The following is a 71,417-nucleotide window of genomic DNA, read 5'->3' as shown; positions in this document are numbered from 1 at the left end:
GTAGAGAAAAAAAAACTGTGAGAGCATGAATTCCCCACCTCCCCCATTCCACCCAAATTAAAACAAAATAAAGCTAATGGAATAGGTTTGGTCTTCAGAATAGTCTTTAAGACGGGGTTGGTTGAAAGAAAAGTGGCAGACCGTGCCTTAAGCCTGAGCCCCACGGCAGCATCGTGCAACATGGGAAGATAACGCTGTGAAAGGAAAATGCCAAAAATGAGATCATTGCAATGGGAACAAGGGAACCAGCAAGCTGAGAAGTAACACACCATCATGGGTGCCACGTCTGTCCAAGTTGTGGCAAAATCTGCCAAGCCCAGATTGACTTCATTAGTCACTTAGACGCACAGAGATCACAGAAAAAAATTACCCTCCTCCTCACTGAGAAATAGTTGATCATTGGCATAAATAGAAACCGATTAGAACATCAATTCTTCAAAGCATAAACATTTCATTCACCAACCAGTTGCTATTTTGCCCGTGGCAATTAAGAAAGAATGTGCGCAATGTTACCCTCCCCCAAAGGTGTGGTTATAGTCAACTTCAACAGGGAGTTAGGTTTGACGTGGATTTCTAACAAAAGCGGGGTGAACACGCAAGACGACATTGTCCCAGATACAGTCAGGGAACCTGGGGAGAAGCAAGCATCACTCTATTAGCCTTCTTCAACCTTTCACTCCTTCTGTTCCTTCTACTGTTCAGTTCCTTCTACTGGAACCAACCTGATTTTCATTCAGCAAGTCTTTGTCAGGTACTTTCTAGATGCTGGGCGTTGTGTTGGGCATTGGGAATTCTGCACGGAATAGGACAACCAGAAACCTGCCCTCTTATCCTTCCCAACTTACCTTCAGCCTGCTCTGTCCCCTTACCCAGCTGAACTATTTTCCAGAGTTTTCATCACAGCCTGACACCATATCCCATCTGTAGGCACCTCTCACTCACTGCCTCGCTCACGAGCTCCATGGACAGAGACTCTGTCTTTCTGTGTGGCATTCCCAACATCTAGGCTACATCAAGGGCTCAGAGAATATTTGTTGGATGAATAAAGCTTACATTGTAATAATTTATTGCAATTATGGTGAGCAGAATAAAAGAAAACTCTAGCCAATATGAGCCTGTATCATTCAAGAGTCTAACCTAGGAAATGAGGGAGGCCCTTCCTGAGCAAATACTTTGAAGTGGGCCCCTAAGATGGGCAGTCCGCACGCGCATGGGCAGCCGCCTGTACAAGGGCGCTGGCGGGCAGGGAAGTAGCAGGAGCAAGGCCAGGGACGCAGCGACGCGGGGAGGATGGGCAGTTCCAGGAGATGAGGCGGGAGCCCAGGACAGGAGCCAGATTATGCAAAGTCTTGTCAGGCACATTCAGGATTTTGGACTTTGTCCTAAGAGCAGTGTGAAGAGTTTTAGGCAGTGACATGATCACAATTCCCAATTCATGAATCTCTTTAATGAGCACAAAAGCAAGCATTTAAATCTGAGCTCTCTGAAACTGACTGGATGTAAGAAACAACTGGAATTTTCAGCATGCTTAGAAGAGGGAAGTATGAAGACCGAGTCATGTCTACTGGGTGTATACCAGAGGTGCCACATTATAACAGGCCACAGCTAACAGATGGGGGTCTTGATTTGGTTTGTTTTGGTTTTTAAGAGACGGTAATCTAGCTACAGAAAGTCAGTGAGCACCCAAGACAACGAAAGGAAACTGAAAAATCGTACAAGAACAAGTCTGCCTGTCCCTTGCCTGTGTTGAGGCCACCACAACCACATCTGGCCCTTCCTGGTCTGGCAGGACAAAGGTTGGCTTCTCTTCCTCCGCCAGGCCTCCCCCGGGGCTCTGAACCCCACAGAAGAGCCCACATCCAGGTCGCCAAGCACAGAAGCAGTGCGTGTCGTCAGTGACATGTATGTGCTTCCTGTCATCCCGTCCCTCACTCCACCATCATGGTGTCTCACCCGGGACCCAGCACAAGGACATGACACACCCGATCGGTGCCCAATAAATATTTGTTGGATGAATATTAGCGTGCACTGTGACATCATTTCCTTAGAGCTCTTAGAGCTGCAAACATTTACGGAGTGCCTACGTTGTGCACAGTGGTGAAGCTTTTCATGCATTCTCATTTAATCTCCACAACAATCTCATAAGGCAAGTATTATTACGCCCAGCTGGCAGACAAGGAAACTAAGGCTCAGAGAGGTATGGCCACTTGCTTAAGATTTCTCTCACAGTGCAACATGGAACGCACTTCTCTTCCTCTCCTCAGCCCATGGTCTGATTAATTAACTGGGCTTATGCTCACCTTCTCCCTGAAGGCTTCCTTGATACTCCCAGCTTCCCTGAAGCTAAGCCTCCGGGCTCCTAAAGTGTTTCGTGTCAACATGTGCTCATAACTCGCGGACCTAATGTCTTCCCGGCCACCCTGCGACTGCCTCAGATGGGTCTTACTTATCGTTGTCATCACTGCTGAGCACAGTGTTTGGCACAGGATATGGCGGTGAATTAATATTTGTTCAAGAATAAATGGATGAATAAACCCAAAGGCGATCTCATATAAATTCTAAATTCGCCCTTTAAGAAGCTCATTAAGAAAATACATTATACACACATCCTAACAGATAAACTGAAGAATGAGCATTCATGTTGACAAAGATCAATACCCCCTATCCTTTCTCCTGCTTCCACCCACCACAATGTCCCTTCACGTACTGGTTTCTCTGGTAAACTGAAAATTTATTTTCAAAATTAGAGATGCCAATATTGTGCCATGACATAAAGAGAGAAAAGGGAATTGTGAAGACATGTGTATGACTACGCATGAGTCATGGGTCCACACACAAGCTGAGAGGACGCGTGGTTGAGGAGGAAACAGCAAAGGGAATTATTCACTGCCCCCTGATTTTTCCCTCAGAAGTATAGAAAGAGCTGTATTTCATTTAAAAAGGAAGAGGAGAAGGGCACCTGGGTGGCTCAGTGGGTTAAAGCCTCTGCCTTTGGCTCGGGTCACGTTCCTAGAGTCCTGGGATCGCCCCGCATCGGGCTCCCTGCTCAGCGGGGAGCCTGCTTCCCCCTCTCTCTCTCTGCCTGCCTCTCTGCCTACTTGTGATCTCTGTCTGTCAAATAAATAAATAAAATCTTTAAAAAAAAAAAAGGAGGAGGGGAGATACTGTTTTTTAAACTTGGAATATACCCTGTAGAAATACTTCACATACAAAAGCTGAACTATTCCCAACCAATCAAAACCCAGAAGTTGGAATCTCCGCGACGAGATTACTCCACTAGAAACAACATGTTTATTAGCTCATAAAAGACATGTCACCGAACAATTCATAATAGGGGGTCTGACAGAAATAACTCACCCATTGTGAAGTCAATGTTCAAATCAATATCCCTTGGGGAGAAAAATATTGCTCATTGATGGAGATTGATTTTTCTTTTTCTTAAGAAATTCTCGAGGGGTAAACAACATTTTTTTTCCACAGTGAATGTAACTCAACATGCCGATGTCAAGGTCTATGTTTCCCTATCTTCATTAATGTGATACTCAAAAATTATTAGTGTAATTATAAATGCCTTTCCACCTGTTGAAAAAGAGACTCCAGGTTCATTCTTTAAAATCTCATTTTAATATCCAAGCAACATGACCCCACAGCAACTTGATTTATGTCCTCAGCTTCACTTAACAGCATTCTTACAGGCAAGATAATACTTGTCCATATTTTAAAACAATCAAAAGTTAACATAAACCCCAAGAAAACTGGGTCCCAGATTTGTTTACCTACAAATTTAGTGACTAGTTTTGAAAAAAAAAAATTCTGTTTTTCTTCTTACCTTTCCCATTCCCACTTGTACCCCCAAATGATCACAGCGACATTCAATCTAGCCATTTACTAACAGCCTTCATGAGAGCAAGAAATTTTAATGGGCAAACAGAAAAGAAGGCTGGGTCTAGTTGGTTTTATATTTAACATGTTGCTTCAAGATGATGAATCTTGGGACGCCTGGGTGGCTCAGTGGGTTAAGCCTCTGCCTTCAGCTCAGGTCGTGATCTCAGGGTCCTGGGATCAAGCCCTGCATCGGGCTCTCTGCTCAACCGGAAGCCTGCTTCCCTCTCTCTCTGCCTGTCTCTCTGCCTACTTATGATCTCTGTCTGTCAAATAAATAAATAAAATCTTTAAAAAAAAAGATGAATCTCATACACTTATTTATAAGGCTGTAGTTTGCTTACATTTTTTTTTTTTAACTCATAGATTGCCCTCTTGGGCCAAATGTGTGACCAAAAGAAAGCTTGCCTTCTACCCCTTTGAAACTCAGAAGTTTCATAAGAAAGGACAGATGGATAGTTTGGGGAAAAAAGAAATGTCGTTCAATTAATGTTTGTTGAAAAGGGTGTCACAGATCATTGGCAGAATTTCCACTCATTGGCAACTCCCTCAAGCAGCCAACGATTAATTGAGCACCGAGACTACTGAGTTCTATTAGGAGAGGAGAATGATGTATTGGTGATGACAGAGGCTGAGCCGGGGAACCAACAGAAATGTAAATGGATGAACCATCGTTGACAATGTAGGAATGACATCACTGATACCTTAGTAGCCAAACATTCAGTTTTTGTTATTTTGGGGATGGAGATGGATTCATTATCAAGCCACATTCTTATACCCCATTTCTCCCCCTCTGTCTAAAAGAACAGATTTCTTAAATGGCTTGAATAGACTAAATTAGGAGAAAAGTTCAAGGACTGGCACCCAGTCATGACCTATAGCTTAACTTTAGGAAAAATTCAAACCACATTTAATACGCTGATTTTTTTTCTCATCTAATAGTGTAACTGAAAGTGTATCATAACACACTAGATGATGTATAGAACAAAGCAAAGCACAAACAAAAAAATGAAATTAAAAACCATTTATGGGGGTGCCTGGGTGGTTCAGTGGGTTAAGACCTCTGCTTTCGGCTCAGGTCATGATCCCAGGGTCCTAGGATCGAGCCCCGCATAGGGCTCTCTGCTCAACAGGGAGACTGCCTCTCCCCCCCCCCCAATCTGCCTCTTTGCCTACTTGTGATCTCTGTCTGTCAAATAAATAAATAAAATCTTAAAAAAAAAATTACGACTTAAGCCTCTCCTCCTAAAAATTTGTTTCTGTCAGAAGTGAAAAGAACATGATCTACCAGAAAGACAAAAATCAATATTTATTAGTCTTTTCATCTTCTACTTATTTAAAACTCGAAAATTATTTTCATGCTTGGGTAGGGCTCTCTGGTTGCTGATCACTTCAGAGGCGTTTCTGCTTGTATCACAAACTGAAGAGATGTGGACATTGAGAAACTAAGAATAGAAATACCTACAGACCCTGGGAATAAACTACAAAAAAATGAGCAAATTACTATGATGAGCAAAGCAGGGAAGAAAAGATATGGTCCTCTAGGAAAACTGGGGTAGCCATGAGCAGATCACATCTGGGATTTGCTTCAAACCGACCTGGAACCAGAATGGGTCTCCAGACTGTTTTATGCACAACACAGAAGGAGCACTGGGGTTCTGTACTTGAGATCCTGGTGGAGAGATGGGAGGAGTAAAAAGTGAAATCTGCAGAAATTAACCAAAAGATTTCTCCGGCAGGTCCAGGCATAACTTTACCCCTCTTAGGGTGATCCATAAATGGGGTCTGTCAAAAGGTTCCACCTAACCCTCCCACTGAAGCAGGGTTCTGAAGGTGTCAGCAGGATTTAGTTGACTGGACCATTAATGGAGCTTCGGTTAATTATTGACTGATTAAGGATTGCCCTTATCTTTCCATCAGGACCTGGCTCAAGACTTAACGGTAAGCAATTTACAGCCAGTGCACCCTTACCCACTTACCCACGTGTTTTTGTAGGTTTGTTGTTGTTTCTTTCTTAATTCTCCTTTGGGTCACTTTAGCTTGTTTTTCCCCATAAATCACATTCAGATCAGAATGGCCAGTCCTTACAGTGCTTGGGAGTCTTGGAAAGGACTGGAAACGAGAGGGCCTGGGTCTAAGTCCAGGGACAAAAGCCCCGAGAACGGCTGCCTTTTATTTTATTATTATTATTTATTTTTCTCTTTTTTGCAAGACTTTGCTTATTGGGGCAGGTTTCCCCATGAAGCCTCTGGAAGAAAAGCAAGGCCTTTTTGTCTCTAAAACGCTGGGATGCTCGGGTCCTGGATGAGGATCAGCCTCCCCAGCCTGCAAGGCGGCCTGTCCTCTCTGCTGAAGGCCTCTTGGCAAAGCCCGGGGATCAGCCCAGGCAGCCCGGGCCCAGCTGCCCCAGATAAGAGGTGGCCCGTGTTAATGCACAGACTTCCTCTGCACCTCAGCAGGGCCTTCCTTTTCCAAACAGTCTCCCTTTAATGTTGGCGAATGTTGTTTTTCCATTGACTCAACATCTCGCCTCTGGTGGTAAGCCAGTGGGGAAAGTTGGAGCGGGGGAGGGAGGAGGAAGGTGGGAGAGAGCCATGGCAAAGCAAGAGAGAGAGGGCCGGTCAGCCACATTTCCAAACATGCTAAACACCTGCTTTGGAAAGGCACTGACGGAGCCTAAAATTCTTGCTTCCTTTCCATTGAGATCAGCCTTTTGTTCTCCATCTGGGATGGGCCCTGGACACCCTCCTCCCCATGACATTGCCCCCTGGAGCAGCAGTGACTTCGATGTGGAAACCACGGTGAAGGATTCACAACTTTGCTCTATGAATCCTACAGTCTTATCTGTTCGATTCAATCTCTCGAATTAAGAGAGTTATTGGGGTGTGTTGAAAAGGGAAAAGAAATCCTAAGAAAGGGACAAAAGAGCAGATGGAGAAAGCGAGCAGGTGAGGGAAGAAAGTTAGAAAAGAGCAGAGAAAGGGAAAGTGAGGGAAAGAAAAAAAAATCAGAAGCCTGGAAATGAAAGGCAAACGGGAGAAGATAAAAGGTTAACAAGAAAAGAACTAAAGGAGAAAGTGGAGAGGGGGAGGACGGTTGAAAAATAAAATCTTCGAAATGAGCGTGTTTCCCCAGAAGCCTGCGTTTTCCACCCACAGGACTGACCTACCCTGGATTGGGGATGGAGGGCAGTCCCCTCAGGGGTTTCTCTGGGTCCCTGGAGGTCAAAGGGCACCTTCAAAACCAAATCTTGATTAGAGCAAGCTAAATGTTTTGACTTGAAGGAGACACGAAGGATTAAAAAGCAAAATAGAGCAGCGTGGGTAAGAAAGAAACAGGAAAAGAAAGAAAATTTAAAAAAAAACACTTCACGGGAGACACAAAGGGAATGATAGAAAACACTTCTGAATCAGCTAGTCATCTACTAACAAGCTGCAAAGATTTCCAATGACAAGTTGTCACATTAGTTTAGTGAAACTGAAGCAGTACTTATCCCTTTTCCTGTGCTTAATCTCTCCCTGTGTGCCACAAAAACATGCTACCACGTTTAATAGGATTAGTTTCGTTCACTTTCTCCCCCCCCACCCCTTTTATTTTTTACAATTCTATTTTCAGCAATACAGGGATCCTTGAATTCATCGACTTCCTGCAGAGCAAGGCAAAACCTGGCATGCATGGTTTTTACCCTTTTAAAGACTCTATTTGAATCTGAAGAATGTCATTTGACTATTTTGTACCTTTTCTCCCCCAATGAATTACTTGCTCCTCATGGAAATCTCCATAGCTTAGAGGGTGGGGGAGGGGGCGTTGGTGGTAAAAGGGTCGAGATGTGGAACTGGGGCTAGAAAAAGCTGACAAAGCCCAGTCTTGCCGAGGTTATGTGCCCTGGGAGAAACTGTTCCAGCTCTGACCGCAGGCAAACCTGGGTGCTAATTCCGACTGCAAATTGCCGGTTTTGTGGCCTTGAGCAAGTGGTGAAACCTTCCCCAGCCTCAGTCTATTCATCCATACAGTGGGGATAATTGTTAGCAGGGCCCGTTGAGACAACTACACTTACTATACTTTGTTTCTTCCCTCCTAAGTTTCACTTTTTCTTACTGTATTATGTTCCTGAAATCAGTGTGTCTTACAATCCACAGTACATTTCAGGTCATCACGTTTTGTTTTTTCTCTCAAAGGTGTCTCACCATCAACGGGATTTTAGAAGTTAAAAAATGGCAGCATGGTGTAGAGCCTCTGGCCCAGTTATAACACTGGAAGTGCTCTAGAAATTCCGAATTATCCATCATTGCTTATTACGACGTCTATTTGCCTCTTTCTGAATTCTCACTCAAACACCATGGAGTACAGAGAAGAGGAGGCGTGGACACTTTTGCCCCTCATCCAGAATCTTCTAGACTCATGCTCCTAAGTTTCAGAAACTGAACTAATTCAAACATAGAACTATCCAACTCCATGTTGACTAACACCCCAAACCCCAAACTCTGCTCCCTCAAAGGGGTCACCAGCTGCCGTTCTTAGCACAGCGCTGTGAACACCAGCTGTCTGTTGAATTGAGTTATTCCATTTTCTTGGAGTCCACTCTGGGTTATGCCCTCTGCGTGCTCCCCCAGGCACTACCACCAGATCAGCACGGAGGAGATGCAGGGGTGAGAGTGCTTTATCTGTGAGGGCAAAGGAGAAGGCCCAGGGGAACCTGGAGCAGGGGGAGCAACACTAGGCCTCCGGCAGGAATGGAGGCCTGAGAAGGGAGGCCCTGCTGGGGGCAAAGAGCTGTGCCTACAGAGGGAAAAGGGAGCAGAGTAGCAGAGTGCCCCGCACTGTGCACCTGCCAGCTCCCACACCCCCAGGGGGAGGCCCCTGGGTGCTGCACCCGGCCTGACTCAGCCTTGAAGCAGGGTCCCAGGGCTTCCCTGTCAAGCCAGCCAGGGGGTTCCTAAGTCTCAACGGACTAGCGAGGGCCCGAGGAAGCCTAGTCACTGTACCTTTCATCCTCCCTTGAGCAAAGGTCACACTTGGCCTCCAGACCTTTTCCGATGCCTCCCCTTCGGCCCTCCAGACACACTTCCATGCACCACTCAGGCCTCAGTGAGCCGCCTTGCAGGGGAACTGGTGCTCCTTGCCTCTTTCCAGTCACAGGCACACCTCCCCCCCCCCCCCCCACCGGCTGCTCTCTCCCCTTAACTCCGCTCTCTTGAACCCCAGGACCTCTCCAACTTGGGCTCTGCAGTGCATACACCTACTTTCTCTCCTCAACCCCGACCACTCCCTCCCACCCTCACTTTCCCCCCATCCACCCCTCCAAACCCTGACCATCACCCCACACTATACCCCCTCAGCCTCTGCCCCTTGCCCCCTCCTCCCCCCACCTCTCCACCAGGATCTCAAGTACAGGCCAAAGGGCTCCTTCTACCCAGGGAGGAAGAAGTCAGTGTCACCTGTCTCCCTGCAGCTTGGCCCCCGATGGGTGTTTCTCTGTGGTTGTCTCGAGGTTCTTTGTTTTGTCCCCTAGAGTCACAGCCATTTCCCTGAGGTCCAGAGAGCACGGATCTTCCACATTTGCCCAGAGACATCCACAGACCCTAGGGAGACAGGCAGCTAGGGTGATGTTTGAACTCCCTGTCACTCAGAGAGTGCCTCCTCCCAACCCCTGGGGTCATTCACTAGGGACTGGGCCCATAGATGCCCCAAGATGGCCATCTGTCCCTTGTCCTGGCCCAGGAAAGACCCTGATTACTTATCTCAAGCTTTTGGAGGCTACCAGCAAAGACCTTTTGAGGGATGTATAATTAGCTACTCACAGCCATCTCCAGTTCTAAAACTGTCACCCTTCTTGATGTTTCTCTGCTCATTCAGCCCATTCCCCTTCTCTGGCTTTCTTCCTCTCACACTACTGCAGAAACACAGCCGGGGCTGACATCTTCCCGCCTATCTTTCTTTGCCTTCTTGCAGCAATCTTTGGCTGGGCCCCCTCGTAAGGATGTTGGGGTGTGCTTGTGTTCATTTGTTTGAAAATAATTTCAGGAAGGGTTGTAGTTTACCTTACACAGATTTGGGGAATTGTTCATCAGACATGTAAAAACATACCATAGATGATACACATTTGTCTTTTTTTACCTAGGATTGTGGACCTTTTTTTCCCTTCTTGTTGTTCCCTTCTTGAATAGAACTTTTTGTCTTGTGGTTTCATTGGTCTGATGGGCAGCTTCCGTAGGAAACTTCTGCCATCTATAAAGCAGGGAAGGTGAGAGGAGCAGACTTCAGATCACTGAATGATTCCTGTCTGCCAGGATGGGCAGCTCTAAGTCCAAGAGCAGAGAGCCTAGCTTCCAAACATGCACTAATTCTACTGTTTATGCCCATATGAGAGGTGCATGCACAGAAATGGCTCAAAGTTGCAGCTAAGCATATGTTAAAATGTGCCTACGTATACCTATCAAATGACCCTCCAATTAGCTTCATCAAAATATTTGGGGGGGGGGGTTCTGTATAAAAGGAGAATAGATCAGTGAGATCAGTGCGCATGTGCAGAGCACACACTTGTAGAGAAAATGGGTTCCCTTAGCACCAGTCATATGCTGAACAATTTTACTCTCTATAACTCTGTAAGCTGGATATTATCCCCACTTAACAGATGAAAAGAACTGAGGCTCAGATAGATTAAGTAACACACCTAAGGTTGCAGAATCAGTAACTGAGCAGTAATTGGAAACACAGCATGACCCCCCAGATGTCCAGGTCCTCCCACTGATTGCCTAGCTGGGATGGGCCCAGAAATCTTTGTTTTTTGAAAAGCTCCCTTGGTGATTCTTGATTACTTTCCACTTTTGGGAACCGCTGCTCCACATCAAACCAACCCGCTATCCCTGTCACAGGTCTTGCCTCTGAGCAGCCATCTCCACGTTGGATAAAACATTTAAAACATATTTAAATAGCAATTTTGAAAAACTCTGCAGCATATGGATTTTCCTTTTGATCTTAAAATGATGACAAACAGACACTTAGATACTTCATAAAAGAAATATCACCAGAAAAATTAGAGAAATCTGGCTTTCAACTTTGTCTTGCTCTAATTTAAACAAAATGCAACTTTCCAGAGTTACTCTCTCTCTCCCCCCAAATAAATCCAAACTGGGATCTTCCTTCTCTGTGCCTGGCCTACACCTATTTATCTCTACCCACTCCTGCATAGAGGCCAGTAAGATGGACAGGAAGGATAACTTAAATCCTATCACCCCAAATCCCCAAAACCCACCCCAAATCGAGCACCTCCTGGGAATTCACACCCTGGAGTCAAAGACCAAAGAAAAAGCTGGAGTAAGGCCAAATGTCCTTAGATTAATTGACCAAAGAAAGGGAGTGGACAGGAGGGGAGGTTTCCATCCCTTCGAAAGCCCCCATCCCTCCTTGGGTCCCCAGAGAGGCCCCCCCAGGCCCAGGTGGAGCGCGTCCCCGGATGCGGGCGCGCCGCCACCGGATCGGCCCCCACAGCAACAGGCGGGCGCGGGCGGGGCAGGGGTTGGGCCGCGGGGCCGCTCCGGCCCGGCTGCGTCCGACGGTCCGTGCCCCGCGCGGCACGGGGAGCAGGTGGCTGCCCTCTGCGCCCGGCGTGCGCCCAGCGCGGGCCAGCCGAGCAGGGCTCCGGCCCCGCGGCGGCCCGGGAGGAGGCGAGGGCCGCGGGGCCCCGGCGGGGCGAGCTGGACCCCCGAGGGCTGGAGCCGGCCGGAGGGGCGTGCCCTCTGCTCGGAGCGCCCGGCCGCCGCAGCAGCATCTCGCGCTCGCGGACTCGGGGCAGAGAGGCCGCGACACCTCGCGCGGGGCCGCGGCGAGGAAGGAAGGGCCGGGAGGGAAGAGGAGACCGGGAGGAAGCCGCCGGCCGGGCAGCCCCGCTCCCGCCGGGGCCCTGGAGAGGCGACTCCCAGGCTTCCCTCCCAACCCGAAACTTTTCCAACCCACGCAGGCGTATTCCTCACGGGCTTCGGCGGCCGGAGGCGCCGTCAGGGAGAGGCTCGGCACACACACACGTCCCCCGACACGCGGGCGGAGGTACACAAGGCACACCGGGAGGGACCGGGCCGCGGGGGAGGCGGCGGGGGCCGCGAAGGCAGCGGGCGGCCGCACAGCCTGAAGGGACTCCCCGCGCGCGACCGGCGGCGCCTGAAACCCTGCGGAAGCTCGGGAGTGTCGCGGTGCCCGGCGGCTCCGCGTAACTTTGCCCACTGCGCCCCCGCGTGCAGAGGCGTCCCCTCGCACTCACACCCTCACCCCACCCCGCTCCCCCTCGGCTGCGGCCCCGAGCCTGCCTTTGTATTTCAGGGACTGGGAAAGACCTGCTAATCTGAGCCAAAGAAGGAGGGATGTAAATTGCGAACATTCCACTCCCTGGTCCCCCCAGATCCCGAGGGACAGCGTCCGGGTCTCCCCGAAAGCGTTCCCTCCGCTTCCCTCTGCCCTTGGGTCTCCAGCTTCTTTACTGCTGTGGACTGAAGAAGGTAAAGCACAACCCGATAGGTGAGAATAGTTTTTCTGAAAGCACGACCTCCCCAAACCCTGGCCCCCAAAGAGCCGGGAGGGGTTGGGGAAAGGCACGTTAATTCGGGGGAGGGGGGCAACAGCACCCCTCGGGAGGCGCGCGCGCGGCCTGGAGGACGCCTTGCCGGGCTCGGCGCGGCCGGGCGGAGTGGCTGGATTATGTAAGTAACAGCCCTCCATGTGCTCACCACCATCTGTTAATATCTTGATATTGGAAAGTTCGGTGCCTGAGGCAAAGCCAGGGTTGGCGGCGCAGAGCTCCAAGCCTACTCTTTACTACTCCCGGGCTGGGAATGTACCTCCCTTCGATTGTTTTCGCCCACTTCCCCAAAATCAAGTTAGTAGTGTGCGCCTTCCCTCACTGACAACCAGCCCCACAGGTGTGTGTGTGTACGAAGGGTGCTTTTCTTGGAGGTCACGTGATTGTAATGAATCCTTTCGATGAATTTATATATTTTTTTTACAATTCTAGTTTCCTTTAGGCATTGTGGTGGACCCCTATTTGGAATGGAAGCTTTATTACTTAAAAAAAAATTTACTTTTTCCGCCAGCATTCCGGCCCCCTAATTCTTATAAGGGTTATATTTCAACTTCTTTGGAGCCCTTGGCCTCTGTTTACTTTGAAAGCTGTTGGTTAAACAAACATCACTGGGGAGGCTTCTAAGCAGTGGGGTTCCCAAGACAGAAACGCCGCACCTGCTACTTGCTACTGATCTTGTGGCATTTCTAACCCCCCCCCCCCCCCCATTCAGAAGAGATCCAGGTTGGGCTTGGCTCACACTGGGCACAGGAGATAGAGGGGGGTGGGGGATGAGAGAATGGCGGTCAGTCCACAGCCGGAAGCAGGCCGGCCTGCACCCTGGACTTGGTTTTTCTTTCTTTTTCTTCTCCTCTTCAGGGTGGTGGTGGTGGTGGTGGAGAGTGGATGGTTGTGTGTGTGTGTGTGTGTGTGTGTGTGTGTGTGTGTGTGTCCAGGTAGGGATCTTCTTTCTTCTTTCTCCTGAAATGCACGCTCACGTTGGCCTCTGTGCCAGATCCAGTTGAAATTCCCAGAATTGATTTGTTTAGGATCTGATGACCGTCCTTTGTAAGGTTTTAAATTTATGTGCCATCTTCCCTCCTTCCTTCGTCTAAGGGCTTTAAGAAAGAGCTGTGGAGAGGGGCCGAAATACACCGAAGAAACGTCAAAGCAAAGTGTGTTTAACCCAGAACCAGATGCATTAAGTGGTAACTGCAAGAGTTTGACTAAGAATTCAGGGCAGATCCTCTTCCCATAAATAAGTAAATGCAGTCTGCATGGATGAGATTTGTTGGGAGACCGGTCAGAACTTGTGTTAACTTTTAAGTTATTGGGGTTGTGTGGCCAATGGGCGGAGGAAGGGGTTGACCCTAGGCTTGGCCCCTGGTTGCAGAGATGGAGCCAATATCTAGGCGACTTCTCGGCTCCGACCAGACCGATCGCTTCTCCCCTATCAGAAAACAAACCGGGAGTCGCCGGAGATAGGGCGCTCGGGCCTCACGCCTCGCTCTTGGGCGGCCCAAGACCTGGGAGAGCGCCGCAGCTTGGGCAAGAGAGGCTGCCAGGAGCCCGGTCTGTACGTCGCCCCGACGGTAGGGGACAGGACAGGGCTCCGCGTACGTAGCTCACCGAGCTGGGCTGCGGACCGAGCTCGCTTGCCCAGCGTCGCGCGCGCTTCTATTTCAACCAGTCGCTCCTGCGCCCTAATGCGGGCTGCGAACTGCCGCGGCAGAGCGCTGCGAGCTGCGAGCCTCCGCTGCGTTGGCGGGCGGAGGGGGGGGGTAGCTTCCTTGTCTGCCAAGCGGGTTACCCCTACTTCCATTCAGGCCTGCCTTCCCCCGGGAGTGACAGAAGGGTTCCTGGGGTTCGCAGGGAACTTTTCCTGCCGCCAGTTCCGGGGCATAGAGTGTGCAAAACGTGCATTCGAGCGCTAGGTGCAATTGACATAACTTGTGGGCTAAAGTTCAAGCCATTTCCTTCCAGATTCTTAATCTTTTCTGTCCCTGGGCTCCGTTTCTCGCCCCCACCCCCGCTCCTCCTTCCCTGCCCTCCTTCCTTTTAAATGTCAAACTGAGCAGACTGCTTTAAGGTGTGGAGGGCATATATCTTTGACTTCTACCAGTTTATTTGTGGGCTGGCGCTAACATATGTACAAACTGGGATACTTAAAGAAAATAATAGGACGGAAAATAAGAAAGGAAGTAGCCTTGATCCATTCACAGAACGCACATTTCCTCGCTCAATACACCCGCTTACCTCGAAAGGACCCAACCAATAGAAGCATTATTCCATCCTGTATCTAATGGGCACGTTGATAGATTATTTCTGTTCCCAGCCTAAATTGTCACATCCCGGTTACAACACTTGATACAATAGCCGATCATTGGAAGTGTGAGTGTTGTGTTTGTGTGCGTCTGTGTGGTTTCCCTAATGGTGTGGAGGGAGTGTCTGGGGGTGGCGGAAGGGGAGGAATGAAGGCTGGGGATGCTCAAGCAAGTCTCTTTTCTGATCCCTGACACCTACCCTGGCCAGCTTGATTTTTTCCCCTTCTTTTCAATGTTTGAATCCCGTGCCAAAAGTTTCCTACGGGGTATAGTCTCAGGCATGTTATCATCTCTATTCTTATTCAAAGAGAAGACTTCTTCAGTCTGATGAATTTGAGGCTGAATCTGTAAATGTCCTAGGAAAGAGGGGTGTGTGTGTGTGTGTGTGTGTGTGTGTGTGTGTGTGTTGCAGAAGATGGTGGTAGTTGTTCGCCAGTGTACTTTTAACATAGCTCATAAACAAAGTCCCAAAGTCATTCAACCTTTGATCTGCCTGAATTCGAGGAACATACGAAAAGTACTTGCCCCCATCCTACCTAAAAACTGAATGTGTAATCGACTAGGTATGAATGTTTCTGCTTCGCAGCCCTTGTAAGTCCTGGCTTTTATAGGATCTTTAGGACATAAACACGGTTGCTTTATTAAAAGCCCTTTACTGTGCCCGGTGAAAGACAGGTTCTGGCTGCGGCTGGAAATGCCCTTTAGCATTTGTAAGTTGCAAACCCCCAAGGAGCTCTTTAAGAGCCACATTATCTAAAGAAATCTTGCCAGTTATTTTTCATCCAAGAAATGTCAAACCAAAGTGAATTTTCTATAGCTTTATGTTGAAGCCCGAAATTTAAGCGTTTGAAATTTCTTAACTAATAAACTTCAAAGTTTGTTACCCAGGCGTCAAAACTGTGTACTCCTATATGAAACCTCTCTCTTTGGTCATTCTGGGGTGAGTGAGTTAGTGCTGGGTAATTGCGAGGTAATGTTTGCAAGATCCACCCCCCCTCAAAAAAAAAATAAAAAAGGCTGCTGTTTCTACAACCCAAATAACCAAGGGCAAATACTCCTATTCCTAATAATTTTGACGGGAGATGAACTGGAAGTCAGCCAAAACTGATCGGCTACCAGATGCAGCGGAGCCCAAGTGAAACCTCTGGCACCCATGATTTTAATCCCAAACCTACCTGTATTTTATTGTCCACCTCGCCTTTAAAAGGAAGCAAGGGTGACATGTATTCTTGATACTATCTATGATCATGGAAAAGGTGGAACGATTTGAGCTACCCCGCTCCCTCCTCCTAGACCACCCCACCCCTGAAGCCCCACTTTTCCTCCAGTATACTTTTCCGTGCCTTCCTCCACCCAAGTCCGCTCCACGCTCGGCCCCTCGGGGAACTGGATCAGCCGTATCTGGGGAAGGAAGGGGGGTGGGGGTGGGGGGAAGGACCTGCGTCCTGGACGAGCTAGTGTGAGCCGAGCGCCGCTCGCGCCGTCGCCCGCTTTGCACAGTGCCCGCAGATGGCTCGCTCCGGCCCCGGCGCGGCGATCCCGTCGCCCCGAAGCGGTGGCAGGGCGGGGGCGGGGGTGGGGGCCGGGGATGGAGGCGGGGGGAGGGGGAGCGCGGGGCCCCTCTCCCCTCCTCTCTTCCCAGCCCCTCACCCCCACCCCTTTTATATATTTTTTTTTTCCTCCCAAGTTCTCTTGCCTCGCTATCCCCCCTTGAATCCGAAGGCGCCTCGCGATTGGGTGCTGGGGCCGGGTACGTCAGTCAGACTGTGACGTGCAGTCTTCCTGTTTCCTTCAGCTGTGTCTTAAAGTAAATCTTGTTGTGGAGCGGAGCCCTCAGCTGAGGGAGCGCTCTGAAATCATACACCATCTGCAGCCGGGGAAGCGCCGCGGCGCAAAAGAGCTCTCGCCCGGCCGCCCGCTCCCGCTCCGCTCGGCCCTCTCCGCCGCTCCTCTCGCCTCCGCTCCTTTCTCTCCGCTCCTCCCTGCTCTCCCCTGCCTCCTCTTCTTCCCTCTCTTCTCTCCTCTCCTCTCCTGCCCCCTCCCACCCTTCCCTCCGTCCCCTCTCCGTCGCCCGCTCGCCCCGCGCGCCCGCTCGCGCACACTCACCGGCCCGGGTCCAATTATCACATTCATCCCCCGCGAGACACCGCCGCGTGTGTGCGCGCGCGTGTGCTCCTCTCCCTGCCGGCGAAGCCGCGCTCGGTCCCCCTGCCCTCTGCACCGCGTAAGTATCCGCTCCCGCTCGCCAGTCCCCTCCCCTTTTCCAGAATCACTTGTCCTGGCTTGTTCTTGAATGAGAAGAAAAGAAAAGAGACTCCCATTACTCATACCCGTGTAAACATTTTTTTTTTTCCAGGAGAAAATGGTGTTATTTAAATGAATCGTCATAAAATAGGCTCTAAACAGTTTCTAAGCAGGAGCCTCGGTGGAACTCAGCGCTCCGCTCCTCCCAGTTCCTAAGAGTAAGTGATCCGCTTGGCTTTTATTTCTTTCTCTTTCCTGCTGGTGGCTGGGGTGGTGGTGGCGGTGGGGGGGGGGCGGCTGATACGGCTGGACTTGTCGCTGATCTTGTCACCTTTTGTGTACTGTTTCTGGGCTGTGAGGAGGCGTTCGCTTCCTTTCCTTCTTTCTCCTGCCCTGCCTCCTCGGGAGAGAGGACCGCGAGGGGGACCGGGTCGCTTTTTGTTCGCCCGGATCCCCGCTTTCCGCCCAGCCTCATCCTCCCCGTCTCCCCCGGCTAAAACTCCGGTGCTGGTCCCCTCGTCCTTTCTCTTTGTCTTGTTTATTATAGCTGCCTTTCTTCCAGGCTCTTCCAATTTGCTTGTCATTTGCATACCTTTCACTTCTCCTTTTTAACCCCAGCAGAGGGCTGGGGAGTAGGGAGGAGGGGAGAGGGAGAAGGAGGGCGCTCTGCGACTTTGCTCGCAAAACGCTGTCGAAGCCGAAATGTTGAAATCGGGTTGGAGCGGTGGAGAGATGGTCCCGGGAAACCCGCGCGGCGCCCCTCTCCCGAGCTCCGAGAAGCCAGCGCTAGGTCAAGTTGAGTTGGGTAAGGCGGCGCGGGAGCCCCGGGAGGTGGGGTGGTGCAGGGATGGGGGGGGCGAGCGCCGCGGGGGGCCCGAGCGGTCCCGGTGCGGGTGGGGGTAGGGGATGTTCTCCCGCTGCGGATGCGCGAGGCGAGGACTCTCCGTGCTCGCTGGCAGTCTGCGCTGTCGGGCTGCTCGGATCTGGTCTTGTCTAGGTGGTACCTGCGGTTCTGCCCCAGTTCGGAGGACTGGGCGGGGAGGAGAACAGAGGTGAGGGGGATTGCTACTGGGAAGAATGGCGAGGAGGGCGGGAAGAGCCGCTATCTTGGGCGAGGGGGTGGGGGGGGGGGGTTGGCAGGGAGACATCACCAAAGTCCAGTTTAGCAAGTTGTCGGTTCTTCTGGCGGGCTGGCCACTTACTCCTGCTGAAACTGAATGCTGGTGAGAAATGTGCATTGGAGTTCGGGTGCGGGGCGTGGAATGGCTGAAGGGAGTCGCTTTCCAGCGAGACTCACCCTTCTCCCGCCACTTCTCAGCTCTTTTCGGAAGTTGAGAACCCTCCAGGCTGGCAGAGCAGGAGGAGGAGGAGGGGTTGGGCGACCGTCTTAAATAGCCCAAGGAGGCAGGTTGGAGTGTGAAGCTGCTGTTCTTGGCAATCCAGAACCCTACTCCGCCTGGGGGAAGGCTGGGAACTCACCTGCTTGTTTTTATTTTTCCAAGAAGGTCTGTGTTGTCTCCTTGAGCTTATAAAAACAGTGCAAGCACAGGGTGGCCTTCTCTCAAAGTCAAGGCTGTGAGTGTCTTGTTCTCTCTCCCTCTTCCCCCCTGCACCCCCCTCCCTCAACCCCTCCCTCCCACCCTCCTTCCCTCCCACCTATAACCTCCCTTACAAAAAATAATTTCCTTTCCTAAACTAGGTAGGCAGAGGTCTATTAGTAGAGTGCTGGGCATGGGCAGGGCCTGACAGGTGTGTTGTGTCAAGAAAGACAGGTGCAAATTTCCTCTGTGTCTGTGTGTGTCTGTGCGGTTCCAGACCACAATGTGTGCTCCAGGCTTCCCGAGGTTTATGAATTTATGGGCGCCCCGGTTTAATAGGATTGTCCGGGCTAATGGGAACCAGGCTGTTAACGTTTTGAGCCCTGCCGTGGGAGTTCTTTGCTTGGGAGGGTGGGGGGGGGGCGAGTTGGTTTGTGTTTGTTTATTTTTCTTAAGGATGTTGGCAGGCTGCAGCTGAGGCTGTGTCTCAGACTTCTGTCTGCCAGGCGGCTGAAAGCACCCCCACCTCAGGCAGCAGGTGGACGGAGATTGACTTTCTTTTTGCTCCCCTCTTTGGTTTACGCCTATCTCTCAGGTCTGCGGTGCCAAAGGGGGGTGGGGGAGAGCTGTCTTTGTGTGCGTGTGTGTTTTGGGCAGCCATGGGTGGTGTGTGTAACTGCCAGGATACCAAAAGTCACTTGAAAGTGTTACTGTTGTTAAAGCTTATCTTTTTAGCGTGCTTTCTCCCTGCCCAGAAAGAATAGGTACGAGCACAAAGTCTTTCAAGTCCGATGTTAAATACTCTCATAAAGTAGAATGAGCCTGTCATTGTACCAGACATGTGCCAGATGTCCTAGTTATTACTTGGATGGAGAAGGAAAATCTCAAGTACGTGAGAGGTAACTGTTCGTTTCTATTGGATGCAAGATGCAGGCAGTCAGCTCTCTGAAGAGTTTCTTGCAAGAACTTCTGAGGATTTTCGGAATGGAATGGGCTGTGTGTGATGAGCAGGGAAGAGTGGAGCGTTCAGGTTAACCTGTCCATATGCTACAACGTGGACCTGTTTATGTAATGGTAAAATAGGGGAAGGTAAGGCCTGAGGCTTGATGTTGCAGGAAGATACTGAGAATTCAATGTAAGCACTATGGCTGGATGATTCAAACTTGACGCTTAAAAGTTTTTCTTGAAGCAGGCTACTTCTTGTGTGCCATAGAAATAGATTACAGGGCGAATGGCTTTCTCGGTTGGTTTTGCTGTCTCGGTGGTGATCGTTGTTTCACGAAAATGCGATAGCCTGTGTATTTGTGCTTTGGCCTTAACACATTCAAGTCCCTCCCCCAATACTCTCCTCGGATTCTTTGGAAGTTCTTTCATGTCATCTATGGATATGTCCCTTCGCTTTATTTTTAATGGGGATTATCTGCGCTGGATACTTACTGATACTTTTTATGTGTCCATTATGCAGAATTCTGTTTAGTTTAATCACCACCTTGTGGGAAAAAAAAAGTCATGCATACGTAACATGCATCTTTGTTCTCACTTTATTCATTTCCTAGCATGGTTCCTCTGTAAGGAGCACTTGCAGTCTTAAAACATAAGCTAGCTGCTAGGGTTGCTCTTTATTTGTTCAAAGTGCAAATAGGCCTTTTTCATGAATTTCTTATATTATTTAAAGGATTGTCTTGTATTTTCTAATATAAGGAATTTTTAGGTTTAGGATTAACAAAGAAATTATAAAATGTTAGTGGTTTTATGATATGAAGATGGATTGTGTGTGACATGTTATTATAATTGGATTCTAATTAAGTACCTGTATAAACTGGAAAGGACATATATGTGAGGAATTTCTCAAACCTTACTGCCCGGTGTACTCTAATGCTTCAAAGGACATTTAGAGTGTTTCAGTGTTCCACGAAAAGGAAAAAAGTGTAAGTGTTTTGCCTTGAGATCATTTATTTAGTAATTTGGTGAATTACTGCTTTTTAAATACGTACAAGTAAATATTTTTGGCATGTCTCAGAAAATACTCTGTGCTCATTGTGCAGGTGGGAAATGTGTGGAATTTTTGATAGGATGGAGGAATTTTCAGTGAAATGGTTGTGATTTGAGAACTTTCTTGTGATCGGAAAATTTGAAGCCTAATATAAGATTTGACAATACAATCTTAGTTAATTGAAGTATTAATTTGTGTCAAGTGGGTTCTTCAGACTAAACCTAAAACGCTTTCTTAACCTTACAATAAGCAGAAACATCTCCGAAGGGCAAGTTGCTAATTAGCAGAAATGAACTCTTGAATACAGTGAGGAGGGCAGCTTAGTGATTTGGTGGGGTTGGAGGAGAGTCCCTCCATCTAACCATCTGACCTTTTTTTCTCCCCTTGAATGACTGATTTTTAGGTGGATTTATAATGTTCTTTGTTAGTGATATTCCACTTGAAATTTCATAACCAGGTTGGCCCAAGTAGGTTAGAGGCCCATTCAAAGGCGGTTTTCCGTAAGAAATAAAGTGTAGGCTTGAGAAATTTCTTCAAATAATTTCATCAACAAAGACAGATAATCTAAGTGATCCAAACAGGAAACCATGCCAACCTTACACTCCCCCTGTCTCATAAAAGATTTGTCTGAACTGTTTGGATAATTACCATAATGAACACTTCTTTGTCTAGAATCTGGACTCCAGATAGATAGATACAGTCAAAGTTGTGCTCCCCTCCCCCAAATAACTTCTTTATTAAAGTAGAGCACTTAACCACTTTCTCCTTCACACACTGCAGTGTTCCTTTGAAATTCTTCCCTGGAAATTCTTTTCTAACATGAAGCCACCAGGTTCCTTAGGAGTCCCCATGTTAGATCGTCTGACATTCTTCAGATAATTCAGATCTTAATGAATCTTTTGGAGCAGTTGCAATCTAACTTGATTATACCCGGATGTGTGTTCTTATCTTTTTCTGGGAGGACTCTGCTCTGTCAAGATATTCATTGTCTAAGAATTAGTAAAGCATTCGTGGACCAAATGTATGGCAAAATATTTAAAAATAGAACTATTCTGTCTAGGTTTCCATACCAATCACAGAGGAGTTTATAGGAATATAATATGTGTACCCAAACGACCATCCATTTGGGTTCAAATTCTATATCAGTAATTTTTTCTGCAGACTTGCTGATATAGATGTTCACAAGTGCTGATCAAAAGGTTTCATATTGCCTGGTTAAACTCAAAATTAATGTTAAGATTAAAATATAATAAGAGTCAATAATAATTGTAGTTGAAACCTTGTGGCTTAGTACAGATGTTGAGAAGTAAGGGAATTTCTAAACATCTTCATGGACAGGATGGTATCAGTGGTAAAATCAGTGCATAGCATTCTCTAAATTCTGAATTAGGAAATCCAGGGAAGCGCCTTTAAGAGTGTTTTTGAGTGATTTAATTTCTATTAGCGTCACGTAACAATGCATTTTCTCAAGTGGTGTATGTGTTCACATAGAGATCTCGTTTATGAATCAAGATGCTAATGAAGTATTACGTCAAGCAGTTATAATGGCTTCATCTCTATTGCCTCCTTGGGTTATGGCCCCCGTGTGTACTACTACGATACCTAAGTTTCAGGTCTTAGCTCTATGGAGAGATGTATTGACTTGTGCCTGTTAATATAATGCCTTGTCTTAGTGGAATATACAGTTTTTGCTGTTTGTGTTGTCTTACTGGTTGTATCTCAGCTGAACATTTTATAAGACCTAAAAGTGTTTAAATTCTCTTAGCCTGAAACAGATAACAGATCGTTACCTAATCTAAAAATGATGACCGGTTAAAAGAAGATTGCAAGCATCAGTTTAGTTTGGTGAATTTGAAGGAAGTAACAGGATGTTCTCTTCTTGAAAGACCCAACAAGGATGTTTAATTCACACTTAACCATCCACCAAAGATGAGAGTATCGTGTCTGTCCACCTTAGGAAGAGCACAGCCCTCTTCTTGGCTTGGGCATGAGGCAGGGATGCAGCTGTTGATACCTAGGCTGGCTGAGAGGAAGTGCAGTTGACACAGAGGTAAATGGCAGTTGGGAAAGGAAGGATGCCTGGGCATGACCTTCTGCTCATCTCTTACACCAGCCTGTCATTTCTGAGCCTCTGTTGCAGAAATGCTCTTCCCCTAGTAAGGATGGGTAGGAGGAAAATCTAGATTAAGATGAATAAAGGAAGAATAAGACTGCAGAAAGTTTGTTCAAGGTTTTGATTGGAGACTCATGTGTTTTTCAGGTGATATTAAAGAGAAAAGGATTTGCACACAAAAAGAAAAAAAGGTAAAATTTTTAAATAATGGCAATGAACTCTATTTTTGGAGAGCTGATAGACGTACAAAAAAGTCCTCCTTGCAAAGACCTACCCCCAATGTGCAAGTCTTCCTGGGCTTTGAAATAATTCATCCCTTTTCTTGTTTGTCTCGGTCTTTTTCTTTATCTCATCTGATCGTTACACCCGATTTATCAGATCGAATATGTCAGTCAAATATTTGTCATTGCATTTTTGTATTCCTGAATGCAGTTTTATTACTGATGTGTGAGGGTTCCAAATCATACTGAAACCGATTTTGAAACCTGTATTGAAGTTCTTAAGATCTGTTTCCATTCCGACTTCAGGAAATTTTATCCTGGGGCATACAAAAAGTATTTCATTTTTAAGCCTATGAAAAATATGGAGAAGCATCATATCGCCTGCCTGAGAACTCTAAAACGGTCTTTTTAAAAAAATGCTTTATCTTCATAGAGAGACCAGGAATAAGGAATGCAGGATGAAATCTTTGTTGCTTAAAAAAAAAAAATTTAAAACCCACACACTGTCATCTAAGCATTGAGCATTTTCTTGATTTTTACAGGTTATTTCATGCTGAAATTATGCCTATTTGCATGGATAGTCATTCTTTAAAACTAGCCACAGATGCCGTCCTAGGGAGCACGTAGATGTTTTTACAGGTGAACCGAAAGAGATGGGAGCTGTTCCAAACACTCTGCACGCTGCCTTTGGCAATAGACCCTGTTATTGTGAAGATGTGCTCTGTTAAGCAAACGTGAAGTTTAATATTAGATAAACCCTGTGTGAAAAAAATATTTTCATTTTCTTCATAAAATGTTAATTGTAAGCAAAAAGATATGACATCTTATATTTACACAAAATTGGGGGCTAGCCTCACTAGGTAATAAGTCACAAAATATGTCAAGTGCCTTTTATAAAATGCAAGGAAGGATATTCTCTTTTTATATGGGTCCTCAAGAAACAATGGAAGTTCATATGCAGAAAAGGTACTGCTCTTTCCTCCTGTATTTTGATCGATGCCATTTTCCCCTTTATTTATCTTTTTTTCTTTACTTTGGCATAAGAAATATAATTCATAAATGGTGTATGTTAAAGTTTCCTTAGGCATTTGGAGTATTATTTTGGCAGATTGGAACAGAGGAAAACTGATACCAAAGATTTATCTACCCTTGCCTAACTCAACTTATTGATCCACATATCGATTTCTAAAATGTGACAGTTCCTTCTTTTGCAGCGAGTCCAACTTTGTAAAAATTTAAGTCATCAAAAGGACATCACAGAAATGTATAAATATTCTCACACTTGTGTTAAAATATAGCAACAGATACCATTTTCGAATGTGATTTTACTAATAAAAATGCATATCTCTGCTAAATAAGCAGACTTGTAAAATGAGTATTTGTGCATTTATTTCAATTTTAAATTGACCATTTATATTGGAAAGATGCTGATGGGGGTGTTCTCGTTCCCTTTTTGTATATGACAAAAATATTTTAAAATTCAGCAATAAAGGGGGCGTGTTAAGTATTTGCATTTATTTTCAAGTCCTTTTCCTTTAATAGCATTAAAACCACAAAAATTTAAACTCAGAAATGGAATTTTTCATCCAAATTTCACACGGCCTCAAAATTGAACCTTATTAAGTATAGATCACTTCCATCTTCTTCTGTAATATGAATCTCAATGCCCAAAATTTAATCAATTGGTTGTCAGAGGCTGTGTTCTTATAATCTACTGTTTCTTCTGAAGATAAACAGTATCATTTTAGGCATTTGTGAAAGAGAATCATATTACTGGTGCTTAAGCAGTTTTTGCTTTTTTTTTTTTAATCTTAATCCATCTTAAACCAGTGGAGCAGAAATATTTAAAAATGTTTCATTTCAAGCAGAGTGCATAATAAATTGCAATAATTGTAATGTGCCATAAATCCCAGAGCCTATGCATTTTGCATTTGATTCAGGATTGAGGTCAGGAAATTTGGAGAAATTTAAAGAAAATGATTCATCAGTCCTTTTGTTCTGTTGGCCAGGGTCCCGGGATTCTTGAGCTGTGCCCAGCTGACGAGCTTTTGAAGATGGCACAGTAGCCGTCCAGTGATGCCTGACCATGACAGCGCAGCCCTCTTAAGCCGGCAGACCAAGAGGAGAAGAGTTGACATTGGAGTGAAAAGGACGGTAGGGACAGCATCTGCATTTTTTGCTAAGGCAAGAGCGACGTTTTTTAGTGCCATGAATCCCCAAGGTTCTGAGCAGGATGTTGAATATTCCGTGGTTCAGCACGCAGATGGGGAAAAGTCAAACGTACTCCGCAAGCTGCTGAAGAGGGCGAACTCGTATGAAGATGCCATGATGCCTTTTCCAGGAGCAACCATAATTTCCCAGCTGTTGAAAAATAACATGAACAAAAATGGTGGCACGGAGCCCAGTTTCCAAGCCAGCGGTCTCTCTAGTACAGGCTCCGAAGTACATCAGGAGGATATATGCAGCAACTCTTCAAGAGACAGCCCCCCAGAGTGTCTTTCCCCATTTGGCAGGCCTACTATGAGCCAGTTCGATATGGATCGCTTATGTGATGAGCACCTGAGAGCGAAGCGGGCCCGGGTTGAGAACATCATTCGGGGGATGAGCCATTCCCCCAGCGTGGCATTAAGGGGCAATGAAAATGAAAGAGAGATGGCCCCGCAGTCTGTGAGTCCCCGAGAAAGTTACAGAGAAAACAAACGCAAGCAGAAGCTGCCCCAGCAGCAGCAACAGAGTTTCCAGCAGCTGGTTTCAGCCCGAAAAGAACAGAAGCGAGAGGAGCGCCGACAGCTGAAGCAGCAGCTGGAGGACATGCAGAAACAGCTGCGCCAGCTGCAGGAGAAGTTCTACCAAATCTATGACAGCACCGACTCTGAAAATGATGAAGATGGGAACCTGTCTGAAGACAGCATGCGCTCGGAGATCCTGGACGCCAGGGCCCAGGACTCCGTGGGGCGGTCAGACACCGAGATGTGCGAGCTGGACCCGGGACAGTTCATCGACCGAGCCCGCGCCCTGATCAGGGAGCAGGAGCTGGCGGAGAACAAGCCGAAACGTGAAGGCAACAACAAAGAGAGAGATCACGGGCCAAACTCCTTACAACCAGAAGGCAAACATTTGGCGGAGACCTTGAAGCAGGAACTGAACACTGCTATGTCGCAAGTTGTGGACACTGTGGTCAAAGTCTTTGCAGCCAAACCCTCCCGCCAGGTTCCTCAGGTCTTCCCGCCTCTCCAGATCCCCCAGGCCAGATTCGCCGTCAACGGGGAGAACCACAATTTCCACACCGCCAACCAGCGCCTGCAGTGCTTCGGCGACGTCATCATTCCGAACCCCCTGGACACCTTTGGCAACGTGCAGATGCCCAGTTCCACAGACCAGACGGAAGCACTGCCCCTGGTGGTCCGCAAAAACTCCTCCGACCAGGCCACCACCGGCCCCCCGGCCGGCGGCCACCACCAGCCCCTGCACCAGTCGCCTCTCTCCGCCACCGCTGGCTTCACCACGTCCACCTTCCGCCACCCCTTCCCCCTTCCCCTGATGGCCTACCCATTTCAGAGTCCATTAGGTGCTCCCTCCGGCTCCTTCTCGGGAAAAGACAGAGCCTCTCCCGAATCCTTAGACTTAACTAGGGAGACCACGAGTCTGAGGACCAAGATGTCATCCCACCACCTGAGCCACCACCCTTGTTCACCAGCACACCCACCCAGCACCGCAGAAGGGCTGTCCCTGTCGCTCATCAAGTCCGAGTGCGGCGATCTTCAAGACATGTCCGAAATCTCACCATATTCGGGAAGTGCAATATCCTTTTCTTTTCCACCCCCGCGAGGAAAACCAAACCAAACCAAACCAAACCAAAAGGCTTCCCCAAAGGTCAGGTTTCCACAATCTATAGAATAACGTAGATTAGTATCTTCTGAGGAATGCAGTCTTTCCTATTATTCAGAGTCATAGGCTTTTATCCGCACACGTGCTGCACTCCTGACGGCACGAACGCTTCGCAGGAAACCTACATCTTTGCAACTTTCACAAGTTGTCAATTGCCCCAGAGAGCTGGTATTTAATATGTGCTTTTCCAGCTGTGCTTTTTCTGCTATTCTTCCTGCATTCTCTTCTTTTTCTTTTTCTTTTTTTTTTTAACTTCTTTTAGGAGTAGAGTCAGAGATGGACCCCAAAAATTTCATTATAATATTGAATGCTATCAGTTTTTTTTTTTTCCAAGGTGTTAAGTTTTATCATGGAGTCAAGAGAAAAGTCAGTTTGAGATCCCTAAGATTCCATAAGAAGAATTCTCCCTTTAAACCATCTGCAAGGCTCCTGGGCCATGTAAAGAAGAGCACGTTAATCTTATGAAGAGCACGTTACTGGTGGGAGGCTCCCGTGAGAGAAAAATGGACACGGGGGCGGGGGAGGGGGGAGTCAGAGTTTCTCTTTAATCTTTAAGAAGACGTGGTTTGTCCTTGTTGGTGTTTCTTTAAGGAAATATACAGGTACTGATTTATTCAGATGGCATTGGTCGGTCTCTCTCTCTCTCTCTCTCTCTCTCCCGTTCACCCAAGGTCTGTTCTTTGGGTCTGGTGCAGCTGCCTCTATGCATGATTAACCTCTGTTCAGCCATACACAGAAATCTTTTGTCCTAACATACACAAAGCAAATTATTTTGGAAAGCAAGAGAGCACAATTAAATATAAAACTCAGCTGTATTCGACTTAAAAATGGCTCTTTTTTATGACTCTTTTATATTTTGAACCTGACTTTTTAGGTAGAGATGCCAATTATATATTTTTTTATTAGACCTGTCCTGAACTCCAGCTATTTTTAATGGACATTTTTTTTCCCTCTGTAATTTGGTCCTTTCAGTAAATTTTTAAAACTCTTGTGGTTGTTGGTGTTTGGGGGTAGTTGAATAGTAGCATTTGGGGGCAGGTAGAGGCATGTTTCTTTTATAATCAATTGCCAGATGGACATAAAATTTAGCAATTAAGTTGGCTGTTGCTAAATTGAGGATTTTGAGCAATTGTCCTGATGACTAGAGATTGACATTTTAGTATCTAAGCCCACTCCAGACGCTGCCACGTAAGCGCAAAGTCCCAGCTATGGTGGAAATACATTTTTCTGTGTAGGAAAGGCCGTTCTTCTAACCAGCTCTTGGGAAGTAGCGAAGATGTCTGCTAAGATGAGCCACAAGTATGAGACCCACTTGGGACACTGAAACATGGTCTCTTTCCACTGTGAGGAAGAAGAGAATAATGTCACGAGAGGAAGGAAGATAAAGATGTTGAGGACTTAGATATATAAACGGAAGTTGAGTCTTGGCTTGGTTGCTAATTTAACTTCTACCTTCCAAAGACCTAAAATGTAATCTACCAGCCATGAATCAAAGCTGTGCCAAGCACCATGCCTTGCACATTATAAACAGGCAATAAACATCGGTCAAAGTGATTGCCATATAGTGTCGGCGATGAGGAAGGCCAGGCAAGAAGATGCGGGGCCTGGAATGGTTTTCTATCCTTGGGTGGAAGAGGATCTTCTGAGATACACACAAGGCTGAGGTCCAGGGCTAGACCCGATTGCTAGACCCTATCTTACTTCATTTTGAAGGCTGTGGTCATGATGGTGGGTGGTTTCTCTCCCTTCTCTCTCTCTCTCTCTCACACACACACACACAAACACATACACACACACACTCAGAGGAAAAGGACATACCCATTTTGAGGAATATTTAAAACCAGGTTTCACAGTCCCATAAGGGCACACTAAACTCTTTAACCAGTTTATGGGTTTTTTTTATTAGACTTTTTATTATAACCAGATCATTGTGCCTGTGCCTTTTTTTTTTTAATGTAAGTTGTCTTCTAGGAAAAAAATCTTTTAGATTGCTTTAAGTGTTGGCTACATTCATTGTCTCATGCTCTCTAAATCCCCTGAAGAATTTAGAGGATTTGAATAGAAAGAAGTTCCTTTTATTTCTATACATATCAAAGGCTTCAAGGAGAATATAGTTGCTTCTTCAGCTGAATAAAGTCCCTCTCCTACCAATATAAGAGGCTGTTGAACAGGGATGGTTTGGAAACACCTGTGTTCGTATGAAATGTTGCTTACAACTGGAGCTGTTTCTTTCATGGAGCTAAATCATTTTGGCCCCTTGTTGCAGTTAATGATTACATGTCCCACTTTTGGCCTTCTAGCCTCTGTTTCTTTCCCCTTGATCATGCCGTACTTTTAACCGTTCACCCCACTGATACATTCTTTCTTGGGAAGAAGATAGGCAAGCAACCCTTTCTATAATCCCCATGATCCTGAAGCCAATGAGGATCTGAGTGTTTTGGGGGATCTGAGTGTCTCCTGTCTCCATCCTTGTATGGCAACAAGTTCTTCCCTTGACTTACCCGATGGCGTGTAGGCAAAATTCTCAAGAATTTTTCTGGGAATCCTGGAGAGTGGTGTCTACTTCAGTTTTAGGTATGTAAGGCCACCTTAGAACCATCCAGTTATTCCTAGAAAAAAATTCAATAGACATGAGTAGAAATAAGGATGAAATGATAGCTCTATGATTGCCCTTATTATGTTTTTCTTTGTGGTCGTGGCTTTTCCAATAGTAATGAATAATACAATTCTTAAGGAATGATTCTTTGCCACTTCAAAGGGCATCATGTGCTTCTTTGAACAAAGTAGCCAAGATAAGAACTATTAAGAACACCAGCTTATCAGATAAATCCATTCTACGTTCAGCACATGAAGCATATGTAATCTATATAAACACACCACCTCGTTATCCTTTTCTAATCCAAAGAAGTAATGAATGTGTGCCTGTTGAACTCCATGTCCATGTCGGTGCACCTGCTCCAGGAGCGCCCGTCTCAGAGATACGTGTGTGTGTTCAGTATCTTTGCAAATGAATCTATTTAATCAAATATTAAGTTTTATTCAAATTCCCAAAGAAACAGCCAGCCAATTGTTTTTCTTCATGATGTTCCTTGTCATTCATCCTCTTTGCATCTCAAGAAAAATAGCCTTGTTTGGGCCTCAGACATTTGCATGCCCCCAGTCTAAGCGGGAGAGTAGTCTTATGAGCCTTTAAGATGCGCCAGTGGAGAAAGTGGAGAAACTGAGCCCCTTTCCAGTGACAGCCAGCATCCCCGCCTTGACTTTGGAGGAGAACGTTTAAAGCACTTCAAGGAAAATTGTTTGGTAATTTGAAACTAAAATCTAACTTGGAAAACATGGATTAAAAATGAATTTCTGATATGTGAAATAACCATAGACATTTTTAGAAGCCTTGTGGAGCCACAGTGATTCTATTAGCTTCATGAGCTACGGGGAACACATTTACACAAAAGACTGAGAGACTCTGGGTTCTTACCCCACCAAAAAAATTATTCAGTAAATTCTTTTTCTTTTTAATTTCCTTAAGTGACACATGAGTTCAGCTTCTTAACGGAGTAACAGCGTGTTCTATCGCTTTGATTCAATGAGACAGTCTAGATCCTCTCTCCCCATTTGAGGGAGAAATCCTCTTGGAGACAGCAAATCAGAGCATCAGGAGACAGCTAAAATTCTTTGGGTGTCAGAGCATTTTAGAAAATGTAAGTAAGTAGCCCCAATCCAATCCGGCTGGAAGTGCCGCTGGTGAAATCTCTAGCCACAATTCGGAGTTCAGCTGAGGGGGGGGGGAAAATCCCCTTCCTCCAGCATTCACAATGCGTTTTTGCATTTGCCTTTTTGCGCCCTTGCCCCTCCCCTGCCACAACCATGTAGGTAAGGCGATCTCCAGCTCTGTAAACAGACAACACTCAGATTCCCAGGTTGTTTGAACCCCCTCCCCCACCTGCAGGTTCAGCTGCAGTACCCACTTCTCTGATCTTTTCTATTCCTGAGCAGATGTCGTTCATTAATTTATGGATTTATCATCTTTTTTTTTTCCTTTTTCCTTTTCTTTTTTTTCTTTTTTCTTTCTTTCTTCTCTTTTTTTTTTTTTTTTTTTACACCTGGCAGCTGTCTCAAGTTTCAGTAGTTATTGTCTATTTTGCATTACACATAGAATTGAATGTCATCTGTCTTCACAAAGCTATGGCTAAGAGAATTGAGGCAAAGCCACATGAGCTGCTGGGACAGATCTTGTTTGCGTTCCATCCCCCTCGCCCCATCCCCCCCTTACCTCCTTAATATTTATTTGTGCTCATTTTCTTTCCTGGCCTTGAATGGAGCTTAGCTCGTGTTCAGTACAGCTGTATGTTTACTGAATCTATTCCATCATGAGTCATTGTGCGTGTGTAAGTATCCTGGAAACAGCTAGTGCTTTCTTGGAAGAACAGTTGCTTTTCAGCACAAGCACTTAAAAGGGAAATTAACCAATTGGTCAGTTCAGATTTATTTTGAGGAGGAAAAAAAAGGATTATCTAACTGTTGGCTTTTAAATGTTTCATTAGCTATTTTTAATAGTTTATTAGAAACATATATTTTATGGGAATTTTATCTTAATTACACGACGAGCGAGAGATAAAGATTTATTCTCTGTTCCATTTCAACTGATCAATTCTAAGTATTACCAACAGGAAACATTTTAAAGCAAAACGAACTTGAGACGCTGGAATCAGAATCATTTTTTTCATGAACTAAAAAGCCTCTAAATCCTGATCAAAATAAGACGGATAGTGGTTTGTTTTTTGTTTTTGTTTTTTTTTAATAAAAAGAGCTAAAACATCGAAGCATGATTTAAGCATATTGAAAGCGTCAGGAAGTTCTGGTAGTTCTATCTCGGAGAACCACAGCAAAACAGGGTGTTTTGCAGGAGACCACATTTTTTAACCATTCGGTACTTTCCCCACTGCTAATAATTCAGTGTGCAAGGTTTTTTCATCTGTCCCCCTGAAGAAAAGACTAGAACCCAGATCTGAGAGTGTCTGCTGAAGTTTGGAGTTGCCTAAAAACTCTTATCACAAGGCAAGGCGAGACAGCTTGCCACTATTATGTCACTTACCCGTTTGGACAGATGGTCCTGAAGTGTGCTGGGCTCCTTTAGTCTTCTCTACCGTTCTAATGGAGGTTACTGGAGGGCCTTTCAGCTCTTTCCTTGGCACAAGAAGTATGTCAGTCATAAATTATCGTCTTTGTGATCATTACGGATCTGAAACAAAAACACAAGTTCAGTGAAGCTGCTTTGGCTCTCAGACAGAAAATCGAAATTTCTTCCTTCAGTCCGTATTGTCCGTGGGGAGGGCGGGCGGAGGGGGGTGGGGGGGACGCAAGATTGAATTTTTCTGTTTACAAACCAAGGTGATCTTTTAAACGTTGTGTGATGTTAAAGGGAATGCGAATGGATCCAACCCTCAGCAGAATATTTAGTTCAACACCCTGCTAGAAGTGGTCTAGAGCTTATCAGTATGAATTTGATTATGCGTCGCTACCAACTTCCTGCTTTCTCTCTCTTCCTAAGATTGGTCACGCAGTTCTTGATGGAGGTTGTTTAGAAACCTTGACTTTTCCTAAATATGAGAGGGTTTTTTTGGGTTTTTTTTTTTTTTTACCTTTTTTCACCAGGTGTGGCATTTTTGTAAGACGTGTGTGTGCGCACACGCAAGTGCAGATTTTCTTTTCTTTTCTTCCTTATTTTTCCCAGACTGTCTTTTAAGAGAAAATCCTTAGAGAAGCTTCTAGGAAGGACCCTTAATTGACCTTGTGGGGGACCACATTGATTTTCTCCACGTGCATCTTCATTTCTGATAAATTATAAAGCCATTAATTTGCTGAGGAAATGGCAGGGCCAGGCTGCGGCACAGATGTGACCAGAGCCATCCCAGCTCTGAGTCTGCTGAGGACTGCCAAGAATCTGGGGGAGAATCAGGAAGCCTGGATTGTTATGGTTAGCCTCACATTCTCTTGGGAACTGTTTTAGTTGCTGCTGTTTACAGATCTAAAAGGTAATGATGTTTCCAGATAAATAGGCCTTCTTATTTTGGGTAAGTGGCCATTTATTGATCCGCTAACCCACATTTATTGATTTGCTAGCCCCCGCCACAGTGCCGCTCTCAAAGGAGTTAACTATAAATCCAGGAGAAGCAAATTGTATTTGGTCTTGGATCGTTGCTTTAACAAAAGCGACACCCCCTCCCGGCGCCCTCTGTGCCAAAACTACCCCTCCCAAGTTGCGGCTATTATTTAAAAGGAAACAATTAAAAGGATATAATAATAAGATAGGAAGAAAGTGAGTCAAGATGCCCCATTAGATTAGCTCTAAAAGGTAAAATACGCAGCTTGCCTGACAGTGTTCAAAATAATGCATTTTATATTTTCACGCACATTAGGATAATAACTTGATGTAAACTGCAGAGTGTGGAGAGAAGAACAAACAGAACTGTAATTGCAGAGAAGAAAAAAACTTTCACGCTAAGAGTTGTACAATCCGTGTTGGGTGCATTTGTCTCCTTAGCAACAAGTGAATGTATAGGGAGCATAAGGACCTCGAACAGGGGGAATGTGTTGCCATCCTCACCATGGAGCTGTCAAGATTTCTGCAACCCCGGTGTCTATCCTCACCATTACACCTGGCAGTTTCTGACCAGCGAGGGTCATTTGGAGCAAGGGGCAGCAGCGTAGTGATGGATTCCATGGCATGTGCCATTGACCCTCCAGAATTCCACCATCCCCGCCCACCCTCCACCCCACCCCCACCCCGCCCAGCTGCTTGATGGGCCTCCAGGTTCTTTGGGGAAGTGGGTGGTGAGTGCTTGTGTTTAAAGACGTTTTTTTCCTTAACCAAATGCCCCCTACATGCAGGAAGGATTGTCACCCAATCACTTGAAAAAAGCAAAGCTCATGTTCTTTTATACCCGTTATCCCAGCTCAAATATGCTGAAGACCTACTTCTCCGATGTGAAGGTAAGAACGTTTTTCATCGGTCGTTTTTCAGTCTCTGTGCATGTGGTCGTGATTCAAACTCTTGGAAGTTAACAGAGATGAGCGTGAAAATCAATCCATGAATACACCTGTGTTTAATTGATGCAATGCACTTGTCTTTTTGTCAAAAGCTGTGCCAGGCAAAGATGCCCCTTAAGACCAGGAGGCTGGTACCAAGTCACATGGGTTTCCAGTGTGATGTGGGAAACTTAGCCTCTCGCTTTGTATGTCTTAGTCACTTCTTGGGAGAAATTTCAGCCAGCCCTGGATGGGTGTGCTTCCGAGAATTTTTTTTTTTTCTCCCTCCCTTCAGCAACAGTAAACTGTTTTCTGTTTTTGTTTCTGTTGGTTTCCCCATATTTGCGCTTAGGAAAGCAAACTCTAACACCTCTTTTTCCCCCTGTCGAAAGGAGCGTACATTGAAATTCTCTATGCAGTAGCTGCTTAAAAACAAAAGTGATGATTGTCTCTTATTTACAACTTAATTTGTTGTTGATGTAGAGTACACTGAGCATAAGGAGAATGAATAAAGTGACAGATTCAGGACACATTATTCAAATGAGGATATGAAAGCTGTCGGCCTACAGCTGCAGCCTCCCTCATTCTACAGAATATGGGGACCTCCTGGTTCTGTGTGCGTGTGGATGTGTGTGCGCACGTCTGTGTCTGTGTGTGCGTTTTAAGTAATTGTTTGCAACAACTTGATGTTGTGTTAATCATCTGCAACTTTTTAAAACATAGATTGGGTTTTGATGATGATAATCACATGCATGGTATCATTAGCCGAGGAACTCGATAAACATTACATTAGCTGAGATTGGTTTATTAGGGTTGGGTGCCTTTCCCCCCACCCTCCGCTGCCCACCCCCATGTGCACAAGTTCTTATTCCTGCCACTGAGAACTCAGGAGCTGCCAACGCAGGCTTTTGCCGTGGCACCGCTCCCTCCACGCAGAGGGTTTCAAGCCCTGTGGCCCCGTGGCCGCGCTGCCCCCCCTTTTGCAGGCCAACTCATTTTTGTTTCCTTCACTGATGTTTTATTTGGCCTTATAAGAAAAGTTCTGTTTTCTCTCCTGTTTTCTTTTGAATTGTGTATCCACTTTAGCCTTTTATCTTCCTCCTTCCCTGGGGGAGCTCCTTAAGTGGCAGGCATGTCCCCCCCTCCCCCGCAGCTTCCAGGGCCAACCTTCAGCCGGATGGGAAGGCCCAGAGAGGCAGTAACTTGAAGGGCTGGTTGAGGATCATTCGAGTACAGACAAGGTTGAGTGACACGGTACATCCAGGAAGAGGGTTTGGACTTCGTGGGGGACCATCTGAAACAGACACCAGGGAAGGAATTTGCCAATTGGTTGAAGACTGGATAGCTTCTGCAGCCTAATGGAACCTGGCAGGGTTCTTTGGGGCCCAGGGAGGGGAGCAGTCCTCTCAACACCCAAGTTCCAGGAAGAAGGGGGGACATGGACGAGAGGAAGAAAGTGTTACCGTGCACCTGTGTGTGTGTGTGTCTAGGTGCCCATGTTACCTCCTCCACTCCTCTTAGTGCTGTGATTGGCACTGTTGTGATTATAATAAAGACAATCTCTTATATTATTTAGGTAGTGCTTTTCCTAAGAAGGAGGCCATAGCACTTTACAGACTGCATCCATAGGGATCTCTCACCCACCATTGGAAACGCAGCCCTGGGAGGGTGGAAAGCAGCAGCCATTCTGAGCCGGCAACACTATCCAACAGTACATGTAAATATTAGAAACATTCGTGGGCTGGGGGAGAAGGGCCAGGGTAGGGGAGATTGTTAATCTGTAGTGGTTCATCTGTAATCTTTATAAATACTCGGCAGTGTAAACTGACAAGAAATTGTTCCTCTTCCTCTAGAATGCATCTAGTAATTCAGCTTTGCAAATAATCACTATGTAAACAACAATTAAATACCGGGGTGAATATTTTATTTTAAAAAAAATCACTGATATTCAGATGATAGATTCTATCCATACTCTATCCATACTGGGAGAGAAGGCTGTTAAAGTATACGTGAGTCTGGTTAATTCCCAATTATCCACTCTAATGGAGGGGAAACGGTAGGGCATATAATGCATAGCAGAAAATCACCGAAGGTCATTTCTCTTTTATTTTTGGAATGAATTATACATTTTTAACTTTGCTAATTATGTTTTTTCTTTGGCTAGTAATAAATGAATTTGTATTCCCTGAGCTTATGCTGATGAAATTGGAAAGGCATGCATAGGAAAGGGAAGGATAGTCCAGGCATGGTGTTCCAGAAACTTGATAGAAAACAATAGCAGATCATGCTTGGACTTTTTAATAGTAAAGAAAATGCAGAATTTGAATGCCAACGATGCATAGGCTCATACACATGTATATTTATACGTATGTTATAAATGTATAGATACATACTATAGTGGATGTGTATATATATACATATGTATACACACATACTTATTTCTAGATATAGATATATAAACGTGGATACCTACTTGTAAGACGGAAATAACTAGGTGTTTCTCTACATATGAATATGCAACCCAAAATTTTATTTCAGTGTAGGTAGATTCGAGAAAACCACTACAGAATTAAGAGATCCCTAGAAATTAGGGGAAGGACCTTAGGAATTTATAACAGGTGAGAGCCTTCATCACCTGTCTTGAGAAAGACATGGTCATGTGCTTGTGGACCAAGTCAGACTTCTCTCGCAACACAAGCTTATATTTGATTGTGGCTGCCTTCATCTAAGTGAAAATTCCTAATCCTAGCAAAACGTACCTTTCCAAATCATCAAAGTCATTTCATTTCAAATGGGGACCACAAGTTAGTTTTGCAAGTAAAAAAAAAAAAAAAAAACAAAAACAGGAGAAGCAACACAAGTGGAAAATATTTTGTTTCATGAGGAAAGCATAGCCTAGGTGTCATCTGCACAGTTGAAGATCATGCTAGACCAAGTGCATCCTCTCTGATGGGCCCCAGAAGTTGAGCCCAGGCAGGGTGGTATGCCCTGCCTTGCATATTTCCTTAGGGAGGCGTAGAGCGCTTCCCTCTCCGCAAGTGACTTCCATTTGGGCAGGAGGTGAATGCTTTTAAATTATTCTGGAAAGAAAGGGGTGAGGGAACACCTCCCACGATTCAGATGCTGGCTTGGTGAGAGCTGTCCAGCCATGATCTATACGAAGGATGAAACCGGGGCTGACTTGGTTTCAGGCCTAGAGTAAGAATCTAAACAAAGTGGCAGGTTCTCACAGAGGCCAACTCCATCCCCTCACTGTGACATTTAGCCAGACAAAAAGCTCAGCTCCACCAGGGCTTCAAAATCCTTCGAGAAGAGCAAGGGGGCAAATGGGCAGGACATGCTGAGGACTGATGGGGCCCCTCCGTCTTCCTGTGCACCTACTGGGGGCTGATTCTAATGTATCAACTAATAACTCTTAGACCACTAAGTACAACAGATTCAGTGTCATTTTAGCTTTGAAGAACAGACGCTCACAGCTTTTCAAGCCGGCGGTGTTAAATGATGTATCTCAGTCCCTCCGCCCCTTGAGTCAACTGCTGCCTGGCCAGATTAAGGTGTCAGATTGATTTGTTTTATACATCTTTTGACCATGCTCATTGAATATTTAGGAAGTTTCTTCAGCCCATATTGAGGCTGAGATGTCCCGTGGGAAGCATTAATCAAAGTCACAGAGACTCACACACTGTGGAAACACAGCCTCTTTATTGTAGCGATTAGTTTTTGCGGTAACACATTAACACACTACAGAGCTTTCCTTTATAGAACAATTGATCCTTTTCTTGTAAGCCACTACAGAACGGGGGGGAAAATTAACTCTTTAAAGTTTAACACTTTTTCTCCCCCAGCGTGAATATCTAGAAAAGGGGGCGAGGGGGAGGGTTCTGCCTCTGCTTTTCACCAGCAACTGAAAACAGAACAAATTTCAGTGCGCTTCTGGTGGAGGGAAACCCAGTTCTCCAAGCTGTTGTGCTGGTCATTTCACTTGTCTTGTGTCGGGGGGAGTCTGTTGTTTTTGCCCATTCTTTCTCTCTGGTATTTCCATTCTGTAACAATAAGCTTTAAATCTCCCTTTATGTCCCATTCCTAAATAATGGCAAGTGCACTTACTTTTTTGTCCTCCCCCATTAGGTCATTCATGACCATTCTAGAAAAAAAATACCCTTCTATTTTTTTCCTCTACAGTACTCTTGTCCATAGGAGACAATGTCTTGTAACAATGCAGAAGCCTAATCTCCATGTCAAAGCAATTTTCATTCCCCAGTGCACAGCCTGCTATCATTTTGTAATGTTTTGTTTCTTATTCTAAAAGAATTAAAAAGGAACAGTAAGCCGTCACGGGGGCCTGTAGTCCTTATCTCAGTGTCTGGAAATTTGGACAGTGTATTTTACTGCTGAGATAAAATGGAAAGAACTCCAAGTTCAGCAAATCGTAATGGGTTTAAGTTCTATTGAAATCGGCAACCAGAAGATCAGATAACGGGGGTCCTTCAGTTGTCTTTTTAATCGGGTTCCCCGCAAGGCTGAATAGAGACAGAGCAGACGCACAGAGTGAAAATATAATTCTTGGATAGGTTAAGTACATGTTTGAACTCTTGCAAGCAGAAGCGATTTGCTGATGACTTAATCATTTTCTGGTCAATTATCTGTAAGGGCCCTTGCAACTCCATGGCAATTATGATGCAAGGTGGCCTTTTGGGAGAAACACCAGTCTTCCTGCTTCTGTTTCCTTGTTATGTCCATTCCCTGCCATAAATTTTCATTCATTTATTATCTTTGCTAGTATAGAAACAACTTTCTGTGTAGTAATTACAGCCCCAGTACACACTTTAGCTGTCATCTTGTTGGGAGTCTGGATGTTCTCATGGCCGGTGTTTGATAAGTGGTCTTTGTTGATTTTTGATGAATGTACATCTTTTTCTGGGGGCCCAGGGAAGGGAATGCCTGTGATGACAAAAGGCAGGGGGTTGTCTGTCAGCCCGCCTGATATAAAGCTATGGATTTATTGGTTTTGACTTGGCAAGTTGAGATGCATCTGTCCTTTACCATGAACAGAGGACTGCCAATAAGAATGGTATCATTCACAGTGAATCCAGGAAGACATCTTCATTTAAAAGGTCATCAGGAAACCTTGGTAAACAAAGTTCTAAAGCCTAATCACGTTAGGGTAACTTGGCATTCAAAAAAAAAAAATGTAATAAACTGTCTGTCTAGGCCGTCTGTGTACTCTTGCCTTAACCACACCTTCCGAACAGCATAGACTCCAGCAGAAAGGGGCGTGGGTCTTACCCAGCGCCGGCTGTAGGAAGTGTGCCAACAGGCACGGTGGTCTGGCCAGACAGATGTGAGCACCGTGTACAAACAGAAAGTGGAGTCACAGCCGGATGGCCATGGGGATCACCCATTACCAAAACATAGGCCAATGCCAGACTCCTCTCCTTTTGTGTGAAAGTTGTTTTCTGGCATTGCACGAGGCCGTCATGTGATGACACAAATTCTTATTTAAAAAAAAAAAAATTACGCTAGTGGTGAAGTCATGTGGCTCACAATCTCTGGTACAGGTTTCCCCCGCTACCCAAAAGTAGAGCATTCCTACAGAACTTTTTTCATAAGCCCAAATGACGGAAAGCCAAGAACCAATTACCGTCAATTTATACGGAAAAAACGTTGAGCCTTCCCAGACCCAAAAAAATAAGCTCTCTTAGACTTTTCTGATACCCTAGGACACTTCTCGATAACAGATGCACAAAATAAATCAAGATAAAGCACAGATGCTCACAGACACAGTGCAAAGCCATGGCGCCATGATGCTGAAATGCTGAGCCTGGCTCCTAGAGAAGGTGCTTGGTGGGGGCCCTCTCGCTGCTCAAGGAGCGTGCCTCCTCCCTCATGGCTTGCTACAAAGCTGAACACTGTTTGCCCTGTTGCTTTGCCTCTGAATATAGATATCCTTTCTGGATTTCTTTCGGTTCGTGAAACCGGGTACCAATGTAGGTCTTTCATAAAAGCAAAATGGTGGAACGTGAACTTTTGAAAAGCAGGGGAAGCAGTACTTGCAAGTAATTACTCTTCCCAGGATTCTGTGGCTTGAATGCATTTCCATAAAAAAGTGTACAAACGCTGTTTGTTCCATTGAAAGAGGAAGAACGGTGTTTAGAATAAGATATTCATCTTCTTAAGGAAATTCCGATTTAGAATGTGAGTTTTCCATTGGAAATGTGGAGGACTGGGAAGTGAGTTCCATGGCTGATAGGTTTTATAATCTCTTATACATGTATTACTGCTTTCACCCCTCCTGCCACCATTTTGGTGGAATCCAGAACATACTCTGTCCAAGTAAAGAGGACATGAGAACTTTAAAAAGACTTCAAATGCTTAAAGAATAAATGAAGAAAATGGCCATGTTCTTATCCTTTCCAACATTTAAATTTGACAGTTCAACAGATGCATTACCTCTCAGCTCATCAAGTGGTTTAGCAATTTCCGTGAGTTTTACTACATTCAGATGGAGAAGTACGCACGTCAAGCCATCAACGACGGAGTCACCAGTACGGAAGAGCTGTCTATAACCAGAGACTGTGAGCTCTACAGGGCTCTGAACATGCACTACAATAAAGCAAATGACTTTGAGGTAGGAACTCATCTTTATTGTTTGGTCATCTCCCTTTTCTTTTCTTTTTTTTTTTTTTTAAAGAATTCATTTTCTTTGGCTGTGTCCCCAAATCTGTTTTAGTCTTGGTATCTCACACAAGCATCCCGTAAAAATAGGGGAAGAGGTGAAGCCGGAAGAAGGAGCCCTCACTCCGTGGGCAGAGTCACGGGGGACTGACCCACTCCTACGTCCTTTCCCATTCCCCGGCTCTGCTGTTTGCATGAAGACCCATGGGCCACAGAAAAGGGAACCCAAGAATTCAGAGAAAATTATAGCAAGGAACCCATACATGGTGACTCCCTTTCCAAGGAAGATGTCCCCACTCTAAAAGGCCTTTTCGCTCTTAGGTTCCGGCATGTCAACTGAGAGGACATAGGCTATGTGCAATGATGGCTGCAAACAATTTTTTTCTAAAAAGGTCCAGAAAGGTGGCTGGGGGAGTGATTCTGTGGTTTCTCCTTTAATCGGCATTTATTTCCTTTATGGAAGAAATGGTACAAGAATTTGCTTAGTATGTATTGTGAGAGAGCCATCCACATCTTTTTATGGTTTTGCTTCTGTTTTTGTTCTTTTGCGGGGAGAGCCTAGGGTGTTTATGTCCCTATGTGTAGCTTCATGAGCATGCTGCTCTTTGTTCATACACACACCCTCACACACACACACACACACACACACACACACACATCTACAACATGCATATTCTAGATACACACAAAGCAGTGTAGACGATTCCCAGGAAGCAATGGCTACACAACAATGAAAGATGCGTGGCTATGAGTAAGGTGTTTCTTTACCGGCTAATGCTGTGCCTCAGCAAACCGTTTTCATTGCAACGTGATGACTCTATGCGACAACACTAGCGAATCTCCCAGCCCTCACCAAAGCATTTTGCTGAGCCCTGCTGGCTGAGGCAACAATAGCGAGAGGTAGGAATGTGGCCGAGTTCTGCAGGCTGAACCCCCAGTGGTGAGTGTAGACAGGCTGCAGGTGGCTTGCCATGTTGGTCCTTTTCTTGTGTTATCTTGAGGATAGGAATGTTCTTCTCCGCCATCGGCTCCTACAGCGGACCTTGTGTTAATATTCATGCTTTCCTCACATGGATAGGCACCCAGAGACACCCAGGAAGTTGGCTACTTCAAAGGAGGAGAAGGGCATCTTGGTCTAGACTGGTCAATGAAAGGGACCTGCCCTTTCCTTTTGGGGCTCTTTTCACACGGGTTTTGGCAGTGCACATCAGTGATGGTGGCTGACCAGGCAGCGATGGTGGGAACAGCCATGGGGAAGTCATGGTTTTCCCTTGAAAGTTTGAAGGCTTCTACTGTAAGCCAAGGTATCTTTGGTATCCATGGTGAAATAAGTGTTTCTTGCCAGAGGTGTTACGAGCAACGTTTCTCTTTGGCTGAGCACATTACAAGTGGGGATCCTTCTTGCATTGCTTCTCCATTGTAAAGGGTCCATGTTTAAAGTCTGTTACAGAGCACTGGTTTACGCTCTGAGAGTTTTTTTTTTAAGATTTTATTTATTTATTTGACAGACAGAGATCATAAGTAGGCAGAGAGCCCGATGCGGGGCTCGATCTCAGAACCCTGGGATCGTGACCTAAGCCAAAGGCAGAGGCTTTAACCCACTGAGCCACCCAGGCGCCCCACGCTCTGAGAGTTTTGACAGAACTATCTCAGGATTTCTTCTAGAGCTGACGAATAGGACTAGGGCTAGCCATTTTAAAGAAATCCTATGAAGACTTTCATTTCTTTTTCTCCCCCTTTCTGTTGAGTCTGTTGCTCTAAACTTTACCCAAAGAGAACTCAACTGTATGCTAGTGAACTCTTTACAGCTGATAACGGCAAATATTTGTTCGGCGACGTGCGTCAAGCTTTCTAGAAGAATTGCCCAAGATTCGCGCCATGAGTTCTGCATTTTTGCTGTGTAATACACTCTGAGATGACAAATCCTTATGGAGCATGTTCGGATTTTTAAGGTTCTTAAACCTTACCTGGTTGGAACTTAACCCCCTGCTCACAGCATAAGGGCCGAAATGACACAAGCAGGGGCGGCTGGCATTGAGAAGTACCCAACAAGCTGTTCCATTTAGCAGCATCTAAATCCTCGCTTAATGTGATTAGCATCTGATATTTCTCTCTTTGTGAATCATACGCACTTCCAGCCAGGACACCTCTCCTTTATCTGCAATGTCTATTTTAAGACTGCTTCAGAGCAAGGAGTATGGGGCCCGGGGAGCCGTTTTGCCACTTCTCATGTGACTTCAGACAAGTTATTGGTCTATTCTGGGTCTTTTCCTTCTTCAGTAAAACACTGGGATCTTTCCGGAAATGCGGTAAGACGCAGAGCAGGAACATGGGTTCCACGCTGTCCCCTCCACTCGCCTATAGGCACAGACGTGTACACGCATGCCCGCCGCCACAGACGGTCGCTAAACAGATTTTCATTTCGCCTCCCAGTTGGGCCCATTTACTAACAGAAGCTTCGGATGAGATGGTCCCTTCCCTTCTGTGCCTTGGTGCGTGGAGGTCAGTGCTTAAGCGAGAGGCTCAAAATCTTATCAGTGTGGTTTTACCACTGCCGGCGGCGGCCACGAGCCACAGCGGACCCAGCACCTTGAGCGGAATATCTCAGCTGGTGCTTTGTGCACTCCTTGACTTTTGTATTTAAGTTTCTTTGAAGATCAAGTAAAGTGAATCTGTAGTCTTACAGGAGCAAGCAAAGAGGATGGCCAAGTAGAGAAGGGTACATCTTGTGGGGTTTTTTTCTTTCTTTCTTCTTCTTCTTTTTTTTTTTTTTTTTTCCTAATTTTTAGACAGGGATGGAGCATGGTAGAGAGACTTTGAAGTTATGGCTACATGTTGCCCAAGGATCCAGTCCGTTCCGAGGACTATCTATTCACCCAATGAAATATTAGTTGGTCAAATAATAAAACAGCTTACTGGTGGCATTTTTACGTTTCTCAGTCCGTTGTTTGTGACAACAAGAAGAAAGCTAACGGTTATTGGCTGTACTATGTCCTGGGCACTCTTCTCAGTGTTTTACCAGTATTAACTGATTTGGTGTGAGCAATAATAACGCTGTGGATGTTAATAGAAGAAAACGTTTGGTTTGCCTAAAGCCTTTTCCTGTTTCTTAAGTGATTCTAAACTGGTGGGAACAGGTAGAGCCAGGGAAAGAGAGAAAGAGGCTAACGTTTTCCCTCCTTCACCGTGACTTTCTTCTTCTTTCTTTCTCTTCTGCTACTTGTGTTTTTTCAGCTTGGTGCCCTGTCTGTCTCTGCCTCTGTCATAAGCTGCCTGGCGGCACCTCTGTCCCCGCCTAGCACCATCCCCCTCCAGCCCCTGCTGCTCCTGGCTCTCAAGGCCAGAGTGGTGGCTGACCCCTGGCCTGCAGGAAAATAAAGCAGATGGGGAAGGTTATCACTAGCGAGGAGGGAGTGGCTTCAATCTCTCTCCTCCTCTAGACCCTGCGTTTCCTGGCCTTTATGAGTCAGGACCTTCTAAGTGACAGGAGGGCTTGTTCTGCCTTTTGTATCAGTTTACACAATGGCCAAGATTCTTGGCACAGCACTTAGTGTGGTGAGAGCTTGAGAAGACCCAGGGGAAGTGGGAGAAGACCCGGAGGGGGAGGGGCACGCACCACGCGCCCCGCCCTCAGTCTGTGCTGGAGGAAGGAAAGTTGGCCACCTCGCACAGGCGGGGCATCTCGCTTCTGAAGGTGAGTGTGTGAAGGTGTGCAGGAAAGGGGTGTTTAATTACAGGCTGCATCTTTCACTCCTACTTCTCACATTTAATGAGATTGGCAACAATAAATTTGTCTTTCCAGGTGTTATGGTATATATTTCCATGCTTCATTCTCACTTCCCTTTGAAGAGCTTCCAACATCTTTTTATGGGGAGGGAGAGGAGGGTTGGGATCCCTTCCCAGTTTTTAAATCATACTGATACTTCTGACTTTAGGGGCAGATGAGTTGGATTTTATGACTTTTTTGTTTCCCTCACAACTGTGGCGGGAAGGAAGGTAATGATGGCTGTCAATTTCCAAGGCTGCCCCCACGCTCTCTGTCATTCTCCGGTACTGGGAGGAGGTTGCTCTGGCCCCTCCGGGCCCGGCGGGCATCCCTCCCAGGCCTGCCAGCGCCAGGCATTGACCTGCAGGCAGGGTCCACGTGCCCTCTGAGTGTCCCTAGCTCCGCCCCTCCCCAAGACCCAAGTGTGGGGATGGGAGGCTGAGAAAGAAACAGAACGGGGGGAACTTGACTCATTGATTAATGGGCTCGTACGGGCCGTCTCCTAAACACTGACACCCCACCCGGCAGATGCTCCGTCCCAGAACCTGTGGTTCAACTTTTTTCCAGGTGTCCCATGACTGGCAAGAAGGGTGGTTCCGCGGACCCACTTCTGCATTGCCTTGCTTCGCCCTTAGAAAGCGAAAATAACCCCCCAGCACCCCTCCCATCGCGCCCCTACCCCAGACACTGAACAACACGTGCTGAACACATCCTCTCCACCCCGCCTGCCCCCGTGCCCAGCCCTCCCGCGTCCCACACATCCCGCGTGGAAGGAGATTTAATGTATTTGGAAGTCTTTCATTCACATTGTCATCTCTTTAAAGAAAAACGAGGACAGGTGGATTTAGGAAGCGTTTCCCTCCGCTCCAAAGAGATACTTAAATATGAGTGATCATCGGGGAAACTGGCACACGGGTGAAACCCTCTTACTGCCGCTGCTGTCTTTTGGCCTCGGAGCCACTGAGCCGTTTGAGTGATCACATGACCCACACCCTTGGTGGGCGGCGAGGAGGAAGAGACGCTCTTCCCATTTCTTCCCCTGCCAGTCCCACCACTGACAAGCCAAATTGATCTTTTAAGAGACTAAATGAATGTTCTCTAAATATAAGTAGACACATGGCTGTCTGGGAACACATTCCTGTACAGAATGATGGCCTGAAGAGTGAGGGAGAGGACGGTGAAAGACGCTGGCTCCGAGGTGGGCTGGAAAGGGTAGGGGGTGAGGGGTGGGAGCGGGGGGGGGGGGTGCAGAGGCAGGATTGTGTGCGCCCGGAGCTTCGTTTTTGCACCACCGTCCTTTTGGGATTCAAGGTGTTGATCAGTATAATGAAGCGGGACCATTGATTTATCATCTGTTTGGTAATGTCGTTGCATTTTTAGCTCCCTGTGTCTTTTTTGTCATTGGGTTACATTCAAACACAGTAAGATCAGCTTTAAAACCTCCTTACTCAACAGCTTTATTAGTTAGAGCATTCCATGACCTTCCTCAACATTCTTAAAGAAAAAGATACAGTGTAACGTCGCTTCACTTTGCTTATTGTCCTTTGTTGGGGTGAACAAAGCATCTTCCACAGTGGCTATAGCACATAATTATACAACTTTCAATGGTAGTGTCTTGGCACATATCAAAGTTCAGAGAAGCCTTTAGAAAAAAAAAATGTTTTGTGGCAGCCTAGGGAGGGTCTCATCTTTCCTTCAGAAAATAGTTCAAGGCTCTTCTGTCAAGCTTCCCTACTTAGAGCTTTTTCTCCTCCTGCTTCATAAAGTTTAAAGCGGATTCAGTGGAGTTCTATGATCTCTTTCCTTTGAAAGATTGTTCCTAAGCACAGAGAGGCCCTTTGACTTCAAGAGTGCACAGATTCATGTCTTTAGGTATCATATGTCTGACCTTATCAGTTACTCCATTTAATGTCGGAGAAAAAGTCTCAACTCTTTGTGTTTGTCTGTTTTGCCTCTGTGAAATGATTTGGTGAAAAGACCATCCTTTTTAACACACCACTGAGAGGCCGTTTCTGCTGCAACCTACCCTGTGGCTTTTCTCTCTTTAAAAAAAAAAAAAAAATTGTCCTTGTGTTTTGTGTATGGATGAGTTCACAGTGAGAATAGAATTATACAAGGGCAGACGCACACACAAAAAAAATCTTTTGCTTTCCTCCCCCCCCCCCCCCAATGATCTATTGGCTCTCTTGGTGGCTCTGCCCCAACAGGAGAAGGCATTTAGCAAGCACAGAGGTGGCAGCGTAGTGCTGGGAAGGCAGTGGGCTTTCCCTTGCTTCGACCTACCCCTAAGGCCTTCATAATTAATTGTCCTTCAGAGATGAGGGAAGTTCAGAGACAGTGTGTGGAGTGATGTCTATTGTCTGACATTCAGCTCTCCTTGCCTCTGCTCTTTTTTTCCGTCCCACAAAGGGTTATCAATAGGAGAAAGGGAGCAAGTTCTCTGCGGAGAGCCGCCGCCGGTGGTGGTTGGAGCTTTCGGTGGGATGTTAGCATTGTGTTCGGCCCATCCCGGCTTCGGTGTCTGGAGGAGTTCTGACAGCCTTTTGAAAGCCAGCCTGTTTATTTCGTCTGGATGAAACAAACTCATTTAGCCACCTAAAGCTTGTTCAGAAGTTGGCGATCCCTTTTCACGTGGACGATAATATTTTAAATCGAATTTCCTCAGCCTCCTCCCACCCCCGGATTCGATTTCGCTGGAACCCGTTTGGTTCTTTTTCAGCCGCAGGGCAGAAAATGTAGAGCTCGTTCCCTCATTTCTCTTAAGTGTCTCAGTATAAATTTCCAAGAGTGAGTGTTTCTGCAACCGGTCCTTTTGGTGAGGCCTAGGACTTTGGTTTCTTGAAAGTAGATCGTTCTCGTTTGAAAATATTGTGTCACCTTCAATGATTGCCTTAAGCCAATCGTCAGTGCTATTTGGTAACATGACACAGAACAATGCAATCTGTGTGCCCCCCCGGTCCCCCCTCCCCGCCACCCCTGCTTTTGGCTGAGACACAAACTGAAAGATTCAATGTAGAGACCGCTATTCGAGAAGTAAAGGAGGAAGGCCATTAATGATTATTATACTTCTGTTCCTGTTAAATAGGGTGAAGCCAAGAAAAACAAATATAATTGTTCTTCCAAAGAGCGGTTGAACGGGCACATTAGAAAGGCTTAAGATCACTTCGCTGTCGGGGGCACAGGGACGTCGAGGCTGAAGGGAGCCATCTCCAGGAAATCTCTGGGTCTCTCCGAGCAGCTCCTCCTGGAGGAGGGGACCCATCACGATGGCCAGAAGTGATTCTGTCCCCGTAGCCTCCTTGAACAACTTTCCCTGCAGACCTTTTGGTATTTAAAGAGAACCTGTGTATGGAAGTTGACACAACTAATATAGTCATACCAAAAAGGGGGTCATAAAAAATTAAAGTTATTCTTATAAATCTTTCATCAGAAGCAACGAAAAGGGACACGAGGGTAGTCTCGGTCCTTTGTGCTGCAAGCTCTTCTTCCGGGCTCTGGGCTATTGTTCTCGCAGCTCCTCAAACAGACTTTCACTTTCAAACTGACAAAAGTCACTTAAAAGCCAGACAGCTGTACTAACACACCCACCTTAGCGAGCGGGAGCCGCAGGCAGGTGCTGATCCCTCTGCCGGACCTGGTTTCAGACGGGCGGGGGCCGCCTCCTCCCGCCCGCCTGCCGCCCGCCTGCCGCCCGTGCCCTCGCACCCAGGGGGGCCATGTGCGACCCTTTCGTGTCCTCCCCACCCAGGTGCCCCCAGAGTTTTCTTGCCTTCTCTTTACGGCCTGAAACACGGACGTCCGTGATCATATTGCTATCTCGGGTGGGAGGGCGGGGACCAGGTTCAAGAAAACTTTGAGCCCAGAACTTGGCAGAACACCGAGGGAGCGTGTCTCAAAATTCTCTCCTTCCACTTCCCTCTTGCTTCTCATCCTTCTGCCTTTTTTCCTGCCAGTCTGAAGCTCTCATAAGCTTTTCAGACTGCTGCTGCCTTCTTGGGAGCAGCTTGGGTCGGAGGAGAAGCACCCACCGGTGGTGGGGACACGCCTTACCTCGGGATCGAAGATCCAGCTAGAGACAGCTAGGCTAGGTGACTCTGCCTGCCTCCCAGGCCTCGGGGCAGCCGCCGCCATGGGCCGTGGCGAGTCCTCCCCGTGTGTGTATTACAGCCCCCCCCCCCTTCACCTTGTGTACAGTCTGGTCTGTGACACTGATGGTGATTATGTCATTATTTTGCTCTGGGGGCCCTGGCACATCTGCAGAGCCCAAGCACATCTTCTTTGTTGCGCTGGCAAACATCCCACACCACAAATGCTTCATTAGCCCGGCTGCCGGCCTCCTTGCCAGACGCGGGTGCCCAAGCCCAGGCTTCTCTCTGCTCCGTTCTTTTGTGTCGCTGATGATCACGTATTCATCTTCCCGGTTCTTCCCCATTTTCCTCGACTTCTGAACTCCAGATGTCCCAGTTTTCTTGCCCAAATCACTGTGAGGTCCACAATGAGAAGCAGGGTGACTCTGCCCCTTGACCCAGCCCCGCCCCCTCGCCACCTTCCGACTTCTCCGTTCCCCAGATGGATGGTGACTTTGCATAGCTCCCAACACGAGGGTTGCCCTTTTCAAACTCACAGTTTGCCCGGATACCAAGGGACAGCTCCCAGGGTGTGATGGTAGATCGGGCTGGGATGGGGCGTTATTAGATACCGCTTGTTGGACGGATGCCGTTCTCCTCCATGCCACTCCTTTCCTCTCCTTGGCTCCTTTATTTGCTTTCTACGCATTGCCACATTTTACCAGTTTTCAGAGAGCAGTCTCGGATGCGAGTGCAGGAAAGATTCTTCATGCTCCGCAGCGCATGTTATGGTCGTCTGAAGGTTCTTTTTCTCTGAATGGAATCTTCCTCTCCACTCTACCCCCTACCAAAGTCCCCTGCCTCCTCCTGCGGCCCTAACCTCCCCAGCCCCAAACAGTGACCTGTTATTAGATATTTCAAGTGATTAGCACTTGGATCTTCTGGAAAAGAGCTAAAACATTTCCCTTAAGTCTTATCCTGTATATTTCACAGAACCACAGCTTTTGTGAAGGTGTGCTGGTTTCTCCGTTAACTGCAGTAAATTCCAGAGTTTAATATCTTGGGCTGTGATGGGTGCTCCGTAATTGGGATGTTTAATTTCCCCTTAAATTTGAATTAATTGTTCTGTGTTACCGTACTATCAGTAACTTCCCCAGTAGAGAGTTTAACCAGTTTTTTTGTTTTTAATCTCCCAACTACCGCAACATAAGATATTTGAAATGTCTCTATCTTTGAGTAAGACAGAGATTTTTTTGTTTTAAGGATTAAGTTCATATTTTTATGGGAATCAGTGTCAGACCCTAGGACAGAGACACTAGCAAAGAATAAAGAAAACTCCCTGTGAGGAATGAGTTGTTGTATCGTACCAGGTCCAAACACGTTCCAGTCACTGAGCCCCGTTTCGAATATTAGAAACCATCTGGCTGGGAGAGTGAAGGGAGAGGTGGTCAGGTCTGTTGGCTACCCAGCCCCCCGGGGCAGAAAGCCCGTTGGGAGAGGCTAGTACCTGTCACTGATGGAATCATTTTCAAAAGACTCAGGATGTCCCTAGAACATTCCCAAGCTTCCATTATTAGCTCATTATGGTTTTATCACCCACGGGTTTATTTAAACCTTTTTTTTTTCCAAACCTAACTGCATTCTCAGAGTATACCACTCCTCAAGATAATAATTCTCTAAATTTATTACCTGCTGTGAAAATTGTATCTTCTTTTTATGGCTCTTAAAGTGATTTTCCTGGAACTCCAAAGGGATCTCCCTTGTTATAATATCCTGGGATTTGTGAACAGGACTATGGCCATATTCTCCATTTCCTTTCTGATTTTATAGACTTTGATCATTCCTCCCTCTTAATCTTCATCTCTCCAGATTAAGGGGTTCTAATCCTTTTTAAAAGTCTAATCCCATACAGTAAGTGGGCTGCCCGCGATCATTTTTGCTGCCCTTCTGTAATGCGTTTCTGGCGTGACTGTGTCTTCTCGAGGGACAGTTACACTTAGCAGACAACGGGACCTAATTTGAGCTATGGGCAGGCCACACTGTGGTTTGGTGGTTGTATCTCTCTCACACACACTCACTGTGATTTTTTTGTTTGTCCCAAAAGTTTATCCTCAGAAGTTGGATTTCTTGAGTAACATCTCAGTAGCGCTTTGTGGTTAAGATGGTCCCATGAGAACAATTGATGAGACTTGGCAAGTGTTCTTATTCTGGCAAATCTGAATGTGTCTCCAGGACATACCCAGCCAAATAAAAAAAAAATAAAAAAACGGACAAATCCACCATGCTATGTTGTCAGGATGTTTTCAGTGTTCTTGTAGATGAAGTATCAGGGTATTTGATATCATGAAGACGTGACCTTTGTCTTGGGCTTGAGTCTTTAAAATGATAAAATTAGGGCAAGAAAGCTCTGGCCTCTGAATTATTCTCAGGCAGGAAACGAAATGTTTACTTATAAGTCGGTGTTATTTTATATGAAAGCATCACCTTGAAATCTTAAGAAGGAAATCCTTTGGGGGAGTCTTTGCAATGTCAGTGGTCGTGAACTAATAATAGTGCAGAACCTAGAAGCCTGGATTCTGGGATGGGCTTCCGGGGTCAGATCCCAGCTCTTGAAACCCTGACAAGTATGTTACCCTCCCTGTGCCTCAGTTTACTCGCCTATTAAATGAGGAAAATAATAGCAACTACCTCACAGAGTTGTCTTGAGAATGACATGACGAGACATGATTTAGCACAAAGTAGGTGCTGTATAAGCATCTGCTTTTATTAATTCATGCAGCCAAGTAAAAGTTACCTTGTTGCTGTTATCAGTAGCTCAACTCTTGCACCATTTCCTGCTGACCCTAAATAGGCAAACAAACAAATGAGCAAACAGGGAGTTCTCATCAGAATTGTGACAAAGAGTCAATGCAAAACTGGTTTTAAAAAGAGAAAGGGAGTCCTCCTGCCCCAGGTGTGGCTGTAAAGGTGACACCAGCCTGGAACGGATCCAGGATTCCGGAGTCATGGGTTCCAGATGAGAAGGGCAGCAGTGAGGGGATGGGTCTGGCAGAGGGAGCACCGGATTGGGAGGGTCTGCCTCTGACAACACCTGCCTCGTTGAGCTCTACTTTGCTCACCTGTCAAGAGATAAGATGTAACACGGAGCTTTGTTCTATCTCTGAAATTCAGTGATTCTAGAAGACCTTCCACGTTCTTAAAATAAATCCTGGGCACGAGGCAAAGCTTTCAGCAGTGACTGTGGAGCCCCTAGGAATCCAGATGGTGTCCATGTAGGGCCACTTCTACCCTTGTGGTTCTGCTGTGGCTTAATTATCTCAGTGAAAGTCTCTAGGGTGCCCATTTTCGTGTTCTCCCAAGGCTCTCTTTGCAGATCTGAATCTCAACAGTGCCCTTGGAGACGTGGCAACTCCCATGCTGGGATTAGAAAGACTAATTTTTTACATTCATAAACATCTATTGACTGAATTGGCACGATCGTTACACTCTGCTCACTTTACGTGTTGTGTTGGCTGGGGCAGCTGAACAGTGAGGACATTTGTGCCGAAGCCCTCACGCAAGTGGGTTTTCTAGGAGATGGGGCAGAACTGAACGAACTGAGAGAGGGCGTGTATACCTGTTCCCACACATATTGCACTATGGCACACCTCCACCCCAACCATCAGAATTTGCGCTGTGCACGAACCTCTGTCTAAGATACAACATCTGCCCTCGTTCAGGACAGAAAGGGTAGTTTCCGATAACTACCTTCGCTACTAGGCTGGGTTGGCAATTTTTGCAAAAGCACCACCACCTTTTCTTTTAAGGACTCCCAGTATGGTGGTAATCTTGATCGTGAAAGTCTTTCCCAGTGGGATTTAGTATGTGTTCATGCATTTGTGGTCGGTAGGTATCGAACCCTCACACAAGTCATTTGGATATGTGTTTTTCATCTTTTTAGGGTCCTAGTCCCCAATTTCTGTTTTTGGAGGGGGAGGAGGGGCTCCATAGCATTTTAAAGTAAAATTTGGTTCTAAAGGTGACTTTTAGTAAAAGGTAGTATGTTGCTGAGAACAATTGTGGGGGTTAGAGTGGTGCAAAGGCAGAGAAACAACCAGAAACAGAAGTGGGTGGAGGAAGATGAAAGGCTCTGGTTTCAAGGCCACTGTGTTTCCTTTAATATAGAGACAATTTTCAAAGATTTCTCATTTTCAGTGGCCTGACGGTATGCAAGAAAATCTGTATATCAATTCCTGTCATTGCCTTTCGGCAGGACCAATGCAAGGGCCAATCCCTGACAGCGTCCTAAGACATCACAAACATTACCTCAAGTCCCGTCAGGTGTTCGCATGGGTCTGGAAGGCTCCCAAAGGCCCCTGGGGCCGTTCAAGAATCTGTTCCTCCCCTTTTCCAAACTATTTCCCTTTCTTGAAAAAGGAATTTCAGTGCCATTCCAAGCTCTTAGGTTGCTTTGAAATACAGCTCATCCTTCCTTTTGCAAAGCGTAATTGTGGAGGAAAGACCAATAGAATATTCTAGAAACACAAAACAATTTCTCTGAGAGAACAAAAATCCTTTAGCCAAAACCAAAAGATGCAATGGAGGCCTTTAATCCTAGGCCTTTCTCAGAGCAGCCCCAATATTATTTGGGATGCATACTGTGTGTCGCCAGAGTGGCGGTCTTTTCCAGGATCCGGTGATCTCAGAAACACTCTTTTGATCATCATCCGTACCTCATGGTGCCTTCTCTGGTGCTCGCCACAGGTGATGCTCTTCTCATCGTCCTGCCTGAACCCCACTTCCTAACAGTTTCTCCTTGGGCTCCTCAGCTCTGTTAGCACGAATACGGGACATGCAGACTAGCTTCCATATTAGTCTGGGCAAAGCTTAATTACGAAGATAAACCCGCCACAGAAAACAATCACGTAATGCATTCTCGAACGAAACAGGAGTAACTGTGGATTATCTGTGCCCCAGCTTCCTTTCGTGCAATATTGGAGAGTTTATGTCTTGTTGTTTTTGGATAATCTCCCATCCAAGAATGGCACCAAGCTTGGCCCTATTTATTCTACCACCTCACCCAGTAATTGTAGCAAAAGTTAAACTTTAAGCACTATCAGCCTGTCTTGAACTGAGATACCAATGGCACATAATTCGTGGGGCTACCTTGAGGGGAAGGGAGTTAACGCTGCTGCGTGAAGGTACGCTGCTTGTTTTTCCATCTAAGTATGGAGCTGATTCGTTTGGTGTGTTGTGAAGGAGGTCCGGATTCCTCCATCTCGTACATTTGAATGTTTCCTGGCAGGAACATTTCTAATAAAATGCTCCTCGTCACGGCAGAGAAGGACTGAAGTCTTCCTGGGCCTTGATGATCGCTGGGTGTGGTTTCATTCTGTTCCCATAGACATGGGCAGCCTTCCATGCATCTGAGGAATGGCGTGACATTGCAGGTTGAATTTGGGCGAATCAGTCCCAGCTACGCTACAGGAACAAGTAGCGTGCCGACCTGGTGAGGCACATGGGATTAGTGAAGACCGAAATTGCCTTCAGGACCGTCGTTAGCCCTCAAGTTTAGCTAAGAGCAGAGGTTGGCAAACTATGATGTATGGGCCACATCTGATGTATGGCCCTCAGCCTGTTTTTTAGGACTCTGAGCTCAGAATGGTTTTTGTATTTTTAAAAAGTTGTAAACAAGAAGAAGAATATGCAACAGGAAGAGAATGTGGCCCACAAAGCCTAGGTATTTACTATCTAGCCCTTTACAGAAAAAGTCTGCCAACCTCTGGTTTGGATTGTTTCACTCTTGGAGAACACGGACTCTCTCATAGTCCTGAGGTTCCAAAACTCCATGATTCTTGGATGAAATAGTCTTGGTCCAGGTCTTACCTGAATAGCCTACCAGATGTGTAATTCCGGCGGGACCTTCCTGGTATGTTTAAGATCTAGGACGATTTTCAATGAATCCTGGGGCTAAAGAGATTAGGAAAGTATTAGATTTTCATTTTTATTACTTTTTCTCTGGTTTTCTTTTTGTTGAAGTTTATTTGTTCATTTGTCTTGTCTGTTTAAACTTGGAGTCACTCTTTGAAACACGTACAGAGTTCAGGAGGGAAGGAACATTTACTCCGTCACCATGAATAACATGATGATCATTGTGTTTCCTGACACGTATGCCACCAAGACTTCCAAGCATGAGCAAATAAACTAGCCTTTTTCATCATATTTGGTGGACCAAATTTCAGCACCACAAAATAATTTTGACAGGGTCATAGAGTGTATTACAATGGCATTTGCCATTCTGTTCCCAGCAAGCTAGTTAAGTACTGCCTTTTCTGGGGCTAGGAGAGAGATGGTTTTATTTCTCTTGATATCTCTATCAAGTTTCTAATGGAAGGTTTATGCTGTTTAAAAAGCATACACGCACTATTAGCAGGCAGAGTAGCTGTTAAGACATTCTTTTTTAATTCTCGAAAGTCACAATTCGTCAAAACTCTCCATCCAAGCACAGTTCTTGATCATCACGTGATTTTTTTAATCAATACATACCTCATCAACATCTTGGAGGTGTCAAAATTTTATTGTGCATTCTGTATTTTCTAAATAGCCACTTTGAAATGGGGAAGATTCAATTTAGGTGAGGAAACAAAGGGAGCACGCAGGGCCCACCTCAGCCCTTCCTCCACGCTGCTGTCAGAGAAGCCCACGCGAGGGGTGATTGCCTGTGGCCTCCCCAGCCACTCCCTGCCCACGCTGCCGACCCAAGTTCACGTCCCTGATGCTTTTTCATGGAACTCCGCTGTCCGTTCAAGGTAGATCTTAGCCTCCCTCGCGCCCTTCCCATGTGACTCTTCATTCTGTTTATTACACTTCCTCCATTGGGGCCATTTCCACCATGTCTCTCTGGTGGCTCCTCTACCGGCATCTCCACGGACTGGTACGGCGCCGGAGGATGCCAGGCATGTTCCCTTGGAAGTTTTCCTGCCACAAGCTCAATGTATGTCCCTGCCGCAGCGACAGACGGAGAGACACGCTTTCCTTTTGCCACTTTTTCTAATTATCCCTGCAGCTCTTTCAGTCTGGCTGGGAGCAACCTGGGGACCGTTGTGTGGGTCTCCCTCCCGCTCTGTCCCCCATCCCCGCCCCTGGCACATTAACATGACATTGCGTGGTGTGCACAGAACGGGAACAGCTTCCACCAGCTGAAACCTCTGATCCCAAACCCACTAGAGAGTTTGGCTTTTGGATTTTGGCAAGAAGGCCTGTTGCCCATCAGGTCAGCATGAATAAAGATTTCTTTCTTCCTTTCTTTTTTAAAGTCAAGCACCAACTGACACTGCCCTCCCCCAGCTCCCTTTCTCAAGACAATTTAACCCCTTCTCCCAAGTACATTTTTTTTTTCTGAATGCGTGGGATTTTGTTTTATTCTTTTCCTGTGAGACAACCAAGAAATCTACTATATGCAGAATCTGAAAGCCAAATCAATTCTAAGCCATCTTATCATTTTTAAAGTATGTTTATCCAGCTTTGCAGTAGGAACAAGCAGACTGTTTGAAGGCCACATACTTTTCAAACCTTGGTTGCAACACGTTTGCCCCGTTTTGAAACTGTCTTTATCTAGCCGAGAAAACGAAAATCTATTTGACAAAGTGGCACTCTGGCCAGTTTATCTTGCAATATGGCTTTAGCTCACTGAGTCTATTGATTTCCTTAAATTAATGTTTACAGAATGCTACTGAATTTTGCTCAACAGAACATTGTTCTTTTGAAGGTTTGTAAAAAAAAAAAAATATGATACAGACTGTTACTGCCATGTGTTCCTTTGCTTAGAGGAAACATGTTTGTTTTCTCGTTTTTGTTTTATTGTGTGTTTTTTTGTGTGTGTTTTTTTGTTTGTTTTTAAGGGCAGCCTTGAACTATAGCCACTTCCTATAAGCATTTACTCTTCACGTATTTAAGAAGCAAAACATGTTACTAGGGAAGTGAGCCCGCTCTTAGGCCCATAACTGCATGGGCATTATGCTGACCCAGTCCCGTACGGTCCCGAAGGCTGAAGGCCCCTTGGAGCATCAGAGTGAAAGAGACTTTAGTCCGAAGCCCGGTTGCGGCCGCAGAATCTTCCTCTGCCTTTGTTGGTATCACCCGGCGGGCCTCGGCAAGTGGCTTCGCAGCCAGGGCTCCCCAGGCAGCGCCAGGCTTCCAAACATAGGTGTGAGGATCCCGGTCAAATTTAAACACCATGTAGCCGCTCGGTGGGAACGCTAGTAGCTCATTCTTTGACCATGGCACTCAGCAAATCTCAGGGGACCATTTTAAAACTGGCCCTTCAGCTCCATGTCAGGGGTTCAGATCACTGTCATGAAGTGACTGAAATAAAACTTAGGAGATACATGGGGCGCCTGGGTGGCTCAGTGGGTTAAGCCGCTGCCTTCGGCTCAGGTCATGATCTCGGGGTCTTGGGATCGAGTCCCGCATCGGGCTCTCTGCTCGGCAGGGGGCCTGCTTCCCTCTCTCTCTCTGCCTGCCTCTCTGCCTACTTGTGATCTCTCTCTGTCAAGTAAATAAAATCTTAAAAAAAAAAAAAACTTAGGAGATACAAAGCAACTTTCCCAACTTGTTGACTCGGGCCATAAAATCGCTCAAGCAAACATACTCAAAGCATCTCTCAAAATACTGCCTTGTACACACTGACTCATCACAGTGAGACACTTCCCAGGAATTGGACTCTTCTTTAAAGGTTCCAAGCATCACCTTACTTTTGGGGGGTATTTTACGCTTCCCGAAGCGCATCCATGTTTGCTCTCCCCCTTGGGCCTTCCCCGCCACGTCCGGGCGTCAGGACGCGATCCCACAATGCACTGCGCGGCGCCCGGCATCATGGCTTCCTTCCGGGCTGCTGCTGCCCCGGGCGAGCGCTCAGGGTAAACGCAAGCCCGGCTGCAAGGGAGACCCCACGCCACGGCGTCTTGTGACCGTATTTGATAGCTCCAGGTTTCCTCCTCTGCCCCCCGACAGGAAAATTCCCGGAGAATGAGACAGTGGAGAGGAGCAGCAATGTCGTCTCTGTTCTTGCCTTTTCATCTGATAATCTCTTGGAGGAGTTACTAAAGCATCTGAGTTTATCCATTTTAAGTCCACTCGGTCTGCTGTGTAAGTCCCCAGCTTGTGCCACTGCCGTCAGGAGCTCCGTCTCTCCTTGATCAATATTTACTTAACAAACAGCAGGGATGGGAGAGTTTGTTTAGAGGAATCATGTGCGTACCAGGGTGAGCGAATGCTCGGGAAAGTACTTCAACTTTGTCTCCTTCCCTAGGACCTTTGTGAGCGTGTGTGCGCGGGCGTGTGCGCGTGCAGAGGCCCTTTCTGTTTTTAGCTTCTCCAAAGACACTTAGAAGTCATCTAGAAAATGCCTCGCAAAATGTGATTAGTGCATTGTTTACACTCTAAGAGAGCGCATGATGTAAATTCAGGTTTGAAAGCCCCAAGTTCGACTTTTCCTTTTAGGCTCTTACACAGGTTCAACATTTTGGAAAGACTCTTGGGGTGAACAAGATGCACAGGCATCTTCCTTTGACCCCGCTCAGATGAGCGGGAGGGAAGGAGATGCAGTTGGAGACAATGAAAACAGTTTTGACAAGGCAACTCTAACTATATTTCTGATGGCATTAGAGAGAGAGAGTGTGTGTGTGTGTGTGTGCGTGCGCGCGCGGGTGCGTGTGTGTGTGTGAAAGCCCAAGGAGAAAAGTAGCTCTCCAGATTTTCAAAGCTGCTTACCCAGTTTTTGGAATTAGATGTGTCTAACGCTAATAATAAATATGAATACCGCGGCGTTCAAGTTTAGAGAGCATTATTCTTGCAACTTCACCGAAACAATTGCTTGAAGGCTCAAGTCAGTGTCTCCAATGCAGTTGACTTGGAGGCATCTGGGTCTAGTTGGAGGGGTTTTGTTTCTGTGTGGGTAGAGGCTGGGGGGAGGCTGGGGGAGTTATTTATTTATTTGATTTTGTGAATTGGAGTTGTAAAGCCATCTGAAATATTCATGCAGAATTGTCTGAGAAGCCCGTTTCTGTTTTATTTACTGCACAGTAGAACAGCCACAGTGGATTAGTTCTACAATACCCGTAACAAAAGCCCAACAGCTGATGCATGTGATGTTAGGAGGTGACAAAACAGTTAAAGTATGCTGCTGGCTACAGGCAAGCAGTCAGCAGATGCGGACAAAAGGGTTTGTGACAAGAATAACTCTCTCTCCAAGGCGAGCAGTGAAGAGTATCCAAAATACCAGTACCCTTTTCTCCTTGACATTGTCTTCTTACAGTCAGCATTTTATTGCCCTTTTATAGTATTAAAAAAAAAAAAGGTGGAGGAGGAAGAAGAAAGAAAACCCACACACAAACTAATTCACCAAAATACTAGCCACGGTGTTACTTTTCCATCCGTTAAATACTCCTGACCATACATAGCTTCCCTTTTCCATTTTCCCTCCAATGTGAGTTTGGAAAAAAAAATAGTTTAAAAGATGAACTGATTAGATGATCTCCCTTGATAAGATCATAATCTATTGATAACCTTGATAAACGATTTGAGCCTTTGGATGTTGGGGAGGGGCTGGGGAGAGAGCTCTATGCCTGGTTTGTTTTCCCTCCATTTCAGCAAAGATCATTTCACTGATAAAATGGGGCCAGTGAACCAATTTTTAAAGGGGATGGAGGATGGAGAGGTATCCATGGGAAACGGTGCAAGGGGCCAGGTTGAGGTCTCCTGCAAAAGGCCAAGGGATGAGCTTGGGGATCTTTCAGAGGTGTGAAAAATCAGCTTCTCTGTCTCCAGAAAAGAGGGGAGGCTGTCTTCTTTTTAACCTTTGTAATTCCCCTTCTATTCTCTGTGACATTCGTTCAGCTGCCAAGAGCGTTTGGCAAGGTTTGGGCCAGCGAGCACACTTCCAGTGACCACTAACCTTGGTATGTCCTGACACTTATGATGAGTGTCTGCAGGACACAGAAGGCAGGCAGCCTGCTATGTCAGGCTTTTATTATGTACTGCAGAGGCTAGGGACAGTCAGTTTAATAAAACAAATCATCCTTGAAGGTAAAGCAACTGGGAAGAGGAGGAGGAAGACAGGGGGAAAATGTGTCTTTGCCACTCATTCTGGGGCCGGGGCGGGGGAGAGAAAAAAGAACAGCAGAACAGCCCCCCACCCAACACACTGTGCGTGTGCGTGGGCACACGTGGGTCCATGTGTGCGTGCGCACGCGCCCAACCCAGCCACAGCCGGAGCAGATCTGAAAACGTCCTCCCGATTTCCCCATTTCATCAAAGCCCGTAAGGCCCTTGTTTGCTCTGAGGAGACTCAAATACAAATGATCATGATGAGACTGGTAGACGCTGATAGCCAGCCCCCTTCAGATTTATGAGTGCATTCAAGTGCCTCGTCGCAATTCTCTTCTCCTCCAAATATCAAGGCAAGGAGAGGCAAGACCATTTGGGGTGAGGTTCCTATATTGGGATGCCTTTTTATCAAGCAAAGTTTCCATTCTCCTCTCCTGAAGAACACTCAGCACAGCAGCTCCCACAATAGCTTCAGAGTTCCAGCCAGAGACTTTGGAAGCCTTTTGTTTTTTCCCTGTGGCATGTCCAAAGGCACGGCCTTCCCTCCCCCCTCCCAGCAGCCTGCATTGTCTTGCATTCCAGGGACTTGATTGACTGTTGCCACCTGATGCTGAGGAGACACTCTGGGGTTCATTCTGCAGATTGTTAGGTTCTATTAAAAGAAACCTAGATAAGGGATTACTTGTCACTAAGGGATTTTCTGCAGATGTTTATTAGTGATTGGAAATCCATTAGGTGTGAAGACGTACAGAAGAATATGGGCAACATCGTTCTCGGGAGCCCAAATTCCAAGGCAGCCCCCCCAAATCAGAAAGGGCCCCCCCTTTTAGTCTGTTAAATGGAGTTGGGGAAAGTTTTAAAAGAGAAAGGGGTAAGGGTCTCTTTTCTCATGGGTGATATTTCTACCTGTGGATGGAACTCCTTGGCACTCTCTCAAAAGATCAGTTGCTACCCATCAGTTTACCTCTCTGGAGCCACCAGAAAAGATTAATTGCTCTAGCATTAGAGGATCTCATTATCAATTGCTTTAAACCAGCCCAATCTGTTGTATGAGTATTGCCTCAAAGTAAGCCCTAAATTAGCAAACCATTTCATTTATTCAAAAAGAATTCATCCCTTCTCAAACATAAACCAATATCCTAAGTGTCCTCCTGGGGATCCTTTGTACCATTCACATTTATTTTGAAGTTCCTAGCTCTTCTGTGGTTTTTCTCAGCCACAGATCCACGGCTTGTCAAGGTTTTGATGCCCCATATAAATAGAAATTACTGAAAATGCATTAAAAGAGAGCCAGCATGGTTTAATGATAAGACACCTGGACATGTTATTTCACATGAGTCTCTTGTTCTCATAATTTATTCATCTTGTAGAGCCTCATAGTTTCTTCATCTACAAAATGACTTTTGAGGTCTATTCCAACTCTTTAAATGCTAGCTTTTAGCATTATTGAAAAAAAAATTTTTTTCTTGTTTAAGTATCGAGGGAGAAGTTACGTGTGACTCCAGAGCAGTGTGGAGTAAAGCAGAAGGCAGGCTCTCATTATGAAAGACTATGCAAAAGAACTTTCTTAAGCATTATGGGGGAGACCCACAATAGAAACCAGGGCTCTTTATCTAAAGACATTTGGGGCAAATGCATTACAACTAGATAGAAGCAGGCAAAAAATTAAACCACACAAGACACAAATGCAAAAGATGGTGAAGGATAGCCCAAGATTACCACCCAAAGAAATGAATGTTTAAAACAAGATAAAACTCACTAAAAACCATTAACAAGCATGGCAAATAATAATAGGGTGGGAACAGCACGCCCCCCCCCCCAAGTTACTTTGATTTGCCCTCAGGCACCCCCTAGAACCTTCTCTACCTCCTCTAGCACTGAAGCTGTTCTAGATGCGTCTCTCTCTCCTCTGATGGTCTCAAACAATACCTCTGCTTCTTTGGCCCCGGGTACGCCAGACCTCCCGTGGGCCCTTGGTGTGGAGGAGCTTCCGGTCTTCCCCGACTTCCTCTGGAGGAGCGACCATACCCTGTGTCCCGCACTGCTCTCTGTCATGCCCTGCTGCATCCCCAAGTGTTCAAGGAACATAGATCTTTGTCATGCCTCTGTTGCCAATGGCAGGGAAAACCACACTTCTTGAAATGCTTATTTTAATAAACGCCTATGATTATGTTTCTTTAGCATTTGGCTAACAGCTCCAAACCAAGTAGTCAGGGTGGGTAGTGGTACCTGCCTCACTGTTCTCCAGCCAGATCCCCTCTCTCAACAATGCCCATCTGATAAAACGTGAAGGATTATCTTTGAGGGAAGAGGGGAGGGTATGCAAAAAGGCTGCTTAATGACTTTTTATTTGGGTGTGAGGCCAGTGAGAGAGCTAATCCCTTCTCTAGGCTCCTCCTAGCCCACAAATACTCATGTATCTGCAGGAGTTTTGGGGAGAAATTACCAACATTGTGTAGAAAATTTAGATGAATTCTCATCAGGAAATGGCCATTGGGGTACATGGATTAGCACATCCGTGGGGGACGAGGCGGGGACAAGGGGTTGTTGGGATGATTTTGGAGAAACTGGCTGGGGTGTATGTCTTTGGAAGGGGCTACTGAAAATTTTCACTTTTTCTAGACTCTGATAGGCCCCACATGGGGTCCTTTCTTTTTCTGGGGAATTAAAATCCTTTAATTTTCTTTACAAAAGACAAGTGACTTACCTTTGGAAGGAGTGAACTCCTTTGTCCAGTTTCATCCCTGTATGAAACAGGGATGCCTGGTGATCACTTTAGTTTTCCTTAATAGTTACCGTCATTATAAAATGGTCCATTGCACAAATTGAGAAAGAGTGGGAGAAAGAGATCAAATCTGTTCGACATGATGATACCTCCGTGTAGTTGGTAAAGTGGCGTATGTGAACTGGGACGAAAATCTTTGAACCCTTCCGTATGTGTGGACAGATTTGTCTACACGTACAGCTGCAGGGACTTGACTTCCTCATATGTCTGCACTTACTATAAAAGTAAAACTTTACTAATGCAGAAGTACCCCACGAAAAGAAATCTGAGTGTCCATGTGTACGTGGGCAATTAAGAGTTCATGGAACGGCTCCGCAAATCCTTTATCTTGGTGTAGGGAACAGAAGCCATGCTTTACCTTGGATAACTGACAGAGATACTAAGGACATCAACAGCTACCCCTTTCCCTGAACAAGACGTTGGACTATTAAATAAACTATTGAGAACACACGTACTTATTAATTGCTGTAGAAGAAATGGATAAACAATTAGGGATTCTAAAAAGAATATTTGGAAGGGGTGCCTGGGTGGCTTAGTCGGTTGAGCATCTGACTCTTGATTTTGCTCAGGTCGTGATCTCAGGAGCGTGGGCTCAAGCCCGGTGTCAGGCTCTGGTTCAGCATGGAATCTGTTTGTCCCTCTCCATCTGCTCCTCCCCCCTCGTCCCCACTCACGCGGTGCTCTCCCTCTCTCTTTCTCTCTTATTCTTTCTAAAATAAATAAATAAAATCTTTTAAAACATAAAAATAATAAAAAAATGAAAAGACTATTTGGAGGATATTTTCTTAGAATGTAAGGACTTCGAAAAATTCCCTTGATCTCTCTGAGCCTCAGTTTTCCGCACAGTAAAAAGGGGACAGGGACACCTTATAGAGATGCTGGGAGAACGGAATGGGCTGATTCACAGTCCGTGCATAATGAGCGCCTGACACCTAATAAACACTCCAAAAATGTTGGTTTTCGTTAGTACCATCAGCTGCATGAATCACTCCTATGGAGCAATTCTAATCTCAAAGTAAAATAATTTCCAATGTCGAATTATAGGACTCGGGAGAGGTTTTGTATTTTGGGACTCAGTGTTAATGTCATCCTCTTATCCCTGTCTGTACGCAGAGCACTTTCTGGTGCATGTTACTCCCATACACAATTTAGCATATGGGTCAGGCGTCCTCTGCTGCTATGAGAAGAAAACAGATTTTTCGTTTTTCTTCATTTACAGGGGGTTTCGGTGATAACAAAGCCCAGTGATCTCTTATTCTACTTTTGAGAACCACACTTTGGTTTCATAATGGAAATCAAAAGGAAATAGGATTCAAATTCTGAAAGATTAGCCGGAGACTTGCACCGGAATGCACCTGTTTAATGAAGTGGGGAATCCCAACCCTGTGTCCCCTTTTCTCACCCAAATATTCAGAAGGGAATCCCGGTTTTTCAGTACGTCTGCGTGTATCCTTTACACAAGTCCCTTTCTAAAGCTTCACAAAGCTGTCCACCCCACATTACAGTGCTACTATATATAACGACTTCACATAAGAGAATAGAGGCCGGCCATTTTTAGCAAATGCAGGTGCCACGTAAAGCCCCTTTCTGAAAGAAAGAACTTAGCTCCGTTTCCTTTGAAGAACTAGAGACTTGAAACTGAAAACTTTATTAATGCCATTGTCCCCTTGTATCAGCAGGTTCCAGAAAGATTCCTGGAAGTTGCGCAGATCACATTACGAGAGTTTTTCAATGCCATTATCGCAGGCAAAGATGTTGATCCTTCCTGGAAGAAGGCCATATACAAGGTCATCTGCAAGCTGGATAGTGAAGTCCCTGAGATTTTCAAATCCCCGAACTGCCTACAAGAGCTGCTTCATGAGTAGAAATTTCAACAACTCTTTTCGAATGTATGAATAGTAGCAGTCCCCTTTGGATGTCTAAGTTGTACGTGTCTAGATTTTGATTTCCTATGGATGTGTATGGGAGGCATGGATATGTTATGAAATCAGCTGGTAGTTCCTCCTCGTCATCTTGCGCTCATTTTCTTTCGTTTTCCATTGCAAGGGGATGGTTATTTTCCTTCGGTCTTTAGTTTACTTTTGCCCGAGGCCCTTAACATTTGGAGACTTTAAAATAGGGTTAATTTTCAGGGAAAAAGAACGTTGACGTGTGGAAATTCTCTATTTGCAAGGAAAGGCATTTCAAAGATGCTTCTGCTTGATCGATAGTGTATCGCCAATGGCAGTTGGCAGAGGGACACCCGTGACACGGCACTGCCCCCCCGACGGTGACGTGTCTCCTGCTTTTACTGCTAACGAGGCCAGAAAACTCAATGAAACCACTACGTAAACTTAACTATTGTGTTCGGTTTGAACTCCGTAAGTCGCTTTGTATTCCTTGTTTAAAAATAATGCCAGGGGCAGATGAACAGCTCACTTTTCCAAAAGTCACCCCAAAGGGCCAAATTCCAAAACCAAAAATAGTCACTGTCAAGCCTTTCCGTAAGAGAAACGGCGAGTAGGCCCAAACGGGTGTACCCGTTTCTTCCGGGGGCAAAGCAATTCTACACAAAACTGACTCTTTCGAGATGAGGCTGGAAATTCGCACCCGATCTTCCAGTTACGTCTCTAAGATTTACAATCGGTTCTTCGTAATCAGTGAGTATAGATCATTTTTGGTAGAGAAACACCCCTTCCACATCATTTTCTATTAACTCACTTTGGATATTAAAAGGCACATACGTTTCAAATGGACTCTTAACTTGGTTTATATGCTTCAACGAGTAATTACGTCTGTTTCATATTTAACACTTGTTTCCAAAAGAAAAAAAAAAAAGCAACAACAACACCACCACTATCTTCTGAATACCTTTCCCTAGTAAGGAATAAAGGACATCCCAAGTTGACCATAAAATTCCTGCCTACATTAGACTCTTGTTGACAGTGGTGAGCTGACTTGATCGTCACCTCCAAAGAGGAGCCCACGTCAGGATGACCTCTTCTCCTACGCGATCCCACACTACCCTGATGGATAGCCCAAGTGGTAACAGTCTAATGAAGTGTTTCTTCTTTTTAGGGACAGCATTTTAAAGCAACTAAGAAAGTCTCTTCGAATTCAGAAGCTAGTACTGACCAAATCGTGTGAAGCGTGTGTAGGCAGCATAGGAAAGGTTGGGGTTAACCCAAAAGACACAATTTCAGCACACGTAAGAAAGCCGGCTGCTGGTGTGTGCTTTCTTCAATGGTTCTCCTCTTCTTCCTTTTTTCTCTTTTTCCAGTTTTTCCAAGGTGTACAGTGTCCCATTCTTGCTTTTAAAAAGTCCTACGGCGTTCACGCTTGTTTTCCCAGACAGGTTTTGTTTGCAGGTGCAGTAAGAATTCCTTGTTCATTGTAATAGGCTTTTCCAGACGCCCCCTCCCTCCCCTTAAGTCATTGGACGTACACTTAAAATGACACAGGAACAAACCTGGTATTTAGATTATACTGAACACAAATACCGTTTTCCCTTAATTTTCATAAAAGTTACATTTGACTCTGGAGAATGCAGGTTGACCCATGTGACTAACTAGCTGACCCAATCGCTGTAATTTACCATCATTTATAAATTCTGCTGATGGACAGGAATGTATAGAGGCAATTACTGTCAGCACAAAGCCTTAAAACCTGCTGACTTTAAATTAAACGGCACAGTCCTATGATGCCCGGCATCATTCAGGAGGCTAACGGGCCCTCGCAGTGTGCAGCGACACGGGCTGGACCACCGGCTTCTCTCTGCACCCCCAACCAAACGCATCATCGAGCTCGTGCTCCCCTAGGTAGCACACGCAGAGCCAGCAGATCCAATTTGCTCTTGTTCCGGTTTGCTTGGGGGGGGGGGGGGGAAATGTTTGGATAATCATTGCATTGGAATAAAAAGCAAACCAAAAAAAAAAAAAAAAATCCAATCAGCACAAAGTAGGGAAGCAATCTCAACGTGTGGTCACACTCTTTTGTCTTGCTTCACGTGAAAGAGTAGGAATTCATTGTTCACGTCACGATACCACTGGGTCTTCGCTGTTCCATGTAATTCACATCAACATTGTGTTGCCATTTGCAAGGTAGAAGGCAAAACCGTAGTGTATTCACCTGTGTAGACAGAGTGCTAGTATCTTCTGATCTGGGGCAAATTCAGTAATGATCCCAGGCTCATTTGGATCTTTAGCATTATTTTCCCCTGCCTTTCTAATTTAAGTAGACGGATTCAGCAAAAGTGTGTGTTCACAACCAACGTTGATGTGCTTATCTATGATAATAGCCGCTCGAGGTTCACTGAGGCATAGAAATGGTTTCAGAGTAGAAATTGCATGAGGTTAAACTCACCTCTTTGTTCGATCACTTTTGCTTTTGGGTGGTTTTTCCCCTTTTTACGATCACAAATCTTGTGCCTCCCAGTGCACTGGAAAGTGACAAAAGCCTGTCTCTCAAAACTCCTCCTTAACGATTCTGGGTTTGGTTTGGTTTGGTTTGGTTTTTTAATCACCATCTTTCAAATCTCAGCTCAACTCTCACCAAGTGAAAATTGGCCACTCGGGAGAAAGTTCACTTTCTATGAAGGTGGGAGGGACAGTTTACATAGGAAAAAAGAAGTCTAAAGTGCATGTTGAAATACCACATTACCACTTATTTTCTGCTAGCCCTAAATTATTTTTGCATATACACTTGAGGTGATAGTCTGTGCCTAGACCTACAATGCACCAGCGGGGGGATTTTTAAAAATCCTTCAAAATACCAGTTTTTTCCCACAAGTACAATTGTTCTTGTGCCTTCTGTGGCTTTCGATTTCATCTTTTTGACTTTATTTCCAATTACTACAGCTGCAATAAACACGAGATTTTTTTTTTTTTCTGGCTGTTTGACATAACGTTGATAGCTATGCATATTTTGTGTCTTTTTAAAACAAAGCGGGAGAATACGTTTTTGAAGAAGAGAATTTTTAGAACAGTTTGATACCGCAAATTATTTTTTCTTCAATTGTTTGAGCAGCATTCGAGTTTTGAAAATTCTTGTAGAAGCCAATTTTTTGTAACTGTGGTGCAAATCTTGTGTTTTCTTAGCCTAATGAAAAGTAGTATAGAAGCAATATTTCATACCATGTGCTGTATATGTGTGTGCGGGTGTGTGAACGTGAGGACACATGCACACACATACACACATGTAAAAATATACATATATATATGCGTGTGAAGTGGAAAGCTTACCTTTTCCTATCTAGATTTAAGGACCTATTTTAGACATTTGTTATGTTTTGTGAAAAGAATGTTCTATTTGCAACAACAAAACATTTAATTCTTACTGTATCTCTGGCTGTTTAATGAGGACGTTTCACATTAAATGGTAAAACAACGTGGAAGATGGTAGAATGTAGTAATTATTTAAGGAAATGTTCACCCACATATTCCTGAAGTTTGCTTTGTGCCTCCGAGTATTATTTAATTCAAGTGTTTTATGTTTGCAGAATCTCTGTTGCTGTGCTAGGGAGGTGGGTGAATATCATTTTTAAAAATGTGAAAAACAACAAAAAAAAAGCAAAATAAAAACACTAAAGCAAGAGGGGAACTTTTATAAAGCAATGTAAATATTTAACCTCATGGCTGTTGTTACGTAAGACATGAGATTTTAATAAATAACTACATTCTCACAACATCTGTTGAATTTGTTAGGAGCACTACAGTGACTGTATAGACAGTTGAAAGCATTCTTGAAAATCCTGCTCTCTACTTTTAAAAGATAACAGTCTCTTTCATCAGATGTCAAGGGCAAGGGTAATGCAGTTTCTGTAAATTTATGAAATTTCTTTTCTATGTACATGAAAACACTTAGTAAGTAACCACCACACACACACACACACTCACACACATACACAAACAGGTTAATACTAAGTCATAGAGCTAAAGATCTGGGGGCTTTAAAAACAGGATGTCCCTCAGAAGCAATCATACATTCATCAAAGAAAACGTGGTTTACTGACTCCCTGAAAGCCCTGTATATTATAGAATATTCATTGGTGTGAATAGTACAAATGTTTCCTTCTGCTACAAACTCTGTGTTTGCAAATTACAAGAAGCATTGTTTTCAAAAAGCTCCCCTTTAAAGAATGTAACTGGTTTATATGAGTAAGCGGTTACTGCATTGCACTTAAATGTTCTGTTGAAGGAAATGCAGTTTTGTTTTCTGTAGATCTGTTGGTTGTAAACCATCTATAAAACTCAAGCTAAAATGTTCATATTCAGAGCTGGGATCAAAACTCGTATTCAACCTTTGCATCTTCTCATAATTATCCTTCTAAGAATATAGCAGGATCTGGAAGCGTCTGGACTTTTGAGTCTTTTAACTGAGCCCTCTCTCAAATCTGACACCCTCTAAAATGCACAAACGAGCAGAAAAGGCAAACAGACTGGCCCGCTTTTGTGAAAATGTATTCATTCTGTGTTTTAAAAATATTCTAATCCTCCACATGGGGGGAGGAAGCATTTTCAAATTGTATATGACCACTTCAAGGTTAGAATTAGAAAAACATGCATTTGGGGTTGGTCTCAGCGCTACCTACAAGAATCAAAGGTCATAGCTTCTCCCGATGTTGTCCCAGCCACTTCTCATATGTATATAGTATAAACCGTGACAAAACACTGCCTTTATATTATTTAGCAATATGTTGTAAATAGCATTATTAAGCTCTTTTTTTGTAATAAAGACCCTTTGATTTGAATATAGTACAATAACTGAACTGATAAAGTCAATTTTGATTTTTTTTTTTTTTAGCTAGAGGCAATTTCAATTGTGGATTTTTGTTGTTGTCTATTGTTCTGAAGACTTTGCATAATTTATTGGTTTAATTTATCCTAATTTATTTGATGAAGGTGTACAATTTTGTATTACCAAGGATGTACTGTAATATTAATTGATATGATGAAAAAAAAAATGAGACTCCCTGTCCATATTAAAAAGAAAATAAAAAGGTGCAGTAGACAATTGATTTTCAAGTAAAAGTACAAAAATTTAGTTTGGCAGCTACTAAATTTTAACACAGAAAAAAGTTGTGGGGGTGGGGTGGGTCGGGGGTTTTACTTTGTGTGTTTTAAGCTTTTGTATACTCTCCAAACTTTTACCTTTTGCTTTGTACCACTTAAAGGATACAGTAGTCCAATTGCCTTGTGTGCCTTCCATCTTCTCTTAAACTGAATGTATGTGCAGTATATATGCAAGCTTGTGCAGAATAAAATATACATTACAAGCTCAGTGCCGTTTGGTGGTTTTTTTTTAAAATCACGTGACATTTAGCTTTTGGACCCGTGTCCCATTTTAGGACAACAGGCTGCTCGTGACTAATATCCATTCCGGAGTTTGCTTTCATTAAAATGCTTAATTACACAAGTCTAACGTGAATGCTTGCAACTCCTAGAAATGATCTTTTTTTACTCCAGATTATTGTAGCAATGGGCTACAGGTCTCTTGGAGACCTCTTCTCACGGATTTGACTTTAAAAAATGACAAAAGCGGGACACCTGGGTGGCTCAGTGAGTTAAGCCGCTGCCTTCGGCTCAGGTCATGGTCTCAGGGTCCTGGGATCGAGTCCCGCATCGGGCTCTCTGCTCCGCAGGGAGCCTGCTTCCCCCCCTCTCTCTGTCTGCTGCTCTACTTGTGATCTCTCTCTCTCTCTCTGTGTCAAATAAATAAATAAAATATTTTTTTAAAAAATGACAAAAGCTTTGGCTTGAAACAATGTTAGTGAGCTAAATTTAATTCGAAATTGCAAACGTCTAACAGTTCTAAGAACAAGGAAGAGATGTTGCCGAAAGTCAAAGAATGGCATATATATCACTTGAAATATGGGGAGGGAGAGCTCATATTGTTTCTACTTTGGTTGGAGTCAGAACTAAGTACTAATGTAAATCTTCTGAAATCTTTCCAGAATGTTCCTTCAAACAGGACTGGCAGCATGTTTCATACTAAGACCGCTGGTCCTATGGCTTTTAAAAATTTCCTTTATCTCTTTCGCTTTGGTTTAAAATCCTGTCACCTTTATCCTTGAATCGGGAGCAGGAAGAATTAGCAAAAATCCTTTACCTACTTGAAATTGACTCTATTACCCATCATTCACAGCTGCACCTGTGTTTCTGGCTTCCATTTTACTGTAGACTGAGTCTTCTCAATCTCAGAATTCTTTTGCTTTCACCTAAATGATGAAATTGTATTTGACCCTGTTCACACAAAGGTGCTTAACACTATCGAAACAATTAAATAATAACAGTATTTTCCCACTTAATGTTATTTCTCTATCAATGGCACGGACTTAAAGTCTAGTCGTCCTACCTTAATTGGGCAAAAGAGCATGCTACATCTCTCTGCGCCAAGTATTTATTCCATGATTGGAGAAAAAATAAGAAGCTCTCCCTCTTCCACCTGCTCTTGGAAGACAGAAGACATTTGAATAATATAATGACTCTTCTATCGTCTTGTATTTATTAAAAACTGATGTATTTTAAACTAACTTGGATAATCCAGGGAGCAACTAAATCACCAAGACATTACAGCAGGCGGTAACGGGTTTTGATAGGCTTATTAACAATATAGCACCAAACCATTCCTTTTGTGACTCTAAATTATCCGGTGGCATTGGTCTAGAACAATATGTACTGACCCCTGATCACAGACCATATTCGGCAGATGTCTCCATGTCAGCCAGTAGTCATGTTCTACCGGAAAGTATAAGCTCCAACACACTAATAAGAAAAAAAAAAAAAAAAAAGACAATTCTGGCTTTATTCATTGTTATCTCCATCTGTCATCATAAGCAACTTACAAGTTTTTCTTAAAGACCTACAGCTGAGAAGGACCCCACTCCCACAATTAATTTACTAACACGTGCTGAGGTAAGGAGTAGATACCTTGGAGTAGGAGTCATGGGAAAACATCAGACATGTGCCGTGTATTGCCACGTCCTGGAATCTATGAATACTCCTGTATTTTAAAAGGCATAAAATAAAAGGGAAGTCTATATAAAGAAAAGGAGCTGCTACAGTCATTAAAAACCGGCTGGTAAAATGTCTAAACAAAATTATGAGAGATCACTGAATAAATAAGTGTGCTACACGTCCCTGGTCAATAATATAACCCTTTGGAGGGAGGGTCAAGACGCTGGTGTCAAACTGGTAGGGTAACTTCTTTCATTAAAGGGAAGATAATCAAGAGAGCACCGCTTTGAGTACCAGAAGACTTTCCTTGAAGCAGTTCGTTTCTA

The 71,417-nt window shown here is 45.2% G+C and overlaps 1 protein-coding gene across 7 annotated transcripts; it reads left to right on the top strand.

Moving 5' to 3' along the window:
* Positions 1-11,908: 11,908 nt before the first annotated feature.
* Positions 11,909-69,415, top strand: PROX1 (prospero homeobox 1). 7 transcript variants are annotated; one of them, XM_045982513.1, is made up of 7 exons: positions 11,909-11,928; positions 17,114-17,219; positions 22,793-22,836; positions 24,876-26,667; positions 33,637-33,744; positions 40,214-40,408; positions 63,838-69,415. In XM_045982513.1, the coding sequence occupies exons 4-7, from the start codon at positions 24,943-24,945 to the stop codon at positions 64,021-64,023; spliced, it is 2,214 nt and encodes a 737-aa protein (XP_045838469.1). In that variant the 5' UTR covers positions 11,909-11,928; positions 17,114-17,219; positions 22,793-22,836; positions 24,876-24,942; the 3' UTR covers positions 64,024-69,415. The 7 variants fall into 7 exon arrangements, with proteins under 7 accessions (XP_045838469.1, XP_045838470.1, XP_045838468.1 ...); XM_045982514.1 differs by lacking the exon at positions 11,909-11,928 and adding an exon at positions 13,883-14,009; XM_045982512.1 differs by lacking the exon at positions 11,909-11,928 and adding an exon at positions 14,002-14,025.
* The last annotated feature ends 2,002 nt before the right edge of the window (positions 69,416-71,417 follow it).

The sequence above is a fragment of the Meles meles genome, chromosome 17 (genome assembly GCF_922984935.1).
Source record: "Meles meles chromosome 17, mMelMel3.1 paternal haplotype, whole genome shotgun sequence".
Lineage (NCBI taxonomy): Eukaryota > Metazoa > Chordata > Mammalia > Carnivora > Mustelidae > Meles > Meles meles.
Note: the sequence above shows the minus strand (reverse complement) of the source record. Positions and strands in the feature narration are given on the sequence as shown.

Bases quoted from the DNA above. Each gene is read 5' to 3' on its own strand.
- PROX1 (XM_045982513.1), top strand. From the start codon at position 24,943: ATGCCTGACCATGACAGCGCAGCCCTCTTAAGCCGGCAGACCAAGAGG. The intron at 26,668-33,636 runs ATATCCTTTTCT...AATGCCCCCTAC, and splicing joins CACCATATTCGGGAAGTGCA to ATGCAGGAAGGATTGTCACC. The intron at 33,745-40,213 runs GTAAGAACGTTT...TAAATTTGACAG, and splicing joins CCTACTTCTCCGATGTGAAG to TTCAACAGATGCATTACCTC.